At 51.8% G+C, this 68456-nt stretch overlaps 5 protein-coding genes and 1 non-coding gene across 9 annotated transcripts in view; 5 read left to right on the top strand and 1 right to left on the bottom strand.

Moving 5' to 3' along the window:
- LOC111138899 (chromatin target of PRMT1) overlaps positions 1-526 on the top strand; it is a 9360-nt gene extending 8834 nt beyond the window's left edge. For all 4 annotated transcript variants that reach the window (XM_022490874.1, XM_022490875.1, XM_022490877.1 and 1 more), the window contains one exon: positions 1-526. This exon is cut by the window's left edge and continues 654 nt beyond it. The gene's annotated coding sequence lies outside the window, so the exon portion shown is untranslated.
- A 10545-nt stretch (positions 527-11071) lies between these two features.
- Positions 11072-13163, top strand: LOC111138931 (SNAP associated protein). Its single transcript, XM_022490932.1, has 4 exons — positions 11072-11444; positions 11699-11745; positions 12001-12119; positions 12590-13163. Exons 1-4 carry the CDS (start codon positions 11293-11295, stop codon positions 12689-12691), a joined length of 420 nt encoding a protein of 139 aa, XP_022346640.1. The 5' UTR covers positions 11072-11292; the 3' UTR covers positions 12692-13163.
- Positions 13164-13303: 140 nt separating this feature from the next.
- On the bottom strand, positions 13304-20312 carry LOC111138930 (interleukin enhancer binding factor 2). Its single transcript, XM_022490931.1, has 14 exons — positions 20237-20312; positions 19831-19890; positions 19607-19649; positions 19213-19317; positions 18788-18865; positions 18125-18227; positions 17246-17311; positions 15860-15976; positions 15306-15384; positions 14938-15025; positions 14488-14549; positions 14297-14411; positions 14003-14093; positions 13304-13852 (listed from the first exon to the last, which is right to left on the bottom strand). The coding sequence occupies exons 1-14, from the start codon at positions 20239-20241 to the stop codon at positions 13692-13694; spliced, it is 1173 nt and encodes a 390-aa protein (XP_022346639.1). The 5' UTR covers positions 20242-20312; the 3' UTR covers positions 13304-13691.
- Positions 20313-20567: 255 nt separating this feature from the next.
- TRNAM-CAU lies at positions 20568-20639 on the top strand. The gene has a single exon. It is a non-coding gene; the product is annotated as a tRNA-Met (tRNA).
- A 6776-nt stretch (positions 20640-27415) lies between these two features.
- On the top strand, positions 27416-40496 carry LOC111138909 (natriuretic peptide receptor 1). Its single transcript, XM_022490893.1, has 22 exons — positions 27416-28124; positions 28664-28863; positions 29277-29390; positions 29812-29947; positions 30547-30638; positions 31239-31374; positions 31599-31683; positions 32451-32571; positions 33218-33292; positions 33387-33464; positions 33858-33962; positions 34219-34293; positions 34389-34545; positions 34829-34984; positions 35157-35325; positions 35991-36137; positions 36270-36393; positions 36535-36603; positions 36841-37015; positions 37181-37279; positions 39261-39352; positions 39539-40496. The coding sequence occupies exons 1-22, from the start codon at positions 27416-27418 to the stop codon at positions 39599-39601; spliced, it is 3177 nt and encodes a 1058-aa protein (XP_022346601.1). The 3' UTR covers positions 39602-40496.
- A 23190-nt stretch (positions 40497-63686) lies between these two features.
- LOC111138848 (integrator complex subunit 3) overlaps positions 63687-68456 on the top strand; it is a 40654-nt gene continuing 35884 nt past the window's right edge. The window contains exon 1 of the mRNA XM_022490756.1: positions 63687-64365. Coding sequence (XP_022346464.1) covers positions 64219-64365 — 147 coding nt within the window. The 5' untranslated portion in view covers positions 63687-64218. The remainder of the gene's footprint in view (positions 64366-68456) is intronic.

A 68456-nucleotide genomic window follows, 5' to 3' on the forward strand; every position in this document is an offset into this window, starting at 1 on the left:
CACTGTGTACTACATCAGTGTAGTAAATTAGGGACACTGACATAGCCACAGGGTCACGTAACAGGTTACACTCGGTAACACCTGATGTGATTAAAGTCACTTCTGTGTACGTTGACACCACATGACGAGTGCGCTGGGCTGACGAGTGCGCTGGGCTGCCGGATGTGTGCGCTTCCTACCCTGAAATGAGGCCTACAAGCTTTGCTCTTGGCTTTGTATCGTGTCCTAAGCTACTGTCAGGATGGCTTACACCTGCAATAGAGAGGAAATGGCCATTTGGTTTGGCAGATGCCTCGGAGAAGGGGATAGCATGATGACAGATACCTTCTAGGAGTCCAAAGATGCCGTGCTGGAATGCTATTGTCCTTGTGTTTATCCCAAACCTGGGCTTCTCCATTCAGTTGCTTTGTTTGGCCCTCTTTTTCCCTTTGAAGTTACAAGTTCAACCATATTCTGTCAACTGTTCAGTTTTCAGTGGAATCTTGTATTTCTGGTTCATCATAACAAGAAATTGTTCTCAAATCTAGTCAGGACTTTTTTTTTGGTTGGGCTCCTTGAAATGCTCTGGTCCCTATGACAATATCATGACCTACCTCTTGTGGAATTCAGAGTCCTTAAATTCATAGGTATATTAAAATCAAGGGGCGGTGCAGGTAGAGTTAGGACCTTGAGCCAGGAAGCAAAGAATTTGCCGAGTAAGTCTGGCAGAAAGGTGATTAACCCCATAAAAGAATGTTCTGGCCTGTTTGGGCCATAGGAAGCTCCAGCGTAATGATCTTTGGCACTATTCTGGACCCTAACACCAGTGGGTCTTTTCCCTTATTCTGTGGGAAAGAACCTAACCACCAACCAAACCAGTTGCCAGTGAGATACATGGTTCCCTAAACTGTTGGGAGGTGTGTGTGGCACGCTGAGATGGAAATTTTGGTCAAGACAGCCCGGACCTGAGTCCTATCTGTATGACTTGGGCTTCTTAGCCTCTGGATTGTGAGGCAAGTGGTTTAGTCCTATGGAAGAGAGAGATTGAGAAGACCAGGTAGTGGTAGAGACAGAACCATACTTTTAAAAAATTGACTTGATCTGGTTTCCAAGTGTGTTCCACGCATTTCTGTTTATTAAAAATGGACTGTGAGGCTTGAGGTCTTCAGGTCAGACGGGTGTTAGTATATAATTGAAAGGGGTGGAAAGTGTTTTTATTTGGGCAAGGCAAGTTGTGAGGATAGTCCCTTAGGTAGACCCAGACTCTGGTCCACTGTCAAGACTTGTGAGGGAGGTGCTGCTCAGCAGTGGACAGGGTACCATTTGCAAACAATATCCACTGGTTACATCAGGCACTTCCAGGACACCTTTGGGAAGGAAGGAGAACTGCGGGTTGAGTAGGGCCCTTACCCTCTTGACACAACTTTGGGTGACCCATCTCTTGGAGTTATTACACAGTCCTCGTAGGTAGGTGCATGCCCGCAAATAGGACAATTTATTTCAGAGCGAGCAGAAGGCAGGGGGAGGAGAATCCAAGCAGACCCCTCTGATCACAGAGTACCAGACCATTCCAGGACCTGAGCTGAAACAGAGTCAGACACTTAAACTGAGCCACCCAAGTGCCCTGATCTGGTGGCTTTGATCAGGGCACTGAGGTCCTCTAAGAAAAAGATTCATAGAAGGCTTTGAGGCATATGTGAGGAAAAGGGAACATGGTGAAGGGGAGGGGTCGCAGTGCCCCACACACCTTTCTGCCCATGTTCCCCCTTCTCTTATTGCAGATAGCCCCACATTTGACTGTGTCAGGGTGAAAGCAAAACGTTGAGGGAGTTGGGAAATGGAAGAGCAGGACACTGGAATGGGGGCACTGGGCCTCCCTGCACTGCCTTCCAATTCATTGATGGAATTCACTTGGGAGGTTCATTTCAGGGCAGTCCTGAATGTTTCCATCCCCTGAGCCCGAGAAGAGAAGGGTGAGGGGGGCTCTGCTGAGTGTGGTTTAGTTGCTCCCTCATAGGTCAGCCTCTTCTATCCCAGACTGCCCCTTCCCAGGGTGCTTCCAGCCCCAGCATCCTGCTGACTCCAGGCTCCTCTTGCCCACAGGTGACCGTTGGGAGGACTTGCCCCATGTCCTCTACACCCATCTCTTGCCGTGGAGTGAGCTAAGACCAAGTTGGGGCTGCCGTCTCCAGCATCTGCGTGAACCCTGAGGTGGGCGGGGCAGGGGGAGGGGAGCTCCAGTATATCCATCCTGCCTCCAGAAGAAGTTCATTCCCAGTATTGGGCACAAGGAGCTCCAAACCAACCTCAGGCCCTCCAGGCCCTCCTGCTGCTCACGGCCATTCTCAGCATCTCCTGAGCCCTATGCCCATCCTATGCCTGATTCTTCCACCTTCACTCCCAGCTGAGTGTCCAGAGTAGAGAGGGGCATGGAGGTTGACCCCTGTTCCCGGGTCAGCCTTTCACTCAACCACCATCTGCCGAGGGCCTGCCATGCAGACACTGACAAGGTGCGGTTTGTTAGGAGCCTTAGGGCCCCGGCTGGCTCAGTAGAGCATGTGACTCTTGATCTCAGGGTTGTGAGTTCAAGCCCCACTTTGGGTGTAGAAATTTTTTTTTTTAAGGTTTTTTATTTATTCATTTGACAGATCACAAGTAGGGAGAGAGGCAGGCAGATAGAGGTTCAGGAAGCCGGCTCCCCACTGAGCAGAGAGCCGGATGCGGGCTCAAGCCCAGGACCCCGAGATCATGACCTGAGCGGAAGGCAGAGGCTCAAACCACTGAGCCACCCAGGCAATCCTAGAAATTTTTTAAACAAAAATTTTTTAAAGAGGGGCGCCTGGGTGGCTCAGTGGGTTGAAGCCTCTGCCTTCGGCTCAGGTCATGATCTCGGGGTCCTGGGATCGAGCCCCGCATCGGGCTCTTTGCTCAGCGGGGAGCCTGCTTCCTCCTCTCTCTCTGCCTGCCTCCCTGCCTGTGATCTCTATCTGTCAAATAAGTAAATAAAATCTTTAAAAAAAAAATTTTTTTAAAGATTTTATTTGAGAGCATGAGGGAGAGAGAAAGCACACAAGCAGGGTGGGGGGTGTGCAGGAGGAGAGGGAGAAGCAGATTCCCCGCTGAACAGTAATCCCAATGCAGGACTAGAGCCCAATATGATGAGACTTGATCCCAGGACACTGGGATCATGACCTGGGTTAAAAAACAAAAAAAAATTTAAAAGGAGCTCATGGCACTGCGGAGAAGAGATTGGTGAGCTAGAACTTGAAAGTCAAGGGACAGTTTGGGGTGCCTGGGTGGTTCAGTGGGTTAAGCATCTTTTTTTTTTTTTTTTAAGATTTTCTTTATTTGATGGCACAAGTAGAGGAAGTCGTAGGCAGAGGCAGGGGGAGAAGCAGGCTTCCAACTGAGCAGGGAGCCTGATGAGGGGCTCAATCCCAGGATCCTGAGATCATGACCCGAGCCCAACACAGACACCTAATCAACTGAGCCTCCCAGGCATCCCAAGCTGCTGACTTTTGATCTCAGTTCAGGCCTTGATCGGGGTCATGAGTTCAAGCCCCACTTTGGGCTCCACACTGGAGCCTACTTAAAAAAAGAAAAGTCAAGGGGAAGTTTGACGCAGAAAGGGGAAGAATCTCCCAAGTACAGAGAACAACAGTACAAAGGTACAGAGGCCTAACTGTGCTGCATGCTGGGGAGTGCGTGTTCCATGGGCCTCCAAGTCAGGAGACACGACTGACAAGATCAGGTAGCCCAGAGCCTGTCGCCAGAGAGCCTGGGCTTCATGCTTCAGGCGGTGGGGAGTCACGCGGATTTTCAAGGGAGCCCGTGGGAGACGCGGATGGGCCGGCGGGAGTCGGATTGCCGGAGGGGGCCTGAACCTGGGCCAGCGCAGGGTGGCTGCAGAGAAGGCCACACCCTCAGCGGTTTCCACGCGGCCATCTGGGTGTCTGTCAGACATGAGAAGGCAGACGGGGTGGCCTCAGTGAGCTGCCAGAGGCAGCCCGGCATGTGTAGCTCCCTGTCCCTGGGACGCCCCCATGACGGCTGATCTGGAACCATCCAGTCCAGCCTCCACCATAGCCTCCTTCTCCCCAAGGTGCCAGACCTTTCCTCCCCTGTGACGAGCTTCCGGGGACCTCCCCCTGCAGCTCCAGCAGCCGGGCTATGCCCAGACCAGGCCCTGTAAGTGGGGCCTGAGAGGCTGGGACCTGGGACGAGAGCCTGGCCTGGCCTCTGGATCCCCTCTCCTTTTCCCGTGGGTGGCCCCATCCATCCCTCTGAAGACCCAGGACCTTTCCCGCCGATCCCCCAGGCAATGTGGGAAGAGCAAGGGCCCCCCACCCCCAGCCTCTGTTTCCCTGGGCTCTGGGGGCCTCTTAATGATTCACTCCCTCCCCACAAACACATACAAACTTGCCACAATGGGGGCGTATCGTCTGATTTCTGACCCAGGACCTTCTCCAGCACCATCTCCAGCCTCTTGTTTTTTTTTTAAGATTTCATTTTTATTTATGACAGAGATATCAGAGGAAACACGAGCATGGGGGAGCTGGAGAGGGAGAAGCCAGCTCCCCGCCAAGCAGGGAGCCCGATGTGTGGCTCGATCCCATGACACCAGGATCATAACCTGAGCGGAAGGAAGACAGCCGGTGACTGAGCCCCCCAGGTGTTCCCATCTCCAGCCTCTTAATAGGAATCTCCACACCTCCAGGATCCTGATGTTCTACCTCCCATTTTTACATGGTCATGACAGTAGGAGAGATGTTCAGGTGCCAGCTGGCTACCCTTTACTCCTGCCTGGGTGGGCTTTCCACCTGCTGCACCATGGGCTGACTAGGGAGGGCCCTGACTGAGCACATGGCCCAGGGGTAAAGGACAGCAGGAGAGGGGGACGCTTCCGGGTGGAGAGGGAGGCGAGGACAGCTCTGGGGCCGGTGATGGTGACAGCCGTGCTCAGTCGCGGTCCTCTTACTGTGCAGGGCAGGCAGGCCAGCAGACCTGGGGTACATAAGGTCCCGGGAAACCTGTTTTAGAAGATTCATTTGGTTCTCTATTTAGCTTCATTTATTAGATTTCTTTACCCTTTAGTGTAAGGTGACTATTGGCTTAAGATTTAAACATATCTATGGTGTGATCTTGGGGTTTATAATAAGAAATATGTATTTAGGGCGCCTGAATAGCTTAGCTGGTTAGGCACCTGCCTTCGGCTCGGGTTGTGATCCCATCGGGCTCCCTGCTCTGCGGGGAGCCTGCTTCTTCCTCTTCCTCTCCCTTTGCCCCCCCCCCCCTCTCTGAAATAAATAAAATCAAGAAAGGGAAAAGAGGGAAGGAAGGAAGGAATGGATGGGGGAGAGGAAGATGTATCTGGTCTTCTCCTGGCACAGAACTCCTAAAACCTGGAAAATTCTTGTGATGAGAGCGATAAAGGGCCTATTGTTCTGTTAAAAGCCCCAAGGTAGCCTAAAGTGGGAGGCTGATCACCAGGGAACCAGCCCTGTGTTGGGACCTCCAGTCCCCTCGTCCCATCCACACCCCAGCCTCCAGGAGAGAGGGGCTGGAGGTCCCATCCCCAGTGGCCAAGGAAGCCATCACGTCTGGGTAATGAAGGACGGGGTTCAGGGAGCCTCAGGGTTGGTGAGCGCATGGGGAATTGGGGGGACCGGGGCACCCAGAGGGCCGGATGCTCTCTGCTCCTTCCCACACGTACCTGCCCTCTGTGTCTCTCCCACCTGCTCCTCCTGAGCTCTGTCCTTTCCCAATAAACCAGCATCCTAGTAAGGAAAATGCTTCTCTGCCATCCAAGAGTCGCTGTAGCCAATGACCTGCACCCACGGAGGGGGTGGTGGGACCCTCCAGTCTGCACCCGGTCAGCCAGAGGCACAGGGGACAAGCTGGGCTTGCAGCTGGTGTCTGAAGGTGGGGAGGCGGTCCTGTGGGACTGAACGCGTCATCTGTGGGATCTGACGCTGTCTCCGGGGAGGTGGTGCAGGAATGGAGTTGAATTCTCAGAACCCAAAAGACACAGTGATGGGAGGTGGAGTTGGAAAGCTATCTGGAAGTCTTGGGTGAAACAGGATGGGACAAAAGGCAGCGGACAAAGCTGAAGCTGACACCTGCGGAACCTCCCCACCACGTGACTTGTGTGACCTTCCTCAGGCACTCCTGGCTGCCCTAAAGGAAAAACAGATAGTTACCTTGTAGAGATCACAATCCTACAAGACCTGAGCCTCCCTCAGAAAGGAAGAAGCTTTCTTACCAGTAGCCTAACTTCCAGAGACTCATAACTCAGTTTCCTGAAGCCCTAACATCACCCTCCCCTCCATAAAATCGAGGGACACTGAGGCAGAAGGAAATGTAGATCAAATTGAGTATCTTTTTTTTTTTTTTTAAGATTTTATTTATTTATTTGTCAGAGAGAGAGAGGGAGAGAGAGCAAGCACAGGCAGACAGAATGGCAGGCAGAGGCAGAGGAAGAAGCAGGCTCCCTGATGAGCAAGGAGCCCAATGTGGGACTCGATCCCAGGACGCTGGGATCATGACCTGAGCCGAAGGCAGCTGCTTAACCAACTGAGCCACCCAGGCATCCCAAATTGAGTATCTTTTAAACCCACAGTCCATTGATAAGGATGTGTGATAAGAGGAATGTAACGTTAGTCCGGGAAGCTCCCAACTATCTTGTTAGTGCCTTACAAGAGGGGAAATGACCTGAACTTGACGATAGCAAGGCCTCCGGTATCCTGTGAGTCTTCTTTAATGTACGGAAGTTCTTTCTCAAAACCTCCCTTTTCTTCTTACCCCCCAACCCCATAGTATATAATCAGCACCCCCTCACAGCCCGGGGGCAGAGGCTCTTTTTGCCACTGGGGTCCTGTCCCCGTGCTTTAATAAACCACCATTTTGCACCAAAAATGTCTCAAGAATTCTTTCTTGGTCATTGGCTCTGGACCTCACCCCACTGAACCTCACCTATATTCCAAAACCACATCAAAATGAGCTCTTCCAAAATGCCTAAAGCTTTATCCTTTGCACTTTAACCTGTTAAATTCTGCTTAAACCTGTTTAATGCCCAAACAGAGGCACTTGGGCCAAGTCACCAAACCAGGGCCTTATACTTAACGTAATTGCAGTTCCAACCTCCCCCAGAAATGGAGTCTTAACTGGTGAGTCAGGAATTGTCTAGTCAGCACCAGTAAGGCAATCTATCACAAGGGCCCTCTCCATCCCCCCCACACCCCCAGAGGAAGGTGAGGTCAGCTGCAGGCCAAGACCCTTCTGCCTCCCCCTGCCCCCTCAAGGGAAGGTGACCTTGCCCACAGCAGTCCTTTCTTTTACCGAGAACTTTTTGCCCCACCCTCCTCCCTACAAAACCCTTCCCCGCTGTATGGCTGTTCAGAGCTCCCCTCTCCTTGCTCGGTGGTGTTGGGTCCATGGTCAAAGGAGCGAGACTGATACAAAGCGAAGGCCAAGCAAAGCTTTATTTTGCGCCAAGCATCGAGAATCAAACTGACCGGCCAGGGCCGTCTCTTGCAAAGAGGCGACCCCTCCCAGCCTCACAGACTAACTTTTATAGAGCGAAGGCCATGTGGTCGAGCCCGGCCACACACAGGCGGCTGATTGAATTACAATTCCCCCCACAGTAGCTATTTGAACTAGCCTACCACTCTGGTCAGAATTGGTGCCCAAAAGGCGCCCAAAAGGCAGGGCCCACATTCTTGGGTGGTTAGGGAGGTGCTTTCCTGATTGGATGTCTCCACCTGGCTTAACTCATTTTTGTATTCTGGGCTCTGTTACCTCCCACTGACCTGACACGTCCTGGTATATGGCCTCTGTTATCAGGGGCTGGTCAGTCATATTTTACTGGTTTCCCAGACTTTTTTCTAAGTAAGTTCCTCTGGGGGAGGGGGCAGGGTCAATCTAAGTTTATTTTTTTTTTTTAAAAGATTTTATTTATTTATTTGACAGAGATCGCAAGTAGGCAGAGAAGCAGGCAGAGAGATAGGAGGAAGCAGGCTCCCTGCTAAGCAGAGAGCCCATCGGGGCTCGATCCCAGGGCCCTGGGATCGTGACCTGAGCCGAAGGCAGAGGCTTTAACCCACTGAGCCACCCAGACGCCCCTCAATCTAAGTTTATTGCATAAACAACAAAATGGCGCACTCTGGCTAAGTAGGCCCTTACAGGTGGTATGGTTCTTGGTTCATGACTTGCTTAATAAAGCCAATCAGATCTCCAGATTTACTCAGTTGAATTTTTGCTCTTTAACAAACTGTAAGTACATCCTCTAAAGGAATTTCATTTCTGGGAAAAGCCAGGTAGCAACCTGAGAAGGGAGAAGAGATGGGGGAAAACTAGAAAGATAAAAGGACAGGCCTCTGCGGCCTTCTCATGCTCTGTAGGGCTGCCAAGGCCAGGACCACCCTCAGCTTCTGGCTCCTTTGTGATAAATGGAGTCCTGGAGTCTAAACCAGATCGAGGTCTGACCAGGGAACCCATCCGTGGGACATGTGGGGACAGGAACTCTCTAGAAGCACCAGTTTCAGGGGAAAAGCTGGAATCCCAGGCCTCACTGCCCGCTCTAGCCCTTTCCACACCCAGCCCAGGGCTGCTGCCTTCAGTGGCTGCCCAGTGGCTCCACCACTAAAGTGTTGCAGGGCTCCCTAAACCAACTTCTGACCTTCCAGAAAGGTGGGGGGGGGGGATGAGTGAATCCCTGTCCCTTACCTGGACCAGACTCTCAGGCCCCCCTTCCCAGGTACAGCAGGGCCTCTGAGAACCTTGACCGCCCCCTGCCCCACCCAGGCTCCCCATTGGGTTGGGGGGGGCACACCGAGTCTGCAGGTCAAAGGGCACGGTGGGGCTGTGCCACCTGAGCCAGGACAACTCCCTGTGGCGCCTCCTTAGGACCAGCAAGAGGGGGGTGGGTTCACCTCAGCACCGCTCAGGGGACCCAGGATAGAGGGCAGAGTTGGGTTTTTTTTTTTTTAATGTATTTACTTGAGAGAGATTTGAGAGAGAGAGAAAGAGAGAGAGGCAGGGAGAGCATGAGCAGGGGGGAGGGGTAGAGGGAGAAAGAGGGAGAAGAGGACTTCCCGCTGAGCAGGGAACCAGACAGATCCTCGGGTCCCAGGACCCCAGGATCCTGATCTGAGCCCAAGACAGAGGAAGGCAGATGCTAACTGAGCCACCCCGGTGCCCCGGAGAATGGAGCCGTTCTTACGACCTCCTGCAGCCTCTATAGAACAGTCCAGAACAGAAGGGCCACTGCTGTGTTACAGAGCGCAAGCGGGAGGGCTTTTCTTCCCCAAACACCTGGTGCCAGGATACCTGGAATTTGATAAACATTTAAAGAATGAGTAATTTAGCCAGCACTGACCTTCACGCTGTTACCGGATTTCAAAGTTTCTGTAAAACCTGTTAAAAAACAAAATTCAGCTGAGTAAATCTGGAGATCTGATTGGCTTTATTAAGCAATTCATGAACCAAGAACCGTACCACCGAGCAAGGAGAGGGGAGCTCTGAGCAGCCATACAGCGGGGAAGGGTTTTGTAGGAAGGAGGGTGGGGCAAAAAGTTCTCGGTAAAAGAAAGGACTGCTGTGGGCAAGGTCACCTTCCCTTGAGGGGGCAGGGGGAGGCAGAAGGGTCTTGGCCTGCAGCTGACCTCACCTTCCTCTGGGGGTGTGGGGGGGATGGAGAGGGCCCTTGTGATAGATTGCCTTACTGGTGCTGACTAGACAATTCCTGACTCACCAGTTAAGACTCCGTTTCTGGGGGAGGTTGGAACTGCAATTACGTTAAGAATAAGGCCCAGGTCTTGGGGCGCCTGGGTGGCTCAGTGGGTTAAAGCCTCTGCCTTCAGCTTGGGTCAGGGGCGCCTGGGTGGCTCAGTGGGTTAAAGCCTCTGCCTTCAGCTTGGGTCATGATTTCAGGGTCCTGGGATTGAGCCCCACATTGGGCTTTCTTCTCAGCGGGGAGCCTGCTTCCTCCTCTCTATGCCTGCCTCTCTGCCTACTTGTGATCTCTGTCAAATAAATAAATAAAATCTTTAAAAAAAATTTTTTTTAATTTATTTATTTGACAGAGAGCATGAAAGGGAGAGTACAAGCAGGGGGAGAGGCAGAGGGAAAGAGAGAAGCAGGCTTCCCGGTGAGCAGGGACCCCCTTCCCCATGAGCTACTTGATCCCAGGACCCCGGGATCATGACCAGAGCTGAAGGCAGTCACTTGACCAACTGAGCCACCCAGGTGCCCTCCCACAGTAATTTAAACACCTCTCCCCTTTCATTCCTGAGGATGAAGCTCAAGGCTCAACAGTCTGGTGCCACTTATCTCTGGGGACCCCTTTGCCCTCCAGGAGCATTTCCACACACACCTTACCCCATGGCCACAGGACTGTGAGCCACTGGAACACCCCAGAGCTTAAGACACTGTGCCTTGGGTTGAGAATTCAACAAGACGGTAAACTCAGGAAAGCCGTGAAAATCACAACAAAACTAAGGAAACTTTTTGAAGGAAGGAAAAAATGAAAATATGGAAACACATGTAGGGTTTAAATTTTGCTTTACTGTGGCAAAATACACATAAAATTTACGACTTAAACCATTTTTAACTGTACAGTTCAGTGGCATTAAGCAAATTCACATTACTGTGTCATCATTACTCATCTCTAGAACAACTTCATCATCCTGCACTGAAACTCTACCCATTAAGCAGTAACTCCCCTGGCAACCCTGTTCTGAGGAAGAACCAAAAGCACATTTGATCTCCATGAATTTCACTGCTCTGGGTACTTCATGCAATAACCAGACAGTATTTGTCGCGCTCTGCTTAGTTCACTCAGCATAGTCTCCAAGGATCATCCACATGGCGGCATGTGTAACGATTGCATTCCCTTTTAAGACTTAATATTATTCCTGCTTCCTCTGTAGACACTACAGTGCCATCAAAAAGCACACTCGCAAAGTCGGAAATAGGAGACTATATACACGATGAATACAATCTGGGTAGCACGGGAGGCTAAGCGCAACCAGAGACAAGCACTCCCTTTTTCACCTTTGCAGAACACCCAAGACAGCCGCCCCCAAGATGGCTCCTTCCACCCCCGAGGTCTGGAGACGCCCCACAACACCGCTTCTCCGGGACCTCCAAGGAACTGCACGTCGGCCCGGCCCGCGCCGCCCGGGTCGCGGAGACTCGGTTTCCCAGAAGTCCCCAGGCTGCGTCCAGCCAGCAGCTCCCAGGCGCCCCCTGGTGGCGCACGTCAGCGCGACTCCAGTTCCCGGCGGCCCGCGCGGCACGATCCGGGCGGAAGGAATGCTCGTAATGGCGGCGGCTAGTTCCGCCGCTGTGTCCGGGGCAGGGACCCCAGTGGCGGGTCCCGCAGGCCGCGACCTCTTCGCCGAGGGGCTCCTCGAGTTCCTGCGACCGGCTGTGCAGCAGCTGGACTCTCACGTCCACGCCGTCAGGTCCGAGAGGGAGGGACGGGGCGGGGCGGGGCCGAGCCTCTCCTCATGGGGGGAGGGGAGGAGGAGGACGAGTAGTGCTGTACCGGACGGGGCGGGGCTTGTGCAGGAAGGGGGCGAGTCTCGCGTGGGACTGGAGGGAAAGGCCGGGCTGCCGGGCGCTGGCGGTGGCGTCAGCCCGCACTTGGGGCGTCGCTGAGGGAGTGGGTTTTTCGAGTCCCGGTAACTGACAGTGTGGGTCTCGTACCTCTTTGCAGAGAGAGCCAGGTAGAACTACGAGAACAGATTGACAACCTAGCTACTGGTGAGTAGCTAGGTCCACCCCGTGGACCAGCGACCCTGCAGCGCACTTCTAGGGCCTCACGTTTAGCCGAGCTCGGGGTGGGCTTCGGTCGTGTGCTTGCAGGGCTGCGAGGCTGCGGTGGATTCTGCTTTCCGGGGTTCTAGTGGCCGGCCCACGTGGGTGCAGGCGTGTTTAAATCCCATTTACCAGCCTGCTCTCCCTAGGAGCAGGAAGGGAACCATGTGGTGTTCGCTGCTCCTTCCTTCCATCCCTCAGAACTGTGCCGGATCAATGAGGATCAGAAGGTGGCCCTGGACCTCGACCCCTACGTGAAGAAGCTGCTTAATGCCCGGCGGCGAGTGGTCTTGGTCAACAACATTCTACAGAACGCGCAGGTAAAAGAATTCCCCGCCAGCAGTGGTTCTTTCCAAGTCGTCAAGGACATCCCACAGTCCCCACGGCAGTGAAACAAAGGGAGTTGTCAGCTAGTGTCGGGCAGAACAGAACTCGTTCTCAGTACCCAGTTCCTCTCCTGGACGTTCTTACATTCCGTAGGAGACTGACGCGGAGATGGAGCAAGCCCAAGGGACCGCCCGGCACCTAGTTGACAGGGAGTGCCGGAGCCTTTCACAGAGTAGCTAAGACTCCAAATCTTGTTCTTTAAAGATTTTATTTAAGAAACACAGCAAGAGAGGGAACACAAGCCGCGGGGAGTGGGAGAGGGAGAAGCAGGCTTCCCGACGAGCAGGGAGCCTGATGTGGGGCAGGAGCCCAGGATCCTGGGCTGATTCATGACGTGAGCTGAAGGCAGACACTTAACGTCTGAGCCACCCAGGCGCCCCATGATTCAAATCTTGTCTTATAGGAACGGCTGAGGCGGCTAAACCACAGCGTGGCCAAGGAAACAGCCCGCAGGAGGGCAATGCTGGATTCAGGGGTTTACCCTCCTGGTTCCCCAAGCAAGTAATAGGCCAGAAGATGGGAGCCACCCATGGCCTCAGAGTAGCACAAGTACTGTTCCCCAGCTGCTTTGTTTCTTCCAGGACTCCCTGTAGACCATGGGACATCAGCATAGCAGCCCAGTTTGTTTGAAGCACTTAAGTCTTACCCATTTATGTGGGGCCTCAAAGAAACCTGTGTACAGCAGGACCAATGATCCCAAAGGATTCATTATGACTCTTGCTTCCAAGAATGAGCTGAGCCCTGTACATACTCAAGACAGAACTCCTCTACCTTCAGGCCTAGTTCTGTTCTTCTGTTGCATGTCCTCTACTTGTGACTTTTTTGTTTAGAGAGGATTTGGAGAAGAGGGCAGGCAAAGTCAAGGTCCCAACTCCTGTCTGTACCCTTTTGTTGATTGCACGTGTCTCGATCGAATATAGTAGCAGTATTGCTAGAACCATTTAATTCAATAAATGCTTAAACAGTGTTGTAGTTTACTCTGGTGTATGGAAAGGTTCTAAAAGTCATTGTACTTTGATTCAAATATGGCTTCAAATTATGATCTAGTGTTTATAACGAAAAGACTCAAGTATCACTTTTACTTAAGAGTACAGAAAGCAAAAAAGGTTGTCAGGTGCCAATGAAAAACAAGACCAAGAGCCCTACTAGAAGTACTTTAATCATTTTTCTTAGAAAAGAAAAAAAAAATCAGACACTAACAGCTCACAACATTTCAACAACGAAGTACTGGTTGAGAGAGGTTTCCAGGAACTGGGTTCTCTGAAGTCTTAGGAAGAAAAGCTGGTAGGCTGCTTCACTATAGATGGATGGCATAGGTTATAAATGGGAGACTTCTGGCTACTGAGCCAATCAGAGCCCAGTGGAATGACACTCCTTTCTATAGAGTTTATGTTCCTTCCCGTCTCCCCTATCCCTCAGAAATGCCACCATATAAAGCCCAGTCGCAGTTAGCTTAGGCTGCAGTCTTCCCCTTGGAAAAGAAAAGGGATGAAGAGAGAGGAAGGTCACTCCTGAGTCTCCATGCTTTCCTCTTCCTCTCCTTGAGGTGGTTCTTCCGTATTCTCCTCCTCTTCCTCCCCTTCCTTCTTCTCTGGTGGCTTCTCATAAGCCTTTTCTGAAGGTGTCACTATCACTCCATCCCAGGTAGATATTTCAGAAGCAAGATCTAGAAAAGAAAAAGTGATTTCAAGCCAAGTAGTCGAGCACACAACTCATGATCTACACAGTAGAAACAGCAGGACATCGGAGCAGTGCAGGGCTTCTTTGCAGACCACAGAGCGGCACAAAGAACCCGGGACCCACGGTGAGCACTCACAGCTGGCATCACCCTCCTGGCCGAGAATCTTCCGAAAACCACCATGTGAGAGGATTCTGACCAGAGTCTGAGCTGTGTAGCACACCATGTCCTAAAGGAGAGCAAAGTGAGGGTAAACTAGCAAGATGAATCAAAGTACTTATCTGATGAACATTATCATAAAAATAAAGACAACCTTAATTTCAAGACCAAAGTCTGTGAGAACCCCTCAATCTTGACCCCCCAAAGACCACATTCCCTTTGCCTGCTGACAAGAGTAGGGCGTAACAGACCCTATCAGAGCTGTCCCAATACCTGCTGTTCCAGAGTCATGACTGTGTGTACTCGGAAGTTGCCACTCTCACAGGGGTCAGTGATGCCCACCGACCCTGGCAGGAACAGTCCTGCAGCCAGGATCTGTAAGCAACGCCTGAAACACACACGAACATTGAGAGAACACAGAGGCCACTTAAACCCAGCCCCAAACCCAAAGCAGCATGTTCTACCTGTATGCCACGTTTAGGGCCAAAGGCTGTCTGGTGGGATTGTTCATCACGGCATAGTGCCCCTGGAAAACAAACAGTCTGGTAGGTGTGCCATAAACTTGCCGTATCTAGCCAAACAAACTAAACCATCCAAGAGAAAATTGGTTATTAAGGCCTAGCTCCAATGTTCATGAGCAATTCTGAAATGGCTGTTCATTCAGTAATTTCCTTTCATTAATCACGTTACTGAAATGAGATCAGTAACAAAAAGGCATAAGGGTAGCCAATTACTCATTCAACTGAATACTCCAAAAACCCAAGGAAGTAATAAACCTTGTATATTTACAGGATTACTTTGCCCACCATGAAACTCATTTTCAGCTTCATCAAATTTCAGACCCTGATAGGTTTCAGAGTAACTACTTTTAAGTAGGGATGAGCAGGAACTTCCAAATGCCCTTCTTCACTTACGAGTAGGTCAAGGATCCAGGGTGTGAGGGGCTCAAAGCCAGGAAAACGAATCCTCAGGTCTTTCAACAGTCTGATGAGAACTTTAACTCTGAAGGTAAGAGGGACCCAGAGATTAAAAGTAATAAGCTCATGTACTTCCATCCCCAAGGTACAGAGCTATTTTATTTCTAAAACTACACATTTATTTCCAAAACTACACATTCAATCTAAATTTGTTTACTTGAAGTTTAAAAAAAAAAGAAAAAACCCTACCAAAAAACAACCCTGACAAATTATAGCCTAAAAAGTTCTAACAGAGGAAGTGTGGGGGATCTGGTTACTCACTATTAATTACTTATTAATTTTAACTCAAATAATGAGTGACTCACGTGGACTGAGAAGCATTTTCCTCAAACCAACGGGCATGTCTGATGGCTGCTAAGGCACTCTGCAACACCTTGATATCCACTAGAAGACAAGCACAACAGGCCACAGTGAAACACTACCATGATTAAGCAAGCAATTCAACCACACTGCCACAGTCCAAGAACTTGCAAGACAGGGTAACTTCTAATTTCTTAAACCACCCCATGTTCCTCGGATCAGCAAATCATTCATCCAAAAATCACGATTCTTCCTCCAAATCAAATGTAAAAGCATGCAAGATCCACCACTTTCTCCAAGAGCCAACCCCCCATAAATATTTCCTCACTCCTTCTTAAGTCCTCCACCAGTTGCTTTCTTAGCCATCCCATGTAACAATTTCACTAGCAAGCTGGTAAAACTCTCCAAATTACAGAGGGAGACAGCAAAGTCTAGGCATCAACTTAAGTGCAGAAGGCTTCACGTTGGAATAGCAACAAGCTAATAAGTAAACTTAACAGCAACCTTATGCCATGTTTTGTTTTCCCAACTATCTCAGCAACAGAAAAAAAGAACTAACAATGGAGTTCTGGGTCCAGTTTTCGGAGATTGGGCGGCACCGTTGTAATGAGAATCTTCACTGTAGCATCAGAAGAACTAATCTCGAAGCCAGTTTCATTGGTCAGCATGGTCAAAACTGAAAGAAAATCAAAAGCTGTAACTTTCCCATTTCCTTTAGATGACCAGAGATAAATCTACAGTGGGAGTAGGGGAATAGATAGGTTTTTAAAAATAGCAAAATCTAGGGGCACCTGGGTGACTCAGTCCACCGGGTATCTGACTCTTGGTTTTGGCTCAGGTCCTGATGTCAGGGTCCTGAGATCAAGCCCTATGTTGGCTCTGCACTGGGCGCAGGGTCTGCTTATCCCTCTCCCTCCAGTAGTGTGTCTCTCAAATAAATAAATAAAACCTTTAATAAAATATTAAAAGTCCAGAATGAAGATTCAGAATACAATTTTAAAAGTAATGGATATGGATCTCCTGGCTGGCTCAGTGGGTAGAGCATGGGACCCTTGATCTCTAGGGTGTGAGTTCAAGCCCCACACTGGATATAGCAATTACTTAAACTTTAAAAAAGTAAAAAGTAGAGGTGCCTGGGTGGCTCAGTGGGTTAAGCCTCTGTCTTTAGCTCAGGTCATGATCCCAGGGTCCTGGGATCATGCCCTGCATTGGGCTCTCTGCTCAACAGGGAGCCTGCTCCCCACCCCCCACCCCCGTTCTCTGCCTGCCTCTCTGCCTACTTGTGATCTCTCTGTGTCAAATAAATAAATAAATTCTTAGGGAAAAAAAAAAAAAAAGTAAAAAGTAGGCATGCCTGGGTGGCTCAGTTGGTTACATATCTGACTCTTGATTTTAGCTCAGGTCATAATGGCAGGGTTTTGGGACTGAGGCCTGCATCTGGCTCTGCGCTCAGCATGCAATCTACTTGTCCCTCTTCCTCTGCTCTGCCCATGTTAAGTCGATAAAATCTTAAAAAAAAAAAAAAAAAAAAAAATAGAAACGGTTGGGTGGCTCAGTTGGTTGAGCATCTGCCTTTGGCTCAGGTCATGGGATCCTGGGTCCACGTCATCGGGGTCCTGGGATCAAACCCCATATAGGGAAGTCTGCTTCTCCCCCTCCTTCTGGTACTTCCCCCTATTTGTGGTCTCTCTCTCTCCCTCTCTTGCTCTGTCAAATAAAATCTTTAAAAAAAATAAAAAATAGCCTTGACTATTAAAAAAGAGTAAAGGTAAAGGAGATGCGACAGGATTCTGAACACTGGAGATCACTGTCAAAAACTTCCCCAACATAAAACTCTACATTCACTCTTCCTTCTAGCCTGACCTGACTTTGTTAAAAAGTGTACTTGAAATTATACACCTGGCTCCTATGACCACTAAATACATGTTCAGCAACAAACTCAAACCTTCAGAAGGATCCTGTGCTCGTAGACTTTCCACAACTTTGTTCCCTAGGGCAGCAACAGCTTCCACTAGATGAGAGAAAAAGAGACCATAAACAATTATTTAAAGGCTCTACAGCTCTGTACTACTCCACCCTCTGATTTCTGCCCCACATGCAAGGTTGGAGCAACAGCAAGCAAGAATAAACACTTTTACAAGGGGAAACTAACACCTCAACAGAGAAACCGGAAAGCTCAGGGAACAGGATACCTCCTATCCCCATACCCCATTTTTGTTTTTATCTTTTGAATAGTAGGGTTTCTCATCAGTGGCACTAATCCCATTTGGGGCTGGATAATTCTTTGATAGTTGGAGAACAGAATATATCCTGTGCATTGATCTCTACTCCTTGGATGCCAGAGCCCAAACTGTCTCTAGACACAGCCAAGTATCTCATGGGGGACAAAAATCACCAAATGAGAAACACTGCCCTTTAGGAACTAGACATACATTTTTTCAGACACATCGTCCAGACTTTGTCCCTTATTACCTCAATGCACGTTAAAAAAAATAAATTTCCCATTTGTCTTCCAAATAATCTTCCTCACAAGAAATTTGGGCTTTAGGGGCTCCTGGGTGGCTCAGTTGGTTAAGTGGCTGCCTTCAGCTCAGGTCATGATCTCATGGGTCCTGGGATCAAGCTCTGGGTCAGACTCCTGCTCAGTGGGGAATCTGCTTCTCCCTGCCAATCCCCTCGCCCCCTGCCACCATGGCTCATGTTTTCTCTCTCTCATAAACAAAACCTTAACAAACAAACAAAAAAAAAAGCAATTTGGGCTTTAAAGATCCCCATGCCTCAAACTCAACTTTCTGCTCCTGTGGCCAGAAAGAAGTGCACTCACATGTTGGCAGAATCTTTAGGATTACCACCAGGTCAGCCACGTTGTGTCCTGTAGTCATTGTTCCCTTTTTATATGATCCCACCTGTCGGACTTCTTCAATTTGCTGTTGGAAAAAGCATTTCAGGGAGGAAAAAAATGTAGAAGTGAAAAAGACTGTCTAGGTGTGCCTGGGTGGCTACTGGTTAAGTATATCAGCCTGACTTCGGCTGAGGTGGTGGTCTTAGGGTCCTGGGGATCTGTCTGCATTGGACCCCCCACTCAGCAGGGATTCTGCTTGTCCCTCTGCCCTTCCCCCACACTCAGGCTGATGTGCACGCTCCCTCTTTCAAATAAATAAATAATTAAAACTTTAAAAAAAAAAAAAACTATTTCCTCTCAGAAGTCAATTACAATTATTAGCCAGACTTAGAAGTAGCAGAAATCAAATCATATCCCAAAACAACCACATGAAAAAACTAATACATTATGGCTAGCTGAGAGCGCTGACACAAGTCTTGTCCCCACAAACATCATCACTACAAAGGAATTCCACTGTACTTTCCTTTCCATTTTAGGCTTGGCTTGGAGAACAAGTAACTGAGGAATTAAGATAGGGGCGCCAAGGAAACGCTACCCACACTACCAAGACTGCCCGTTCCTATGACTAAATCATTAAAAACTCACCACTTCAAATGTCCCTGGAGCCACAATCAAATTGTCAATCACGTTGTTTATTTTCGTCACTAGAGAAAGGATAGAGGCCTGAAAAACAGCAGGAAACAAAAATACCCTACAGTGAAAAACTGTAAGCCACTTCTCAGAGTTTAAGTATTTTCCCCTAACCCTTCCCACACAAGCTGAGTCCGGACGACACAGCGCTCTGCAGACACTCTGACCTTCTGGCCTTGAATATGCCCGAAGAGAGGAACTTTCTGACCCAAAGACAGGTCCCCCAGTAGAGACATAACCGCACCCATCACCTGTGGACAGAGCCCACCGGCACCCTCCCTCGCAGAGACCAGGGCACATTCACCCCTGGGAGGAGTTTCAGACTCGCGGAACCGGGGCCCGCAGCAGGAGCCCGGCCCCTCTCGGGCGGCAGAGCGCACCTGCTCCGCAGAGTTGGGGGCGAGGTCCTGGTTCCTCTTCAGCAAGGCCTCACTGAAGGACGTCTCATCCGGCGCCGGCTTGACCCGCGGGAAGGCCATCTCGCACTAGCCGGAAAGAAACCACGAAACTGACCGCGAGTCCGGCGGGGGCGCTCCGGCTCCCCGCGGCCAGGGCGGGAGCCCCGGACAGCAGAGCGCCTTGCACCTGCTTCTGCTCCTCAGACGCTCAACCCGGGATGCCTGCGGGAGGGACCAGCGGACTCGGCGGGGACCCAGTTAGTCGCTCGGAACGAAGGTTCCGGTCCTGGGACCGCCGACCCTCTCGGACGCGGCGCCCCTCGCACCCCGCTAGCGCGGAGCCGCGGCGCCCGGGAAGCGCCCCCGCCGTACTCACCAGGTAGAAGTCGAACGGGATGTGCGGCACGAAGGGCCTGAACCTACGACAGGGGAAACGACGCCGGTTACTCCTCAGAAAAGCCAAACGGCCTCGCGTGCCGAGGTCGCTCGGCAGGGGCGCGGGCGGGGAGACGATTCCGTGTGGCCAGGATCTCCCAGCGCCGACCGTGTGGACGGCGGACCGACGCTGACCCGGCAGGGGCGCCGACCCCCGGCACTCACCCTCCTCCGGGGCCTCCTCGGGAACCAAAGCGCCCGCCGCGCCCACGGCCTCTGTCACCCCTGGAAAGGCAAGACATTGGCGCTGGCGTGGGCTCCGTCGCAGGGGCCCCGCGCCCGCGGCCGCCCTCCGCGTTCCCGGTTCCCCGCCTCGGAGACCAGAGCGGCCGCCCAGGGGGCGGCCACACGGGTAACCCCCGTGGCCCCCGGAGCCGCCATTCCGCGTCCGCCCGGCCCGCCGCGGCCCTCGCCCGCCGCCCTCGCCCCTGCCCGCTGCCCGCCGGCAGCCCCCGGACACGCGGCCCCTCCGGGGACTCCGCCTCCCATCGGCCCACCTCCCGTCCGCCCACCTCCCCGAAGCTTTCGGGCGAGTACGCTAGCCCTGCCCAGAACCCCCCGGTGCCCTTACCTCATGGCGCCCTACAACCCGAACAATGGAGGCCACACCAACCGCCCCTCTCCTCAGAAGAGCAGACGCCGCAAACGCGGCTTGCCGGCGCGTCCCAACAAACTTTGGCGCGATTGGCTCCCGCCCTACGCGCCGCTAATGCCCATTGGTTTACTTTGGCCGACCAGCCTGCGAGCCAATAAAAAACGCCTGCTGTGTCAGAAATTAGCCAATGAAAACGGATTTAGAGGTAGCGACAAATTTTTTTTTTTAACCGCACACTAGGTGGCGCGATTTATAGAAGGCACCTGGGAGCTTTCTTCTGGAACCCGGAGAAAACCGGCTCTCGGGTAGCAGAGTGGCGCAGCGGAAGCGTGCTGGGCCCATAACCCAGAGGTCGATGGATCGAAACCATCCTCTGCTACAGGTGCGCCTTTTTTCTTTCTTAAGGGCGACAGTCCTCTTTTTCCTCCCGGCAAAGCGGGCTTTAGGACAGTGTTTGGCATCAGCAAGTGAAGGGAATAGGAAGGGATTTCAGGCAACACTGTACGCCTGGGTGAAGTTCACCAAAGTCCCGAAACCTGAGGCAGGAGAGCGCATTCTACTGAGTGAATCAGAGAGAAAAGCACTGAAGAGGACAGGCTAGACGGGAAACGGAGGCAGCCTTCCACAGAGACCTCAGGAAAAACGAGCAGGGGCGGGGACAAGGACCCGCAAGCGCCCGCGCCAAGTCACCGCACCCCCGCCCCGCCGCGGACGCACCCCCGCCCAGGAGGGGCTCCCAGCGCGCGTGCGCAGGCGCTGTCCCCTGCGTTGGTGTGGCACCCAGGGACCCTGCTTTTGTCCCTCCTGAGTCCTTTTTCTCAGGCTTGTCGCCGTCTTTGGTGCTGATTATGTTTACCTGCATCTGTTAATTGGAGGGTTACCCACTTTTTCTACTCTTTTAGTGGCTACTCTAAAAATTACAACATGCAGCAGCAGCTCTTTTTGCCCACGGGTCCTGACCCCATTCTTCGATCAATTGATTAAAATAAAATAAAAATTACAACATGCGGGGCGCCTGGGTGGCTCAGTGGGTTAAAACCTCTGCCTTCGGCTCAGGTCATGATCCCAGGGTCCTGCTTCCCTCTCTCTCTCTGCCTGCCTGCCTCTCTGCCTACTTGTGATCTCTGTCTGTCAAATAAGTAAATAATATCTTTTAAAAAAAAATTACAACATGCATCCTTGATTTAGGAAGGCCTAATTGTGTGCAATACGTTTGCCCTCCTGGTGAAAAATGCAGGGATAATTTAATTGTTTACCACCGTCACTCCCCCCCCCCCCGCAGAATTATATGCTATTGTTGTTGTGTAATTCTTTTAAGGACTTTACTGATGCATAATTTATTACACCAAAATACACAGTTCTTAAACTTTCATCTCAATTTTGAGTAATGTATTCCGTCCATGTAACCATCACCCAAATTAAGGTGAAGAACATTTTTATCACCTCAGAAAGCTCGCTCTTGACTCTCTACCCGGGCCCTAGAGGCAATCATGATCCTGATTTCTATGAGCACAGATCAGGTGTGTCTGTTCTTGAACTTCACATAAATAATCTCACAGTCTATGTACTCTTTTTTGTCTAGTTTCTCTTGCTTGACACGTTTCAAGATTCTTTCACATTTTTGCATTTATCAGCAATTTTTTGGTTTTTATTTATGAGCAGTGTCCCATTGCATAAATACACCCGCCCTCCAGCTGGGAGACACACAGGAACAGATTTGTGTTGTTTCCACCTTGGAGCCATTGTGAATAGAGCTGCTAGAACATTTTTGTACAAGATTTGTGGGGCTAGATGCATCTGTTTCTCTTGGTAGATGTAGACGTGTGCATTATTTCAATTCTGTATATATTTTCTTTCTTTTTGGAAGCAAGCTCTATGCCCGACACGGAGCTCAAACTCAGGAGCCTGAGATCAAGAATCAGTCCTCTACCAACTGAGCCAGTCAGGTGCCCCTTTCACCTTTGTTTTTTGAAGGACATTTTCCCTGGATAAGGAACTCTAGATTGGAAATTATTTTCCTTTGGCACATTTATTATATTATTTTACTATCTTTGGCTTCCATTTTTGCTGTAAAAAGTATTTTTTTGCCAACCTAATGGTTGCTCCTTTGAAGGTAATCAATCCCCTTTTTTTTTTCCTATTTTAAAGATTTTGCCTGTGATTTAATTTCCTGCTCTTTCACCTTGATGGGTCGAAATATGGACAATCTTAATCTTACTTGAGGTTTATTGGTCTTCTTGAATCTGTGAGGCTTTTGCGGGGGGGGGCTTTTGTTTCGCCCTCCTTCCTGGGCTCCAGATAAAGGTATGCCAGATTTTTTCACGGTGTCCTTTCTGTCTCCAACACTCTTATGTTCTTCATTCTTGTTTAATCTGTGCTTCATTCTGGGTAAATTTCTTTGTTCTTTCTTCCAATGTATTACTTGCTCTTCAGTTGAGTCTGACTTATTCTTAAACCTATTAATTCTTTTTTTTTTTTAAGATTTTATTTATTTATTTGACAGAGATCACAAGTAGGCAGAGAGGCAGGCAGGGAGAAAGGAAGGGAAGCAGGCTCCCCGCTGAGCAGAGAGCCCGATGTAGGGCTCGATTCCAGGACCCTGGGATCATGACCTGAGCCGAAGGCAGAGGCTTTAACCCACTGAGCCACCCAGGCACCCCTATTAATTGATTCTTAATTTTTTTTTTTTTTTAATATTTTGCAGTGTGAATTTTCTATTTACTTGTGCTGTACCTGACTCCAAGCTTTCCCTCAGGAAGGCAGCTTTCAGGATCCTAACCCCAAAGCAGCAGATGGTTTGCCAGTTTTCTCACCTTTGGGAACATCTGGACTATAATTTCGGTCTCACTTGCCCCACACAGCCCGTTTTTGCCCCCAGTTCTCATCTGCAAATGACCCCAGGGTAAAAGTGGTCCTACTGCTGGTCTCACCTCCATGCTTTCCTGTCTTTCATGTTCTCAACACCAATAATTCCTCACTGTCTTATTAGTGCTTTGAGTTTTTAAAGTATTTCATCCAACATTTTTAGTCATCTTCAGCTCAGGGACTGGGCAAATTGTTCAGGCCACCATTGTTGAAAGAGGGGCTCAATGGCTAGATGAGGTTTGAGTGCAGTCATTTCTCCTGAGCTCCACTAATCCAGTGGCCCATCGAACCCCTCCACTAGGGGGCTCCACAGGCACCTCACACCCAATAAACCAGAACTGTTATCACCCACCCCAAAAAACCTGCTTCTTTAGCTCTTGAGCAAATGGGTCAATGTCACCGTAACTTCAGTTATTTGTACATTGTCTTCTCTTCTTAAAGTCCAGTTGATTGTCAATATAGGCACTTAAAGTCATTAAGAAGGAGGTGCCTTAGTAGGTTCCTTTGGCTCAGGTCATGATCCGGGGGTCCTGGGATCAAGCCCCGCATTGGGCTCAGTGTGGAGGTCTTAACACATGCACACACACACACACACACACACACACACACACAAAAGCACACGCATGCACACGTGTGCGCGTGCAGGAGAGAGAGAAAGAGGACAGAAGGAAACATTTGGAGGTGATGGATATCTTCATTACCTTGATATTATGGTAATGGTTTCACAAGTGTACACATATATCCAAACTCATCAGTTGTATACATTAAATATGTACAGTTTATGCTGTATCAGTTATACCTCAATAAAACTAGTTTGTTTTTTTTAAAGTCTCCTCCCAGGCGGCGCCTAAGTGTCTGCCTTCAGCTTGGGTCCTGGGATTGTTAGGTCCTTCCAAAAATGGGTACCCCAATAATGGGTCCGTGATTAAAGGAGCGAGACTGATACAAAGCGAAGGTTAAGCAAAGCTTTCTGTCGCGCCAGGCATCAAGAATCAGACCTACCATCAAACAGACCGGTTGGGGCCGCCCCTTAAGGAGGACGACCCCTCCCTGCTTTCCAGACTAACTTATAGAGCAAAGGCCATGTGGTTGGGCCTGGCCACACAGAGGTGGCTAATTGAATTACAATTTACCCCACAGTAGCCATGGAAACTAGCCCATCACCTTGGTAGCTAGGGAGACAGTAGGCGCCCCCACTGATCGGATGTCTCCACCTGGCCTGGCCCACCCTTGTATTTGAGCTTTGTTACCTGAGGCTGGTTTCCGGGACTTGTTTTTAAGTCCCCTGGGGAAGGGGAGCAGGGACTGTTTAAGGGTTAAACAACAAAGTTATTGTTTAACCTCAATGGAAGCCTCTGGCTAAAATAAAAATATAAAATAGGTCCTTACAGGATCAAGCCCCACATCCGGCTACCTGCTCTGCAGGGAGCCTGCTTCTCCGGGCTCCTACTCCGGCTGTTTGTGTTCCCTTTCTCGCTGTGTCTCTCTTTGTTAAATAAATAAATAAATAAATAAAATCTTTTTTTAAAAAGTCCGCTCCCCTCCAAAAAAGTTTTCCGATCTCCTATCTACCTCTATTAGCCTCTGGACCACCCCCATACAGGACAAAGACACCCTGCCTATCACCCCAAAGCTTGCAAGATCTGCCCTCTGTTGCCCTCTCTTGCCTCTCCTCAGTCATTCCTTTTTTTTCTTTTTTTTGTCAGAGAGAGAGAAAGAGAGCTAGTGCGCCAGCAAGGGCACCAGCAGGGGGAGCCACAAGCAGAGGGAGAAGGAGAAGCAGGCCACCATGGGGCTTGATTCCAGGACCTTGGGGTCATGACCTGAGCCGGAGGCACCCAGGCGCCCCTCTCCTCAGTTATTCCTACAAGCACACACCTTATATCGTGGATCAGGGTTGAAAATGTAAACTCCAACAGCAGCCAGGCAGGTAAAGCAAATGAGTGAACATGATGGGTAGGAACTGTGATGAGCCAGACTCCTCTCAAGGAAGGGGTGCAGGACTTGCCTATTGCCAGCTCTCTGATATTTCAAGACAAGTCAGAAATCCAAATACTCATGTGCCACGAGCTGATTTTATTTATTTATTTATTTATTTATTTATTTACCAAGCAAGCTCTATGCCCAATTTGGGGCTTGAACTCAGAACACAGAGATCAAGAGTCCCACCCAGGGTGCCTGAGTGGCTCAGCTGGTTGAGCATGGGCTCTTTTTTTTTTTTTTTTAAGATTTTATTTATTTTTTTGACAGAGAGAGACACAGTGAGAGAGGGAGCACAAGCAGGGGGAGTAGGAGAGGGAGAAGCAAGCTTCCCGCTGAGTGGGGAGCCCACTGCGAGGCTTGATTCCAGCACCTGGGATCATGACCTGAGCTGAAGGCAGAGGCTTAACGACTGAGCCACCCAAGCATGGGCTCTTGATTTCAGCTCAGGTCATGATCTGGTGGTCCTGGGGTTGAGCCCTGTGAGGGGCTCGATGCTCAGTGGGGAATCTGCTTGAGGTTCTCTGTCTCCCTCCGCCCCGTTCTCTTTCTCAGTCTCTCTAATAAATAAATAAATCTTGAAAAAGAAAAAAGAAAAAGAAGAAGAGTCCCACCCTCTGCTGACTGAGCCAGGCTGGCGCCCCTCATCTACTGATGGCTGAGTGTAGGCAATGAAGTCAAATATAGAGAAAGAGAACGCAGGCCAAACCAAGCATTCCTGCCATCTGTAGTTGCTCCCAGGGCTACTATTTGTTCTAGACCCTAAGAAAAAATGGTCCTAAAATTCTCCAGAAATTCCTGATATAGGAAATATAATTCGGTATTCTGCTCTTTCTGCACAGAATACCTCGCTCATCATTCTGCTTTTGCTGAATTCTTTCTCTGGAGATTTTCCTGTCCCCCAAAGCAAGCGGAAGTCCCATCTGAGCCTCTGAGCAATTTATCCTTCCTTCCTTGTGGTCCTCAGTCAGATTACATGGCGGCTCTTCGTCCCGAGCAGGACTCCTCCAAGGCACATCGATGCGTGCATTTACCCTCAGGCCCTGACCGTTTCGCGGGCGCAGCAGGTCGGTTTGCGGCAGAAGGGTTCTCTCAGGGGTTGGGTTCAGTCCCAGCGCAGGGTGGGAGACCGCGGCGGCGCAGCTGCGTCAGTGACCCCCGCTGGCCACGAGAGGGCAGACTGATGCCACAGCGCGGGGATGCGGCGGGCGGTCAAGGACCACCCTCCCCACTCACCCAGACCCTCTCCCCAGTGGACGCCTTCACCGGTCCTTGCCAACACCATCTCCCACCGTCACCGCAAATCCCATTTGAACAATCCCCCTCAACCCGAAGCAAACTCACGCTTACCTTCCGGGAGCGGCCCCGAGGTCACCACCCTTCCTCCTCCCCACTCCAGCCACCGCACGTTCTCTCCCCCCTCCTATAACCGTTTGGGAACTAAAGGGTTAACTCCGCCCTTCCACTGGGCCCATTTTCTCCAAGAATCCGCTCAATCTGGAAGGTGGGGGCGGGGGCGGTCCTGGATGGACTGGGTCACGGGGACCCTGGGCTCACCTACTTTAACGCCCTTCCAGAAACCCGCCGCCCTCCCGTCCACCCCCAGACACACACACTTCCGTCCACTCGCACCTCTTCTTGCCAAGACCCCGCGTCCGCACAGCTCTCTTCCCCAAACGGAACCAGGTAGGGGGAGGGACGAGGTGGGGCGCAAAAGGGCCCCCGCGGGCCCCACGCGCGTCTCTGGTCCCGCTCGCGATCCCAGCGCGGAAGCCTCTTGTGCGGGCGCCGCTCTCGGAAGAGGAAGGCGCGGAGGGTCTCGGGGGAGAGCCCGCGGGCTGGGGGCGCGGGCCTGTCCGCGACTTCGGGGAGGGGACGAAGGGGTTAAAGCGCCAGTCGCCGAGTCTGGGAGGGGAAGCGGCGGGAGGAAGGGCTCGGAGCTCGGCTCAGGACCTCCCCCGTTCCCCCCGGACGGCCGGACGCCCCTGCTGGCACCCTCCCGGGCCAGGCGCTCACGCGCGCACACAAACACTCCTCTCCCCGCCCCTCCCTCGCGCCCTCTCGCATCCTTCTCCCCCGAACGCCGGCTCCTCCTGACACACACGCGCCCGCGCGCGGTCGCCCGCGCTCGGCTGCCGGCGCCCACCTGCCCCGCCGCGCCCGCCACGCGCCCCTCGCGCCGCCGACACCGAGCCACGCGGCGGGAGGGGGCGGCGTGCCCAGCCCGATGCCCGCGACGGGCCGCTGAGCCGCAGGGCCCCGAAGAGGCCAGAGGGGCAGCGCCCGCCCGCCGAGCCGCGGGCTGAAGCCATGCTGCGCCCCGGCCGCCCCGCCGGAGCCCTCCTGCTCCTGCTCCCGCTGCCGCTGCTGCCGTTGCTCCCGGGCGGCCACGCGGGCAACCTGACGGTGGCCGTGGTGCTGCCGCTGGCCAACACCTCGTACCCGTGGTCGTGGGCGCGCGTGGGACCGGCCGTGGAGCTGGCCCTGGCCGGGGTGCGAGCGCGGCCTGACCTGCTGCCCGGCTGGACGGTGCGCACCGTGCTGGGCAGCAGCGAGGACGCGAGGGGCGTCTGCTCCGATACCGCCGCGCCCCTGGCCGCGGTGGACCTCAAGTGGGAGCACAGCCCCGCGGTGTTCCTGGGCCCCGGGTGCGTGTACGCGGCCGCCCCGGTGGGGCGCTTCACGGCGCACTGGCGGGTGCCGCTGCTGACCGCCGGCGCCCCCGCGCTGGGCTTCGGGGCCAAGGACGAGTACGCGCTGACCACGCGCGCCGGGCCCAGCCACGCCAAGCTGGGCGACTTGGTGGCGGCGCTGCACCGACGGCTGGGCTGGGAGCGCCGGGCGCTGGTGCTCTACGCCTACCGGCCGGGCGACGACCAGCCCTGCTTCTTCGTGGTGGAAGGGCTGTACATGCGCGTGCGCGACCGCCTCAACATCACCGTGGACCACCTGGAGTTCGCCGAGGGCGACCTTGACCACTATACCCTGCTGCTGCGGACCGTGAGGCGCAAAGGCCGAGGTGAGGGGGCGGCGCGGGCGGGTCTTCCCCCACTCCCGCGCAGCCTCGGCCGGAGGCTCCGTTCCTCTCTCTTCCTCCGCCGGCTCTCGCCACGGTCCTGAGCTCCCACACGCCCCCGCCCGCCTGCCACCGCTCCCTCCCGCCGAAATGCTTGCGGCTACCTGACTCTTAGTGGGTCCCCGGCTTCATGCCCAGCCCTCCTCTCCTCCTCCATTTTCGGTCGCCTCCCGGCAGCCTTTCCCCTCCATGTTCTCCTCCACACTCCCTCTCCCCTTCCAGTCCCCCTTCCAGCGGGCCCGCCTCCTCCTCTCCCTCCCGGGTTCACCCCACCTTCCCCACCTTTGGCTCCGCTTTGCTGGCTCTCCCTGTCTCGGCTCCTTCCCTCATGCCCGCCCACCGACTCCTCCCAGCCCTCTCCACCTTCCTTCAGCCTCGGCCTAGACCAGCGTGGAGTCGTGAACTTCCTTCCCCGAGTTCCTCCTTCCCACTCCGCGGGGATCCAGCTTCTCTCTCTTTCTGACCACCCCCTTCCTCCCCAGTTATCTACATATGCAGCTCCCCAGATGCCTTCAGAACTCTGATGCTTTTGGCCATGGAAGCTGGTCTAAGTGGGGAAGACTACGTGTTCTTCCACCTGGACCTCTTTGGACAAAGCCTGCAAGGTGCACACGGCCTTGCTCCCCATAGGCCCTGGGAGAGGGGGGATGGGCAGGATATCAGTGCCCACCGGGCCTTTCAGGTGAGTGTCTAGGCTGTAAGCCCAGGCAGTGGGACTTGGAGCTGGTGGCACCCAGTTTCTGGGCATTGGGTTCCCCAGGGTCTGAAGGGATTCCAGAAAAGAGGCTCTTGATTGCTCAGGGAGGCAGGTGAGGAAGGGCAGGAGGGGGTGAGGGGTGGCTGGAGGGCTGGGAGACTTCAGAGCCAGGAGGCTAAAAAGATGAGCGAATGGGCCTGGGTTGGGAGAGCGTTCCAATAGCACAGACTAGCAGAACTCAAGAAGTCATTCACCGGGGTCCCCTGCTCACACATGACATGGAGCCCACCCACTTTGACCTTGAGCGAAGCAGAGATGCACTGGGGGAGGTGGGCCCCAGGGTACTGGGAGGACTGGATCAGCTCCCAGCTCCCCCGCTCCACTGACCCCTTCCTCAGGCTGCCAAGATCATCACGTACAAAGAGCCCGGTAACCCCGAGTACTTGGAATTCCTGCAGCGGCTAAAACACTTGGCCCGTGAGCAGTTCAACTTCACAGTGGAGGATGGCCTGGTAGGAAGGATCCTGGGACCTTCCAGCATGGACATCCAGCCCCCACCCTGGCCCTCTGCCAGCAGCCTGCCTGTCCTCTTAGCCATCTCTGCATGCCCAGGCCTCCCATGCTTCCCCTTCCCCCAGTCCCCACTTCTCAGGATGACCAAGAGGGGCAATGACAAATTATTCAGCCTCTGAAACTCAGATCCTCGCAGTAAAATAAGGATGACATGTTCTGCCCTACCTGCCTAGCAGGATTCGGAAGCAGAGGGATTGGTAGAGGCATCTTTTAAGTAGAAAAATCTCTGTCCTGTGGAGGTGTTTTCTCCTGCCCCCCTCCGAGCTCCCAGGACCCTCCATCTCCTCCTCCTCCTCCACGATGCCCCACTCAGCACCCCTCGTACATCCCACCCCAGCCAAGCTCTGCTCACCACCACAGGTGAACACCATCCCAGCAGCCTTCCACGACGGGCTCCTGCTCTATGTCCAGGCAGTGACAGAGACTCTGGCACACGGGGGAACTGTCATGGATGGGGAGGCTGTCACCCAGCGGATGTGGAACCGGAGCTTCCAAGGTCAGGGGCTGGAGGTGACAGAGATAGGCTACCTTTGGGCGCCCCATGCAGGAGGCCATGAGATGCCGAGGGGTGGGGGTGTTACTCATCCATGCCTGTCCTTATATAAGGAAGCTCCACAGCTTCCCTTAGGCCTCCTTCCCCACTTCCCTAGCTCCCTCAAGAAGGCCACCTAAGTGGGGCGCCTGGGTAGTTCAGTCTGGGTTATCAGGCCCTGAGGATCCAGCCAGGGCTCTCTGCTCAGTGGGGAGTCTGCTTCTCCCTCTTCCGTGGCCCCTCCCCCTCGGCTCATGCTGTCTCTTGCTTTCTCTCTCCAGGAAATACATAAAATCTTTAAAAAAAAGTCCTTCTATGTATGCAACTTCAGTCATTCCTACTGCTGATACATACGTCCCTTTCGTCATTACACACGTTGTGAACATGTTGTTGCTATTGCGTGTGTGATACATATGTCCCTTTTGTCATTACACACGTTGTGAACACGTTGTTGCTATTGCGCGTGTTTGGAGAGCAAGGCAAAGACGGCCGAGGGAGAGAGACCCAGGGGAGAGTGCTGAGCTGGCACTCTGTCCAAACAGCCCTCTTTCCCCATGCCCCAGGTGTGGCAGGATACCTGCACATGGACAGCAATGGAGATCGGGAGACCGACTTCTCCCTCTGGGATATGCATCCTGAGACGGGCACTTTCAGGGTAAGGTTATGCCCCCAGAAGACGGTGCCAGCTGGCACTGACCTCTTGTCCTCCGGCCTTCCCCCACAGCTGTGCCAGGGCATTTCTGCTCATTCGTCACTTTTGGAGAGCCCTGGATGAGAGACCCAGCTCCGGTCCAGGGGAGCAGCCAGAATGACAGGGACTCATAGGCATTGCCCTTGGGGAACCCCATGTGTGAGGAGGGTGCACGGCCCTACCCTCAGGAAGTCCATGTCTCCTCAGACAGGCAGGACCCTCTCCCCCAGAGACAGGCTGATCTGGGGGCCATATAGCTCTCTACGTTCAGTAGGGACAGGAAGGAATTGGGGCTACAAGCCCTGAGGAGCAGAGCATCCAGGGAAGACTTCCTGGAGAAGGGATACATGCGTTAGGCCTGGGAGTGTGGACTGAGAACATTGCCTTTTCCTGTTTCGTATGTGCTTCAGCCCAAGGTTATAAACTCCCTGAATGTCAAGTTGGGGTTCTGCATGGAGTTTTCTTTAGAAAGCCCACTTGGGGTGGGTGGGGAGGCAGCCTTCCCCCCGGGGACAGGAGGCGGCACCCCAGACCTCGCCCGCCTCCACTGCTGCCCTCCCGCAGGTTGTTCTGAACTACAATGGGACTTCCCAGGAGCTGATGGCTGTGCCGGGGCGCAAACTGAACTGGGCCCTGGGGCACCCTCCTCCTGACACCCCCGAATGTGGCTTTGACAACGAGGACCCAGCTTGCAACCAAGGTGACTGCCTCTTGCCTTCAGGCCTGCGACCTGGAGACGGACAGTCTCTCCCCCGCTTCAGGAGTCAGGTGCCCCTCTCCCACACTGAGGGTTTTCTGAAGACAGTCCTCCTGCCTTTTTCCTCCCTGCTTCCATCTTCCTGGTTCACTGATTAACTATTCGAAGTTTCTTCCTCCTGCTCTCTAACCCAAATCTCTCTTGCTGGAACCTGGACTCTTGTGCAGATCACTTTTCCACCCTGGAAGTGCTGGCTTTGGTGGGCAGCCTCTCCCTGTTCAGTGTTCTGACTGTCTCCTTCTTCATATACAGGTGAGTCTTGGGATGAGGGTGGGGAGTGAGACTAGTGGAGGAAGCAGCAGGGACCTGGAGGGAAGGGGGCAGAGAAGCAGGACAGTGAGGGAAGGTCACAGGAGATGAGGAAGGAAGGAGGCTAGAAAGCCGGAGGACACAGGAAGGAGAGAAGGAGGGCCTGGAAGGGACTGGGAGATCAGGGAAGAGCAGAGCGGTTGGGCATCACAGGCCTGTGGGTTCTGGCCTGGGGGCTGGTGGCTCCTTCCGTCAGATGTGCAGACCTGATGGGGAATGGTGGCCCTGAGGCAGTGGGCCCAGTCTGTTGAGCAGGGGTGCTGAACCCAGAGCATGGGAGAGAAGTGAGGGAGCCCCACTCCCGCCTTCCAGTGGGAAGCCGAAATGAAATGCAGACATTAACGCAGGGAGGGGAAGATCAGTGCTGGCTGAGCCGAGACTATGTGCCAGACGCTGCCACACGCTGTTTTCTTTTCATTCTTACAACAATGCTTTGAAATAAATGTCGAGGTCACCAGTCCCCAAATCAGGACACTTGGACATAAGGACATGAGGCTCAGAGACATGAAGTGACTGCCCAAGGTCCCCGTGGGGCAGGCAGGACTTGCCCCACACCCCCTGACTCTCAGCTGATAGAGGAGGGGACTCCCCTGTCCCCCACCGCCGTCAGCACCTGCGGTGGTCCCAGGGCTCAGAGGAGGGGCCGCTCAGCTGCCCCGCCCAGGGCCAGGGGATCGGACGTGGGTTCAGAGAGAGGTCTACTGCCTCAGGAAGATGCAGCTGGAGAAGGAACTGGCCTCAGAGCTGTGGCGGGTGCGCTGGGAAGACGTCCAGCCCAGCAGTCTGGACCGGCATCTCCGGAGCGCGGGCAGTCGGCTGACCCTGAGTGGGGTAAGAGCAGGGTTAGGGGAAGGTGTAGGAGGGCGGGGTGTGGGGCTCGGGGACAGTGCCTGGGGGCTGGGGCCCAGGGCAAGGTTCTAGTCTCAGCTCAGCCTTCACTTGCTGTGTGTCCTAAGGTGAGTCTCACTGACCCTCTGAGAGGACCTCAAATCATAATTATGCCCACAGAGCCTCCTTCAGAGGAGGCTTTCAAGATTCAGAAATAGTGTACGGGAAAATACATATTAAAAAGAAATAAAAAGGGGCGCCTCGGTGGCTGAGTCTTTAAGCATCTGTCTTCAGTTCAGGTCATGATCCCAGGATCCTGGGCTCGAGCCCCACATCAGGCTCCCAGATTGGTGGAAAGCCTGCTTCTCCTTCATCTTTCTGTCCCTACTTGCGCGCGCTCTCTCTCTCTCTCTCTCTCTTTGTGTCAAATAAAGAAAGAAAACCTTTAAAAAATATAAATAAATAACTAGATAAATAAAAATCTTAAAAAAAAAAAAAGGAAGAAACCAGAGAAGGATTTTATGATGTGGAGAGAGAAGCAGGCTGACACCAAGCTAAGGCGGGGCAGAGCTCTGGCCACCAGGTCAGAGAACGGCACCTGCAGTGAGGCTCGCAGCGGGACCACCCCTCCTGCTCTCCATCCTTCCAGAGAGGTTCCAATTACGGCTCCTTGCTGACCACAGAGGGCCAGTTCCAAGTGTTTGCCAGGACAGCGTATTATAAGGTGGGCCAGGGGAAAGACTGCCATCCTTGGGGCAGGGCACAGGGCGGTCCCCACCACAGGGCCAACTCGGTGACATCCTCCTTTCCTTGCCCAGGGCAACCTCGTGGCCGTGAAACGTGTGAATCGTAAGCGCATTGAGCTGACGCGAAAAGTCCTGTTTGAACTGAAGCATGTAATGTGGGGGAGTGAGGCGGCAGCCACGGGAGGGTCATGGGAGGGCGACAGGGTATCCCAGGAAAGGAATGGACCCTTGCATATTGTGCGCAGGGGAGAGGGTCCTAAATGAGGGAAGAGACTAGTGGAGGAACCCTGGAGGGGGTCCTTGAGGGGCTGTACTGGATGCCCCTGGGGGGTGGAGGGGTTAGGAGGCAGAGTGAGCAGGGAGCACATTCTGGGGGAGGCGGGAGTGTTCTTCAGAGCACAGGTGGGAATCACCAAGGTCCTAGACTTTGTCTGCAGAGTGAACAGGGCCTTAAGAAGACTGAGGGGGTCCCTGAATGGGCGGGGGGCACCTGGTGAGGAGCGAGGTCTCTGCCGGGTTTCTGATACTGGCTATCACGTCCAGATGCGGGATGTACAGAATGAACACCTGACCAGGTTTGTGGGTGCCTGCACTGACCCCCCCAACATCTGCATCCTCACAGAGTACTGTCCCCGTGGGAGTTTGCAGGTGAGGGGGACAAGGACTGTCAGCAGATCTGGGTTTAGCCCTGCTTCTGTCCCCCACTGGCCATGACCCCAGGCAAGCTTCTCCCGCTTTCTGACCTTTATTTGTCTAATCTGTAAAATGCTGGGGGCAGGGGTGGGGGGTGTGCAGATGCACTGGAGTAAATCCAAGGCTTTGTCCTGCTGTGCGGGTTTGTGTCAGTCGGCCTCCGAACCCACCCTGGAGTCCCCAGGGTTCATGCCTGACTCTCACTGCCCAGCAGGACATTCTGGAAAACGAGAGCATCACCTTAGACTGGATGTTCCGGTATTCTCTCACCAGTGACATCGTCAAGGTGGGATTTGTGGGGGAGGGGCCGAGCATGCTTCTCCCCAGCCTCAGTTGTAGGTCCCGCTGATACCAAGGCCTCTGCCTCCCCCAATTCCCCAGGGTATGCTGTTCCTACACAGTGGGGCCATTTGCTCCCACGGCAACCTCAAGTCATCCAACTGCGTGGTAGACGGGCGCTTCGTGCTCAAGATCACTGATTTTGGGCTGGAAAGCTTCAGGGACCCAGAACCAGAGCAAGGCCACACCCTCTATGCCAGTGAGCCCTAACCCTAACCCTAAGACCCTCCCCCACTTCCCAAGCCCAGCCCAGCAGGAGGCCTGATGTCTGGCTTCTCTAGGGCTCAGCAGGCCTTTCCTGATTCCGGGTTCAGTTCATCCTCCAGTGCAAAGGGGAGCCTGACACAGTGGTCCCGAGGCTTCCCTGTACCACTCGGTGTGATGTCTCCAGGTCACTCCGGCTGCATCTTCTAGGACCTTGCTTCCCCCACCCCTTAGTTTTAAGGCCCTTCACCCCATGACTCCTGACCTCTGACCTGCAGAAAAGTTGTGGACAGCCCCTGAGCTCCTGCGAATGGCCTCACCCCCTGCCCGGGGCTCCCAGGCAGGGGACGTGTACAGCTTCGGGATCATCCTTCAGGAGATTGCCCTAAGGAGCGGTGTCTTCCACGTGGAAGGTTTGGACCTCAGCCCCAAAGGTGAGAGACCCCTGCTGCCCCCTAGCCCTGCCCCAATTGCACCAGCCTTTGTGCCAGGGACTCCGAATCATGCCCTCCCCGCCCGGGCCCGCTCCCGCCCTACCCTCCGCACCGGCTCTCTCTGGCCCTTGGCGGGACCCTCCCCTCAGCCCCTCTTTTCCCCACTGCGCAGAGATCGTGGAGCGCGTGACCCGGGGGGAGCAACCCCCCTTCCGGCCCTCCCTGGCCTTGCAGAGCGGACTGGAGGAGCTGGGCCTGCTGATGCAGCGGTGCTGGGCGGAGGAGCCGCAGGAGCGGCCGTCCTTCCAGCAGGTTCGCCTGATGCTGCGCACGTTCAACAGGTGGTTGGCGCCTTCCCCTGCCTCCCCCGCCCCAGCCCACCCCCCCACAGCCCCCCACCCCCACAGCCTCCCCCGCCCCAGCCCGCCCCCACAACCTCCCGGCCCCCACAGGCCCCTCTCTAGGAGCGCTGCCTGGCCTGGCTGTCCCATTGTCCCCAACCTCTTGTGCCCCTCCCCACACCAACATTGCCCCCCACCAGCCCCTCCTCTGCAGCAGAGCAGAACTAACAGGCTTCCGGCCTCCCAGCCCTCCACAGGGGCCCCCACCCCAGCCCTTGGCCCTCCCTGCCGCAGTATGCCCCAGCAACCCCTCCCCACGCCCTTCTGCGGGCCTGTGTGTCCACCCTCCACCTCTCCACCTCCTCTGCCTCCTTCTAACCTGCTTGTCTTCAACAAAGATGAACAAAGGAGCCAAGGTTTCTCCAGGCCGGACTCTGGGGTCTCAGAGATGAATGGAACTTTCCTCCTGCCCTTTCCCCCGGCACACCCATCCTGCCAGGCTCCCCAACCCCAACCCTCTCCGGGGACCCCACCGCACTTGGGGGGTGGGCTGACATGAATCCTGAGAAGGGTGAGTGCCAGGGTGGGCACGGCAGGGCTTGGGGGGGGTGCTCGACGGGTTGCTTCTCTCTCACTGCGTCCCCGTACCCCCACCCCGGCCTCAGAGAGAACAGCAGCAACATCCTGGACAACCTGCTGTCGCGCATGGAGCAGTACGCCAACAACCTGGAGGGGCTGGTGGAGGAGCGGACCCAGGCCTACCTGGAGGAGAAGCGCAGAGCCGAGGCCCTGCTCTACCAGATTCTGCCGCAGTGAGGGCCCAGGCCAGGCCTCGCCCGTGCCCCGCCCCCCGCACCACCTCGTGCTCTGATCCCCCCCACCCTCATGCTCTGATCCCCCCACCTCATGCTCTGATCCATCCCACCCCGTCCCTGACCCCGCAGCTCCGTGGCTGAGCAGCTGAAGCGTGGGGAGACGGTCCAGGCAGAAGCCTTCGACAGTGTTACTATCTACTTCAGTGACATCGTGGGCTTCACGGCCCTGTCGGCAGAGAGCACGCCCATGCAGGTGAGGCCCCTGGAAACCAGGCCCGTGTGCTTGGCCTCGCAGCTCCGCCCCGTCAGACCTGCCTGCTGGTTCCACTGCTCCCACTCGGTCCCAGCGGGGGGACCTTCCTCCCTACCCCCCTTGGCTTCTCTTCCCTTCCAGGTGGTCACCCTACTCAATGACCTGTACACTTGCTTCGATGCCGTCATAGATAACTTTGATGTGTACAAGGTGAGATGGTAATGGACGGGGTCAGAGCACGGGGAAGGGCAGAACGCCAGAGAGCGTCCAGAGAGGGGCCCATGAAACCCGGGCAGAGACTGTTACCTGGAGCCCCAGGACCAGGCAGAGCAAGGACGCAGGGGACGGGGGCGCGGAAACACAGACAGGGCCCACAGTGTGCGGGCGGCACCAGGTCCGGCCCAGCCCCCGGCGCTCAGGGTGTGCATCCCGGGCGGCCCCCCGCAGGTGGAGACCATTGGCGACGCGTACATGGTGGTGTCGGGGCTCCCCGTGCGCAACGGGCTGCTGCACGCCCGGGAGGTGGCCCGCATGGCGCTGGCGCTGCTGGACGCCGTGCGCTCCTTCCGCATCCGCCATAGGCCGCAGGAGGAGCTGCGCTTGCGGATCGGCATCCACACAGGTGAGGGGGACCCCCCGGGGGGGCGGGACTGTCCCCAAGCCGGCCCCCCTCACCGCCCCCATCACACACGCACACACCTGGTCCCAAAGGGCCTCGGTCCCGCTTCTGCCCTGCCCAGCAACCACCATGCGTTCTGACCCGGCTGCCACCCTGCACTCCCCGCAGGGCCCGTGTGCGCCGGTGTGGTCGGGCTGAAGATGCCCCGGTACTGCCTCTTTGGAGACACAGTCAACACCGCCTCCAGAATGGAGTCTAACGGGGAAGGTGAGGCAGCTGCCCCGGGCGGCCGGAGAGGGCGGGTGGGGGGGTGGGGAGGAAAGCCCCTCGGGCTGGCACCCCACCCAGGGCGCTGGCACCTGGCCTGGGCTTCCGTGTGGGCCCATCACCTCCAGTCCTGTCAGAGAGCCAGCCCCCTCCTGCCAAGTGCTTCGAAGTCTTTCCGGCCTGTGTTCAGCAGTTCCCCAAGGGGAGCCTGCCCTTCGGTGCCTCTGAGCCCTCTGGAATGTGCTGGAGGGCTTCGGGCAGCCGCTGGGGTGGGAATCTCAGCTCCACAACCCACACAGCTGTGAGTCAGTCTGCTTCCAGCCTCTGATTTCCTTCTCTGTAAGATGAGAATAAGAGACGTACCTTACAAGAGTTATGTGTGAAACCCAAATGACACGACCAGGTTATAACTGTCACTCGACTTTTCTGAGCTTCAGCTGTTTATCTGCAAAGTGACACCTGTCTCAGGGCTGTGGAAGAGCCAGCACAGGCCCTCCTCTCATTAGGCACCTAGTGCGTGCTAACCCTCCCTCTTCCCCAGTCCTGCTTCCGGCTGTCTTCTACCTCCTGCTATACTCGAATCAACTCCGTAGACCTGTACTGAGTGACTGCCAAGTGCTGGGCCTCGGGGTGCTAAGACGACCCAGACCCACTGGAGGCGCCTCATGCAGACCCCATCCAAGCCTCAAGGCAGGAGAAGGGCTACTTGGGAGCCCCAAGGGCTCTGGCTCAGCAGACACTCCCTGGGCACCGCCTGGGCAGCCAGGAGGAGAAAGCCCCTCCCTGAGGTCAGTCTTCAAGGAGCCTGTTCTCGGAAATGGTTCAAGGACTCAACAAGACCACTATGCTACAGACCAGGAGCGGCAGGGCAAGTTCAAGAGAAGTGTGGGGGATACCAGCTCAGGAGTAGGAGCCTAGATCTGACCTCGCAGGTGGGGCGTATCTCCTCCCTTAGGCCTCCGTTTTCTCAGCCCTAAAATGAGTATTGAGTCCAACAAGAGTCACAGCAACCACTTAACAGAGTGCTTCCTGTGCGCCAGATTCTGTTTAAAGACTTCGTGAGCATTAAATTTAATGCTCCTAACAAGGACTTAACAAGATCTGACTCTAGATTTCAGCTCAGGTCCTGATCTTAGGGTTGTGGGATGGAGACCTGAGTCAGGCTCCCTGCTCTGCGGGACGTCTGCAGGAGAGTGTCTCTGCCCCTTCCTGTGCTCATGCACTCACACTCTCTCTCTCTCTGCTCAGCAGGGAGCCTGCTTCTCTGCCTACTTGTGATCTCTGTCTGTCAAATAAATAAATAAAAACTTTTTAAAAAATTAAAAAAATAATTAAAACTAAAAATTAAAAATTCAGTGCCTCAGTTGCACTGACCACTTTTTTGGTAAGATTTAGTGATTTATTTGAGAGAGAGAGAGAGAGTGAGCACAAGGGGTGGGGGAAAGAACCAGAAGGAGGAGAGGCAGAGGAAGAGGGAGAAGCAAACTCCCTACTGAGCAGGGAGCCTGATGTGGGGACACAACCCCAGGACCCTGACATCAAGACCTGAGACAAAGGCAGCTGCTTAACTGACTGAGCCACTCCAGCGACCCAGGTTTTTTATATATATATATTAAGCTCCATGCCCAGTGTGGAGCCCCGTGCGGGTCTTGAACGCACAACACAGATATCATGGCTTGAGCTGAAATCAAGACTCAGACACTTAGCTGACTAAGCCACCCAGGCACCCCTGGTTTTAAATGATTTAAATATAAATGGCCACAGGTGACTAGTGGCTACGGGTGTCGGACAATAGAGTCTCGAATTCTAAGGGAGAGGCCAGTATGGTCACACTCCAAATGGAGGGGTGGAACTCTGAATTCAGAGGCTTTCTAGACCAAAAGAAAGGAAGAAGAGCACCCTTCTAGCCCTGCAGTTCCCAATTTCCCTGCTCCTATTTCTCCATACCCCACCTTCCCTTCTTCTCCCTTATTCTTCCCAGCCCTGAAGATCCACTTGTCTTCTGAGACCAAGGCTGTCCTAGAAGAGTTTGGTGGTTTTGAGCTGGAGCTCCGAGGAGATGTAGAAATGAAGGTAGAGAAGAAAGCCCCTTGCCCTCGCCATCCCCTGGAGTCCTGGGGAGGTGGGGGGGGGTTATCCTCCCCCAGGCCCTTTCTTAAGCAGCCAACCCACTCCCATCCCTAAGCTTCTCCTCTCATTTGGGTAAGTGGGTAAGGTGTGCTACTCCCCATCCCAACTGCCTCTTCTTTTTCCCTCCAGGGCAAAGGCAAAGTTCGGACCTACTGGCTCCTCGGGGAGCGGGGGAGTAGCACTCGAGGCTGACCTGCCTCCCCTCCTGGCCTTCCACACCCCCCTTCCCTGTGCCAAAGGTAACAGAGAGGTGCCAGACCTCAGCCTCACCCACAGCAGCCCTGCCATTGCCAAAGGATCGGAGAAGTAGTTGAACAACTCGGATGTGCTAACCCAGTGGAGACACCAGATACAACCTATGCAGGAGGACTGGTGTTGGGGAGAACTTGGGAGTTCATGGAACTGGACCAAAGCACACAGTCATGCCCAGTGGCACACACAGAGACAAGTGTACCCACTGTCCATCCTGACTCAGGCCAGGCTAGGGTGTGGACTCCTGGATCCTGTCCCCCGCACTCTGTCAAACTTGGTACACTGTGACTTCTTTGGGGAGGGGGAAGAGCCACCTTAGAGGCAACAGGAAAAGGCCATGAGGGGAATCCACGTCTAGGCCTACTCCACTTGGGCCACAAACACACCTGTGTCCCCCTCCGCCCCCAACACTGGATCCAGTACACAGGGGAGAGGGGCAGCTTGGAGGGGCTGTGGGCCTGTATGTCTTGTCTCCCTTGCGAGCAGAGGCCATTCACATCTGTATTCTAGTGAATGTCTCTGGAAGGAGAGTGGCTTCCCAGAAAACATAGCTGTGGTTCCCCCCTTTACTCCAAATAAGACCACTTCTCAAGCTGGGAATACAGTATCTGCAAAGGGCCTCAGTCCCCCTTCAGCTACCTGACAGCCTGTGACTTCCCCCGAGCAGTACTCACACTCCTGGTCCAAGGACCTGTTTACATCCTTCAGAATTATTGAGAACCTCAAAGAGTTTTCATTTATGTGGGTTAAATCTATTGATGTATACCATATTAGAAATTAAAACAAGTCCTTATTAACGCATTTAAATAACTATAATAAACCAATCACATGTTCACATTTTTTGTCAAGGACATTCTTAGTAAAAACTGGCTTTTTAATTTTTATTTTCTTCCCCGGCCAGTGTGTGGTAATGAAGAATACAATGAGTCATTCGGCGTTGCTGCCTTGGTTTCTGCTAAGACACAGCAGTTTCCCCCATTGCCTTCCTGCTGTCAGTGTGCCTGTCAAGTCACAAAGTATTCGCAGGATTGTGCGGGGTCTTGACCTCGTCCGACGACTGGAAGGGTCTTGAGGACTCCCAGGGTCTGCGGACCACAGCAGCTTGAGCACTGCTACACCGCCCAGCGTTGGGGAGGCCTGGGAGCCAGGAAGCATGGATGGGCCCTCTCACCCCGGCTGCGGTTTGGACTGTCCACCTGCCCCTCCGCTCCCACGCCGGTGTAAGCCCGTGTGAGGGAGAGTTTGCCAGATGACTCCCATCTCGCCCTGCCGCAGCCCCACCCAAGCCCTTCCTGAGCAGGCTGGCAGGAATGCGAACGAGTGCGGGGGGGAGGTGGCCGCAGCCTCACCTCCCCCACGGGGAAAGAAAGTGCCAGACATTTCTCCAGTGCCATCCATCAAGTGCAGACAGGCCCCTCCTCCGACCTCCCTGCGCCTCTTCCTGGAGCGCGCGCCCCGAGGGACCAGGACGGGGCGGGGGGTCTGCGCGGAGGGGCAAGCCGTGCCCCCTCCCGCGCTGGGCAGTGCTCCCAGCCCACGCCGGGCGGCCCCCAGCCCACGCCGGGCGGCCCCTCAGACTCGACCTGCTGGGAGCCAGAGCGCGGCTGCCCGCGTCCGCCTCCGCCCCGGGCCGGCGGGTGGCCCCGGGGCCCGCGCACGCCCGGCCCCGCCTCCACCCCCGGTCCCCCGCGGCCGGCTGCGGAGAGGGCGGCGCAGGAGCGCGGCGCTGCGGGCCGAGCTGGGGGGCGGGAACGGCCGAGAGGCCGGGCTCCGGGAGGGCGACGGGGAGCGCTGGCCGCCCGCGGACGGCGTCCAGAGAGACAATTGCAGGAAGTGGCCGGTCAGATCCTTCCGGGGCAGCCTGGCTCCAGCGCGGGCGCTCGAGGGGCGGGGGCCGCGGCGGGGGGCGCGAGGACAGGCGCGGGCCGCCCGGGGCTGCTGCGGCTCGAGAACCCCCACCCCCGGGGCGACTTGCTTCTGGGGGAGGCCCCGGGGCCGGGAACACCTGGGAAAGCCATCGCCGAGGGGAGGGGTCTGCGGGGGAGGGCCGCCCACGGGAGGCCGGTTTCCGGGGTTGTCCTGCGCAGCGGGGCTGCAGGGGTGCGGGGCGGCAGCAGGCTTTCCCCGGAGTACGATCCGCGAACAAACAACCGTCATCGCTGGCGTCCAGCGGGGCCTGGCGCTGGACAGAGGCTCGCACGCGGGGAGCTCAGCCGCCACGTGACGCCGCCGGCCAGGGGGGTGGGGCGCGGCCGAGGCCCCGCGGGAGGGGGGGCGGCAGGGGGGCGCGGCGAGGTCCGGCGGTGGGGCAGTGGGGGCCGGCCCAAGCGGCCGGGGACTGGAAGAGAAAGTAGGGCTGGCAGAAGGCGCTGAGCTTTCCCCCACCCGCTCCTCTCCGTCAAAGACCTTGGGTAACTGACCTGACATAGCCATACTTTTAGTAATAATCATGTATTTTTCAATGATTTATCCTTTTCAGGACAGATCTATGGAATCTAATTAGCAGCAGAGGCCATTTTGCAGCCTGAAAGTCATTTTTTTAATGAAATTGTGGGAGTTATAGGACTATAAAAATAAATTAATCAACCATTAAAACAAAACAAACCACCTAATGCTGTCCAGGGAAATTTAATCTCGTTGAGTTGGAACAAAAGTAAGATTCAGCCGAGGCGTTTACCATCAAGATGAAGGGTTGAGATACTAATGAATATAGTGTCGCAGGAGGCGGAGGCCAGGGTGCTTGAGAGGTGGGTGAGGCCACAGGAAGAGAGGAGGTGCCGGGCAGGAACCCACTTGACAGGTAGTGTTAACCCCCGTCACTGAATTGGTTCGATAGGAAGAAGCTCCACCCACCGGGCTCCCCTCACACTGGAGGCACCGATGATGAACGGGTGGGCTGCTGGCCCTTTAAGAACCGTTCCCGGCCAGCAGGTTCCGCAGCCCTGTGCACCTGTCAGTTGCTGTGATCCGCGTCCGGACGTGATGCAGCTGTCCTACTACTCTCTGCCTTTGGCCCTCAGATGTGGACTACATATGGCACACCTTGGTTGTTGGTAGGTCCCATGATCGGGTCAGCTTTTTTATGTCCAGCTGGCTGGAACCATGCCAAAATGCCACACAGATCTCAGCAGTCAGAACCGGAGCAATTTCAAACCTCTACCAAGTGAGAGGCAGCGTCATGTTGGTTAAGAGACTAACTCTGGGGGCGCCTGGGTGGCTCAGCGGGTTAAGCCTCTGCCCTCCGCTCAGGTCATGATCCCAGCGTCCTGGGATCCAGCCCCGCTTCCAGCTCTCTGCTCAGCAGGGAGCCTGCTTCCTCCTCTCTCCTCTCTCTGCCTGCTTGTGGTATTTGTCTGTCAAATAAATAAATAAAATCTTAAAAACAGAAAAGAGAGAGAGAGACTAACTCTGGAGACAGCCAACCTGGATTCAGACCGCAGCTCTGTCCTTCATAATCCGTGGACCCTCGGGCGAAATCTTCAACCTGGAATGAGCGTAGTAAGACCTACCTTGTGGGGCTGGGTTGAGGATTACATGAGTTAATTCCTCCCATTACATGCTTAGAAGGCTGACTGGCAGGTGACAGGAACTCGTTAAGTGTTGCTAGTGTTATGAAGAGTCTACATTATGCAAACCAGGATTAGATATAAGGCATTCTTGATGTGCAGATAACATTTGGAAGTGAAATGCAGCACAAAATTAGACCCCTTAATGAGAGGTGTAATGAGATCTAAAAATGGGAGAGAAGAAAAAGTAGAGGTTGTACAGTCCAACTGCCGTCCCCGGGACAGCATCCTTCTGAAAATACCTGGCTTGTCTTTCACGTTCTATTGGGAAACTTTCAGGGACTTGGAACTGAGACCGTTCTATTTTTGAACAACTGTAATTAGAATAATTTTACTGGGGGCGGCTGGGTGGCTCAGTGGGTTAAAGCCTCTGCCTTCGGCTCAGGGCATAGTCTCAGGGTTCTGGGATTGAGCCCCGCATCAGGCTCCGCTCCGCTCACCGGGAAGCCTGCTTCCCCTCTCTCTCTGCCTGCCTCTCTGCCTACTTGTGATCTCTCTTTGTCAAATAAATAATCTTTAAAAAAAAAAAAAAAGAAGAATCTTACTGGTATAAGAAGATGAAGGGGTGCCTGGGTGGCTCAGTGGGTTAAGCCTGTGCCTTCGGCTCAGGTCGAAGTCTCAGGGTCCTGGGATTGAGCTACCCATTGGGCTCTCTGCTTGGCGGGGAGCCTGCCCAGCCCTACCCCCCACCCCGCCTGCCTCTCTGCCTCCTGGTGATCTCTCTCTCTGTGTCAAATAAATAAATAAATAAAAACTTAAAAAAAAAAAAAGATGAAGATACTCCAATCATCAGAATTTCTTTTGACTTTGTTTTGTTTTGTTTTGTTTTTTTAATGAACAAGAGAGTTAGGGTTAGCCCTTTCAACTGCCGTTTAAGGAAGGTACATCTTGCTAGGTTGGGGAGTACTTTGTTTTGATAAACTTGGAGTCACTTTTTTTTTTTTTTTTAAGATTCTATTTATTTGAGAGAACACAAGCAGAGGGAGAGGGAGAAAGAGACTCTCCGCTAAGCAGGGAGCCCCACACAAGACTCCATTCCACGATCCTGAGATCATGACCTGAGCCAAAGGCAGATGCTTAATGACTGAGCCACCCAGACACCCTGCAGCTGAGTTTTTATAGAAGTTAGGAAGCTCGGGATGAACTAATCCACTTCTGTGGTAGTTGAGAAAATAAGCAAGACAAGAGGTAGTTCCGTAGCTGAACCGGGACTTTGAAAGCCCGATATATAATAGAGACTTAAAAAAAAAAAAAAGAGGGTTGGCTCAGTCGGTTAAGCATCTACTTTTGGCTCGGGTCATGATCCCAGGGTCCCAGGATTGGGTCCCACATCGGGCTCTCTGCTCCGAGGGTAACCTGCTTCTCCCTCCACCTGCTGCTCTGACTGCTTGTGCTCTCTCTCTCTCTCTGATAAATAAATAAAAATAAAATCTTAAAAAAAAAAAAAAAAAGCTTGCCTGGGTGCTCAGTGGGTTAATCGTCTGCCTTTGGCTGGGGTCCTGATGCCAGTGTCCTGGGATCAAGCCCCACATGGGGCTCTTGTGGGAGACTGCCTCCCCTTCTTTCTCTGCCTACTTGTGATACCTCCGTTAAATAAATAAATAAAATATTAAAAAGAAAAAGTAAAAAGACTAATAACTACATTGTTTACTAGAAATGGCATACACTTATACAAAGAAGTACAGACAAGAAATTAAAATCTTGCCATTGTAGTTGTTTGATGAATATCATTACAATGTGAATGTTATTTAACAGGTGTCGATGTCAACTCTCTTTACATTAAAAAAAGGCAATCTGCCTCTCACCTCTTCCACTGGTCCTAGCACCACCCTTCCTACCTCTCTTCCAAACCCATAGTTTTTCTCACATTGCTGCTGTTAATCCAAATCTCTCTCACCCTACTTTGTGTTAAATGTTAAAGTGAAAAATACCCATTTAACCAAAACTTTCATACAGAAAGTAGGAAATAAGAGGGGTATGTCACACACAGCACAATATTTGTATTTAAAAATACCACTGGGATGCCTGGGTGGCTCAGTCTGCTGAGCATCAACCTTCGGCTCAGGTCATGATCCCACAATCCTGGGATAGAGTCCTACATGGGGCTCCCTGCTTCTCCCTCTCCCTCTGCCTGCTGTTCCTCTCTGTGTCAAATAAATAAATAAAATCTTAAAAACAAAACAAAATACCTGTGGACAGAGTCCCTGTCTCCTCCAAGTCCCTCCCCATTGAGCCTCCAGCTAGGCTGGACCCAGGTTTTGTGGGTCTTAAAGCTTATGGTTTGGTGGGTTAGCCTTAAGAAAAACAACACGGGGCACCTTACTGGCTCAGTTGGTAGAGCTTGCAACTCGATCTCAGGGCTGTGCGTTTGAGCCCCACATTTGGGGCAGAGATTACTTTAAAAAAATACAAGGAAAAATAATACAAAATTAGGTATGAAATAAATATTTAATGAGAATGTGAAAATAAATTACAACAAATTAAAAATGTCAAAAAGCTGACAAATATCCAGATTACAGCCTAGAAAAGTATCTTTATGAATTAACTGAGGCATGTCTATATTACTTCCTACTTTTCTCATTGCATATCCTTTGATTGCCTTTTCATATGACAATGATTTTGTACTATCATTTTCTATGGAGGCAACAGAAAAATAACTGTCTTTCCTACAGCGGAGTTAAGTGAAACTTACTTTTTATTACCAATAAGTGGGTTGCATAAAGCCTACAACTTCAAACACAAACTTGCCATTTGTAACATTGCTACAGGGTTATGCCCTACACCAAGAGTTCTGATGATAAATTGTATTTTGCACAACTTTCTTTTTTTTTTTTTTAAGATTTTATTTATTTATTTGATAGAGATCACAAGTAGGTAGAGAGGCAGGCAGGGGTGGGGGTGGGGGGGAGGGAGTTGGGGGGAGGGGGGAGGGGGGAGGGGGTGGGAAGCAGGCTTCCCAGAGAGCAGAGAGGCTGAAGCAGGGCTGGATCCCAGCACCCTGGGATCATGACCTGAGCCAAAGGCAGAGGCTTTAACCCACTGAGCCACCCAGGCGCCCCTGCACAATTTTCAAAGAAGAAAAAAGATATGTTTATAATTATACATGTTACGTAACTGAGTATATTCCTGACAGGAGAGAACATACTTTTTTTGTTTTTGGGGTTTCTCTCCTTTTTTTTATTTTATTTCATTTTATTTAGGAATGCCTGGGTGGGTCACTTGGTTGAGCCTCTTAGGTTCAGGTCATGGTCCCAGGGTCCTGGGATCAAGTCCCACGTTGGGCTCCCTGCTCAGCAGGAAGCCTGCTTCTCCCTCTCCCTCTGCCGCTCCCGCTCTTGTGCTCTCTCTCTCGCTCTCTCGCTCTAGCAAATAAATAAATAAAATCTTTTAAAAAATAAAAACAAAAATACATTTAATGATTTTATTTATCCATTTGAGAGTGAGAGAGAAAACAAGCAGGGGGAGGGGCAGAGGGAGCAGACTTCCCACCCAGCAGGGAGCCTGAGGGGGAGCCCAGCTCCTTGCCAGTAGAGAGCCAAACATAGGGCTTAGTCTGGGATCATGACCTGAGCTGAAGGCAGACGCTTAACAGACTGAGCCCCCGGGGACCCCTAAACCAGTTTAATTTTAAAGTCAGCATTTCTACACTGGGAAAATAAAAAGATATGCAATGAAAAGTTTCTCTCCCATCTGCCCCATTATCATCTATATTCACATACACATGAGTGAGCACTTTAATTAACTTCTTGGTCCTTCCTGGGCTTTTTAATGTGAATATAAGCACATATCACTGTGTATTATATTTTCTCCTTTCCTACACAAAAGGTAATACCTTGCTTAGCTCACTTAATAATGTATCTTGGAACTCTTTCCGTATCAGTTGGAAAGAGCATCCTTATTATTTTTGTAGCTGCATAGTATTAATTTTATGAGTATGTAATAATCTATTAACAAAGTCGGACACCTAACGTGTTTTCAGTCTTCTGCTGTCATATACAATGCTCTAACGTTTAAGCTCATACCTACTGTGTAACCTCGGATCTATGTCATATTCCATGTGTTGTGTCTGCAAGACAGACTAGTAGAAGTGGGATTGCTGAGTCCAAGGGCATTCGTGTTTGTAGCTTCTGTATATACTCCAGTTACCCAGTATGAGGGTTACCAACCTGCACACCCACCAGCGATGCATGTCACTAACACCCTAAAACTTTGAAAAGTGTGTTCAAACTTTACAATTTTGGGGATGCCTGGGTGGCTCCGTCCATTAAACATCTGCCTTCCATTCGGGTCATGATCCCAGAGTGCTAGTGATGTGGGAAACAGGGGCAGAAGAAAAATCATTAAATTTCCTTACCTACTGACAAGCCCTTGAAACAGGCAGAGTGACTCTCCTCTAGGGACTCAACTACCCTCACCTTGAGGCTTTGCTAAGGGCAAAGGACAATCCAAGCCTGACTGACCTCCTACCCCCAACCAGGATCCTGTAAGTCTACTTTAACAATTCCTTCAGGAAACTTTATCTCTAAACCTCCAAGATAGTGTTGACAATCATTCCCAAGCATATGACCCACTGATATACATCTAAAGGGTCTCAGGAGAAGGTTTTTATTACTGGTAATAAATAACCTTTTTCCCAAACAATACCTAGCCCCTCAAGGTCCTAGGAACCTTACTTCCAAAATTCCTTAGAGACTTACGCCATCCCTAAGCCCCTCCCAACTTGCAAGTATATAATAGACCACTCCTCACATCCCTGGGGCAGCAGCTCTTCCTGCTCACAGGTCCTGTCCCTGTGCTTTAATAAACCACTTTTTTGCACCAGAGACATCTTAAGAATTCTTTCTTAGCAGTCGGCTCTGGACCTTGCCCCACGGAACCTCACCAGGATTCTAGAACTTCATCACTAGGATCAAGCCCTGAGTTGGGGTCCCTGCTCAGTGGCAAGCACGCTTCTCCCTCTCCCTCTGGTGCTACCCCTGCTTGTGCTCTCTCTCCCTCTCAAGTAAATAAAAAAATTCTTGAGAAACCAAGAGCACAAGCAGGAGGGAGAATGGGGAGAGGGATGAGGGGTAGTGAGAGGCTCTGCTATTTTGAGCACTTCCAAGAGTAAACAGTGAAAAGGCAGAAATGAGGAATAGTGAGACAGAGGTGCTGCCCTCTGCTGGGCGGTGGGGTGCAGAAGGCTGGGCTATTTGTTTATAGTAATCTCTGCCTCCAGCATGGGACTGACACTCAGAAGCCTGAGATGGAGTGGTATGCTCTTCCTACTGAGCCAGCTAGGCACACCGAGGGACTGCATTAATCTGTGGACTGGTCGCTTTGTGTTCTACTGACATCATAATATTAAGTCTTCCTGTCCATGAACATGGGATGTCTTTCATTTGTTTAGATTATCTTTTAATTTCTTTCAGCAATATTTTCTAGTTTTCAGCGTACAGGTCTTTCACCTCATTTAAACTTACACCTAGGGGCGGCTGGGTGGCTCAGTGGGTTAAAGCCTCTGCCTTGAGCTCGGGTCATGATCCCAGGGTCCTGGGATCCAGCCCCACATCAGGCTCTCTGCTGGGCAGGGAGCCTGCTTCCCTTCCTCTCTGCCTGCCTCTCTGCCTACTTGTGATCTCTATCAAATAAATAAAATCTTAAAAAAAAAAAAAAAAAGAACATTAAAAAAAAAACAAAACTTACACCTAGTGGGGTACCTGGGTGGCTCAGTTGGGCAACTGCCTTCTGCTTGGGCTATAGTCCCAGGGTCCTGGGATCAAGTCCAGCATGGGGCCCCATGCTCGGTAGGGGAGCCTGCTTCTTCCTCTCCGACTCCTATTGCTTGTGCTCTCCTGCTGTGACAAATAAATAGAATCTTTCAAAAATAACTAGGTATTTTACTGTTTTATTTTCTTTTATTTTTCATTTTTTTTAAAGATTTTATTTATTTGACAGAGAGAGATCACAAGTAGGCAGAGAGGCAGCAAAGAGAGAGGGGTGGGAAGCAGGCTCCCTTCTGAGCAGAGAGCCCGATATGGGGCTCGATCCCAGGACCCTGAGATCATGACCTGAGCCGAAGGCAGAGACTTAACCCACTGAGCCACCCAGGCACCCGGTATTTTACTGTTTTATATATTATAAATGGAATTGCCTCTTTCTCACTAATTCCACAGCTACTTGTATTGTATTCATTTTTTGTTTTTTTACTCTCCATCAGGTACAGCATCATGCATAATTACAAAATGGTGAAGAAAAGAGGTTCCCTGCCCTTGGGTTGCTCATGGTCTTGTCATCCAAGTTAAGATCCATTATAGACCCAATTTTCAGCCATTACTTTGTCTCTCTGATGTGGTTTTAGAATACAGGTGAGGTTCAGTGGGCTGGACTCTGGAGCTGACGACAAAGAAAGAATTCTTGAGACATCTTTGGTGCAAAATACTGCTTTATTAAAGCAGAGGGATTCCCATGGGCAGAAATGAGCTGGTCCACAGGGCTTGCTCGGGGCGGCTGATTATATAGTATGGGTTTGGGGGAGTAAGGAAAAGGGAGATTTCAAAAGAACTTTCATGTGTTAAAGAAAACCTACAGATACTGGAGGCCTTGCCCTTATCAGGTTAAAGTTGTTTCTCCCCTCTAGAAAGGCATTAACAGGGAGACAGTTGGGAGATTCTTGGAAGGAGGTCACAGGCGTCCCACCCAGGAGTGGGGGTGGGGAGAGGTTGCAGGGTCTCTGCTTCTGCTTTGTTTTCAGCCAGGCTTCCACTCCCTCAACATTCCCCCCTGAACAATTTTTGACCCTTAAATCTTTAGGGTTGTTGAAGGTGGAAGGTCTCATCTTCTGTAACATCTTCCTCCTGAATAGGAGCGTAGAGATGGCCCTACCTGTGGGTCAACATTGTTCAGCTGGAGAATGTATAGGGGAGTTATGAAAGGGGGAGGAAGCTGAATCCAAAGCAGACAACATACAAATATGAACCTCCTTGAGGAGAAAGGATCTTCTGTTAGCTGGAAGTTATAGCACTAGGCTGGGAGATACTGGAAATGACAACAAAATAACGCGAAAGAGAAGTGTGAGTAAAAGACCTTTGATAGTTGACCTCTGATAATTTTCTTCCAGTCCAGGAGTTTAAAGCAATCAATAAAGGAAAGAGATCATTTAAACACCAATCTGAGTATTCTTGTCAGTTAGAAACCCGGAAGTGTCCTGCGGTCATCTAGACTGTACGCACAGCGTTCTGTTTTATGCTAGCACAAGGTCCACCCTATGTGACATCTCCTCCCATTCTACTGTGTAAAGCTGCTTTTACACATTTGTATTAACAGTTTTAACAGCGCATCCGTGCATCCAAGCAAAACCCAGAATACAGTGGCCTTTCCGGTCCAGGGGAAGCAATGAACACAGGTTAGAGGTGCTTAGCTACTGGGTCTCAGCCAGAAAGCCAGTCATATGAATACTGGGCCTTTCTGAAGTGTGGTCAGGATTTCAAGGGTTACTCGGGTTTGGGGGCCATTCTTTGCACATGTGATAATTTCAGGCCCATATTTGATTAGGGAATTATGGCTTAATAATAATCCCCTTTGGGGGCGCCTGGGTCGCTCAGTGGGTTAAAGCCTCTGCCTTCGGCTCGGATCACGATCCCAGGGTCCTGGGATCGAGCCCCACATCAGGCTCTCTGCTCAGCGGAGAGGCTGCTTCCTCCTCTCTCTCTCTGCCTGCCTATCTGCCTACTTGTGATCTCTGTCTGTCAAATAAATAAATAAAATCTTTAAATAAATAAATAAATAAAAATCTTTTAAAAATAATAATAATCCCCTTTTCTTTAAATTGCTTCACTGGCATGTTAAGACTAGAAAGGTCTATTTGGAGTCAGTATAAATATTTATTTTTAAGGCTTTGGCAATTCCAAAGCAAGAGGAGTGAGGACTATAACATACCAGTTTTCTTACTCCCTTTTCCGAGAAACTATTGCCGTTGGTAAACAAGCTGTCATTGTGCACCTTAAATCTAATCACCCCAATAACCTCTGAACACCTGTGCTCTATAGAAGGACAACAGCAAGGTCCAGGCATAAGGGTAGCTGTGCTCGAAGTCTGATAGGTTTCAAGTATTACTTCAGGCATATCTGTAAGCGTAGCCTGGTATTTAGTAAGTCAGCTAAGTCAGCTTTCCACCATCCCTTGGAGGCTTCTGATCTTGGACCTGATGTGAAGTCATTACAGAGACTGTCCCATAGTGAGCTCTCAGGTTCCTTTTACCAGGAGGGCTCTTGTATGCTTGGCTAAGGCCTTTGTTTGCTAATGTACCTCAATAGAGGTGGCTTCTAGGATAAATAGATCTAAGAGATGAAACAATTAAAAAGCCCTCTTTGGGGATGCCTGGGTGGCTCAGTTGGTTGGACGACTGCCTTCGGCTCAGGTCATGATCCTGGAGTCCCGGGATCGAGTCCCGCATCGGGCTCCCAGCTCCACGGGGAGTCTGCTTCTCTCTCTGACCTTCTCCTTGCTCATGCTCTCTCTCACTGTCTCTCTCTCAAATAAATAAATAAAATCTTAAAAAATAAATAAATAAAAAATAAATAAATAAAAAGCCCTCTTTGGGGGCGCCTGGGTGGCTCAGTGGGTTAAAGAAGCCCTCTTTGTTTGAGGTGAAGTGCTAATACCCTAATTACAAGGAATCACTGGCAAGTGGGAGAAGATTGTATTAAGAGATAAGAGCATCCCCAAGGGCATCATCCAATCCAATAATAAAGAAAGTGGGGGGGTCATCCATTATCTGCACAAGTCCACACTTAACCCTATGGAGTGGGGCATGCTCTGGCTTTTAGGGAATGGTTTCATTACCCAGCCACACAGAATTGGTCAAGGTGATGGTTTGAAGTTTACCTCAAGTTTAAGGACAATCAGAATCTAACATCCACAAAGATGGGTTATTTGTTTATTTAAAGATTCTATTTACCTATTTGACAGAGAAAGAGACACAGTGAGAGAGGGAACACAAGCAGGGGAAGATGCAGGCAGAGGGAGAAGCAGGCTTCCCACTGAGCAGGGAGCCTCATGTGGGGCTCGATCCCAGGACCCTGGGATCATGACCCGAGCCGAAGGCAGACACCCAATGACTGAGCCACATAGGTACCCCAAAAGGTGGGTTATTTAAACATAATTTTTCTCTCTAAAATAACCCTTATTTCCAGAGATAGCCAAATCAGGACTAATTTGTTTGCAAAACAAGTCCAATTTTAATAAACTTGGTCCAGTTTGCATAAGCTCCCCAAGAATAGTGATTGGTCATACTGATCTCCTAGACTCTGCTTTGTTGGAACTTTTTATTTTTTTTTTATTTTTATTTTTTAAAAGATTTTATTTATTTATTTGTCAGAGAGAGAGAGGGAGAGAGAGCAAGCACAGGCAGACAGAGTGGCAGGCAGAGGCAGAGGGAGAAGCAGGCTCCCTGCAGAGCAAGAGCCCGATGTGGGACTCGATCCCAGGACGCTGGGATCATGACCTGAGCCGAAAGCAGCTGCTCAACCAACTGAGCCACCCAGGCGTCCCTGTTGGAACTTTTTATAAAGAATCTCTAGGTTGGGGGCACCTGGGTGGCTCAGTGCGTTAAGCCTCTGCCTTCGGCTCGGGTCATGGTCTCAGGGTCCTGGGACAGAGCCCCACATCGGGCTCTCTGCTCAGCGGGGAGCGTGCTTCCCCCTCCCTGCCTGCTGCTCTGCCTACTTGTGGTCTCTCTCTCTATTCAATAAATAAACTCTTTAAAAAAAAAAAAAAGAATCTCTAGGTTGAACTTTTAGTAGCCTCTCTAGTCCAGGAGCCCAGCCAAGTACTTGTCATCAGACCTCCTTGTAGATTTGGGTGGATTCCTCCTCACAAGGTCCCCAAAGTCTCCTGAGGTTCCTGCACCTGCCAGCAATGGCATTCCTTACTCACCTGGTGAGCCCGCTGGGAACCTGTAAGCAGGGTTATCAGGCCAACAGTTCCAAGGGGCTTTATGGATCCAGGTTTCATAAAGCCAACTTTAGTTCCTTAAAGCTATTTGTTCACATCTATGTCTATGCATGCCCCTTAAATATGACATTCCAGTCAAAGCCTTGGTAAAATGCCACTGTTTCCACTGGTGTCCTGTTACAAGAACAGATCTTCACTGAACTTATGCAAATTACTAGGATTGCCGTGCAAGAAGGAATACTTACTGAGACCTTTTGAATGAGAGGGTTCAGGTAGAGAGAAAAGTAAATGCTTTGTTTTTTTTTCTTTCTATCACTGATGTCTTTTTTTTTTAAAGATTTTATTTATTTATTTATTGGACAGAGATCACAAGTAGGCAGAGAGGCAGGGAGAGAGAGGGAGAAGCAGGCTCCCCACTGAGCAGGCAGGGAGGGCTTGGTCCCATGACCATGATATCATGACCTGAGCCGAAGGCAGAGGCTTTAACCCACTGAGCCTCCCAAGCACCCCATCACTAATGTCTTTCTTTTTTTAAAGATTTTATTCATTTATTTGACAGAGAGAGAGAGAGAGATCACAAGTAGGCAGAGAGGCAGGCAGAGAGAGAGGGGGAAGCAGGCTCCCCACCCAGCAGAGAGCCCGATGTGGGGCTCGATCCAAGGACCCTGAGATCATGACCTGAGCAGAAGGCAGCGGCTTAACCCACTGAGCCACCCAGGCACCCCTATCGCTAATGTCTTAAGAGAAAGTTGGCTTAATCTGGAAGAGTAAACATCAGAAAATCAGCAATGTTTCAAGCAAGAGTCACAACACTATAATCTTTTAGTTCCTTTACTCCTACATTACTAATTCTTGTTAATGCAGCTTTAGTTAGTTCTGGAAATTCTTACCTATTTCAGTTTTAGAATTTTAAAGGTATAAAATACCTGTATTTGTCCTCAGAGTCCTTTCTATGAATCTTCTTGAAGATGAAACTCATTTTACAAGAGATAAGAACAATTATAAATGACAAAAACTCAGAATGGACATGGTTTATGATCTTATGAGAGGTTGCAAAGTGTCTGCCAAGAAAATCAGGTTATTTCTGTGACACGTAACACTTCAATAGCCAGAATATGGAGTGACGATGACCTTATATTAAAACATTAAAACTTTAGGAATTGCATATAACCTCTAGGATAGTTGTAGCATTTACCCAAATGTAACCTAAGGCTCATCATTTGTTTAACAGAACTTCTGAGTAACTTAGCATACCAAATAAAAGGCCTAATGAGTTAAAGAGGTTTCATTTACAATTTAACTTTTGGGAAAGTTGGTTAAAACCTTAAAGTTCTAGCACATGCCTGAATAGTATTACAGATTATTGCAAGATTTTTATTTAACCAAGGTGACAATAAGATTCGAAAGGCAAATACATAGCGTTCTACAGTTGTTAGCAAAACCTAGCTCTTTTGGGGCGCCTGGGTGGCTCAGTGGGTTAAGCCGCTGCCTTTGGCTCAGGTCATGATCTCAGGGTCCTGGGATCGAGTCCCGCTTCGGGCTCTTAGCTCAGCAGAGAGCCTGCTTCCCTTCCTCTCTCTCTGCCTGCCTCTCTGCCTACTTGTGATCTCTGTCAAATAAATAAATAAAACCTTTAAAAAACAAACAAACAAAAAACCTAGCTCTTTTAATATTGAGAAGTTTTAGCCAAGTAATGGAAGACCTGATCAAAGACAAAACATAGAAACTGGTTTTCTGGGGCGCCTGGGTGGCTCATTTGGTTGGGCAACTGTCTTCGGCTCAGGTCATGATCCTGGAGTCTCAGAATCGAGTCCCGCATGGGGCTCCCTGCTCGGGAGAGAGACTGCTTCTCCCCTTTCATGCGCTCTCTCATTCTCTCTCTCGCAAATAAATAAAAATCTTTAAAACGAAAACAAGGGGCGCCTGGGTGGCTCAGTGGGTTAAAGCCTCTGCCTTCGGCTCGGGTCATGATCCCAGAGTCCTGGGATCGAGCCCCATATCGGGCTCTCTGTTCAGCGGGGAGCCTGCTTCCTCCTCTCTCTCTCTCTCTCTCTCTCTCTCTGTCTGCCTCTCTGCCTAATTGTGATCTCTGTCAAATAAATAAATAAAATCTTTTTTTTAAAAGATTTTATTTATTTATTTGACAGAGAGAGATCACAAGCAGGCAGAGAGGCAGGTAGAGAGAGAGGAGGAAGCAGGCCCCCTGCAGAGCAGAGAGCCCGATGCGGGGCTCGATCCCAGGACCCTGAGATCATGACCTGAGCCGAAGGCAGCGGCTTAACCCACTGAGCCACCCAGGCGCCCTAAATAAAATCTTTAAAAAAAAAAAAAAAACTGGTTTTCTGGGTGGACAAAAGAGGAAAAAATCTTTGTTTACCGTTTTCTTATCCAGAGCAGATGAACAATTCAAGAAACCCTTGTCTTTTGAACAGAGAATTTCAGCGTTATACCAGTGTACCTTTAAAATCCATTCATTTCAATCTTAGTCCATCCTGACTACACCTAAAATTCCTTTCCAAAGATTTCCATCAGTCTTTTTTATTTATAAAAGATTTTATTTATTTATTTGACAGAGAGGGAGAGATCACAAGCAGGCAGAGAAGCAGGCAGAGAGAGAGGGTAAGCAGGCTCCCTCCCGAGCAGGGAGTCCGATGCGGGGCTTAATTCCAGGACCCTGAGATCATGACCCGAGCGGAAGGCCGGGGCTTAACCCACTGAGCCACCCAGGCATCCCCCAAAGATTTGCATCAGTCTTAACTACATTTAAGGACTTGCATTCTAGGGGCTCCTGGGTGGCTCAGTGGGTTAAGCCTCTGCCTTCAGCTCAGGTCATGATCCCAGGGTCCGGGGATCATCCCCACATCGGGCTCTCTGCTCAGCAGGGAGCCTGCTCCCCTCCCCCCGTCTGCTTCTCTGCCTATTTGTGATCTCTCTTGCGTCAAATAAATAAAATCTTTAAAAAAAAAAATAAAAGAATTTTGCATTCTTTAGAAACCTTCGTCTCCCATGAAGAATAAGGAGTGACCGATTGTGAACTATTACACCAGAATTCTTAAGATGGCAAATTTGTGGATCAGTTAAGCGAAAAGTGTGTTTACCACAAACTCAAATATCCTTAGGTTTTTTTGCAGTAAATAGCCCAAAGCACAAACCTACATCCAGTAATCAGTAACTTAGCACTTTATCCTATTTGGAAAGGATCTAGATGTCCCATGAATTCAATTCCATTTATCATCCAAGCCAAACTTTAAAGTTTCAGGTTACCAAAGACTGAAAACTATTTTAACAAAGCTATGAAAATTTTGATTAGACAACTAACCATCACTTTAGTCATCTTTTTACTAACAACTTGCAACAGAGATAACATGAATTTGTTTGACCTTCAGTAAATCTAGAAAGAATAAAAGTTTCACCTTTAGTGTTGTTAACTTTAAAGACACATCTATCAGGGCGCCTGGGGGGCTCAGTCGTCTGACTTAGGCTCAGGTCATGATCCCCGGGTCCTGGGATCCAGCCCCGCCCATCATGCTCTCTGCTTGGCCTCTCTGTTTGGCGGGAAGCTGGCTTCTCCCTCTCCCACTCCCCTGCTTGTGTTCCCCCTCTCTCTGTCTGTCCCATCTTTAGTTTTTACCTGAGATGCTGGTGGGGAAATCAGGAGTGGGTGTTGTTAGGTCCAGGGGTGCTCTTCTCTGCTTCTCAATGGTGAGGGTAGAGGAGCCAACAGTGCAGAAGGCTCCCAGGACGGTCTAGAAGCCAGTTTCGCAGGCTGCACTCAAGGTGGTGCGGAGCTAGGAACAAACAGAAGGGAAGTGCTGCCCAAATACATAGGAAGGGCTGCTGGCTCTCGAGCTCATCAACACCAACAGAGGAGCAGATGCAACAAGGGTCACAGGCAGTCCAGTCGAGGACAGAGAAGACGGGGCATTTCCCCCAACAAAGGGAGTTTCTGCGGCTGCTTGGGAATATTCCTTAAAGTCTCTGCCCCGAGGGAGATGAACCACAGTTGGCTCCAGTTACTGCCATTAGCCCGGGAAATGAGTGAGGGAGAAGCCCCCACAAGTATTAGGTGAACAGTGAGACCAAGAGTCCCCTTTACTAGGGAGTGCCCGTGTGTCCTCCAGCGACCTGGGTTTATTAGGAGGCGGCCTACTTAGACTAGCCAGACGTACTCAGGCAGACGCATTCTGCCAAGATGCCCTGAGGTTGGAGTCCTGGTGTGGAGCAATGAAGGCCTGAGGTACGAGCGGTGAAGCTACCTGGGTCCGTCTGCTCTACTTCCTGCAGAGGAGATCGAACTGATAGATCTCACTGAGGCCAAGCAGTGTTACAGGAGCTCAGTCCTTTCCTAAGTTTTGCAATCCAAATTGTTTCCAGTGGGTTAAAAGGCACCCCAAAGTAGAGTCCTTGGGAACCGAAGAAGCCTACTGAGACCATGGTTCCAGAAGAGTAAAGAAGGTCCATTAGCAAATTCCCCTGACTCCTGGCTGGCGTCCCACGCAGAATACATCAAAGGTTCCCGGGTGTCAAAAGTGACCGAAGGCGTCCTTCACCAAGACGTCGTTATTGAGCACAATCCTGCCTTCCTGCTGTAAATGGCCGGTAGGAGAGTTTCCGGTGTCCCTCTCCTTCCCCATCGCACCCCGGGCTGCCCATGGGTGTGCTGAATGGACTGAAACACCCATGCCATGCTATCTTATGTCCTGAAGGTTGTGTACTGCCCTGACATTTTAACCCATGGAAAATGCTAGAAGAAAGTTTTATAAGGGGAAATTACCAAATTTTCTAATTTAAGTAATTTGTAGAGGACACTGATGGAAAAAAGAAAGGTAGCAAGCCATCATGATTTTTTTTTAAAGATTTTATTTATTTATTTGTCAGAGAGAGAGAGGGAGAGAGAACGAACACAGGCAGACAGAGTGGCAGGCAGAGGCAGAGGGAGAAGCAGGCTCCCTGCCGAGCAAGGAGCCCGATGCGGGACTCGATTCCAGGACACTGGGATCATGACCTGAGCCGAAGGCAGCGGCTTAACCAACTGAGCCACCCAGGCGTCCCAAGCCATCATGATTTTTAAAAAATATTTACTTATTTGTTTGACAGAGAGATACAGAGCACAAGTAGGCAGAGCAGCAGGCAGAGGGAGAGGGAGAGGGAGAAAGCAGACTCCCGGCTGAGCAGGGAGCCCTATGTGGGACTTGATCCCAGAAACCTGGGATCATGACCTGAGCCGAAGGCAGCCGCTTAACTGGCTGAGCTGCCCAGGTGCCCCAGCCATCCTGATTCTAAGCGACATTCCAACTCATGTGGTCTTTACAACTTCCCTAGGAAACATCCCCAGTTGCCTTTTAATTCAATCGAGTACTGGTTTCGGTGGGCTCCCAGTGGAGGTCCCGCGGCCAGAAGTGGGTAGACCGGGGATGTGGAGGGGATCACATTAGATCTACCAGGAGGAAACCTCACAGGGGAGTCTTAAGACTGGCAGACGTCCTGGTGACTTAGGTGGCTGTCCCATGCCCAAGACAGAAAACTTTGTATGAGGACAGGAATAAAGAGAGGGCATCAGGTTTCTGGGTCTTATTACCATCTTGGCCAGGGTACTAACCTCCAGCCTAAAGGCAGTCTTTCTCCTCCCCATAGAGCAGCCACCGGCTAGTGGACTGCAGCCTGAGCAATTGACAGGAAAGTGTCCCAGTAACACCACACTCCTTGAAGAGCCCCAGAAATGAAGAGAAAGGAAAGGAAGAGAAACTACTCACCAACTTTGTCCCGAAGCTCACAATCCGGAGGTAAAATCTCAAAGCCCTACGTTCAGGAGCCATACGATGTGGTTTTGGCATAAAGGTGAGGTTTAGTCAGGTGAAGTCCAGAGCCGACAACCAAGAAAGATTTCTTGCTTGGGACATCTTTGGTGCAAAATAATGGTTTATTAAAACACAGGGGCCCGTGGGCAGACAGAGCTGCTGCACAGGGGTTGGGGGGACTTATTATGTGTACTGCGGGGTTGGAGGCATAGGGAAAAGGGAAGTTTCAAAAGAACTTTCAGGTGCTAAAGAACACCTATGAGATACGGGAGGCCTTGCCCTTGTCAGGTAAAGGTTGTTTCTCCCCTCTAGCAAGGCATTACCCTGAAGACGGTTAAGAGATTCCTGGAAGAATGCCACAAGCGCCCCACTCAGGTGTGGGAATGGGGGGACATTGCAGGCTCTCTACTTCTGCTTTGTCTTCAGCCAGCCTTCTGCTCCTTCATCATCTCCTTGGGGTCTTTCCCACTGTCTTGATGTGGCCCTTTTTTTGTTTGTTGTGAAGGAGCTGTTTAATTAGTTTTCAGGTCTTTTTCAGAAGGAATTGTACCACCTGTAGCTGTAGAGTCTGTGTGTCCATGGGAGGAGAGTTTAGGACCTTCCAAATCTTCCATTTGGGACCACCCTAGATCACTGGTTGATTACAAAAAGATACAACTTGGGAACAGGCAGATGGAAGAGTTACGGAGGGCTAGGTATGGGGAGGGGTCATGCAGCTTCTCTGTCCTCTTCAGACCAGCCACACTCTCCCCAACCTTCACATGTTGGCCAACCCAGAAGCTTCAGAGATGCCCTTTTTTTTTTTTTTAAGGTTTTATTTATTTATTTGACAGAGAGAAATCACAGGCAGGCAGAGAGAGGAGGAAGCAGGCTCCCTGCCAAGCAGAGAGCCCGATGCAGGACTCGATCCCAGGACCCTGAAATCGTGACCTGAGCTGAAGGCAGAGGCTTAACCCACTGAGCCACCCAGGTGCTCCAGAGATGCCTTCTTAATTTCCTTTCCAGATTGCTGTTGCTGGTGTAGAGGCACAGGTGGGTTTTGTGTGTTGATCTTTTACCCTACAACTTTGCCAAATTCACTAATTAGTTCAAGGAACTTTTTTGTGGATTGTTTGGGGTTTTCTTAATAGGATCATGTCATCTATGAATAGTTAATATTACTTCTTCTCTAATTTTGATGTCTTTTATTCCATTTTCTAATTGCTCTAGAATTTCCAATATCTCATTGTAGTTTTAATTACCCTAATAACTGATAATGTTGACATCATTTTCATGTGTTTATTAACCATGTGGATGTCCTCTTTTGTGAAATGTCAACTTAAGTCTTTTGTCCATTTTTTCAAATGAGTTTTCTTTTGTATATCTGTATCTATCTAACTCTAGATACATATTTATCTTCTGATACAATACTTTGTCAGATATATGCATTACAAATATTTCCTCCTAGTCCATGGCTTAACTCTTAATGGTTTTTTAATGGATAATTCTTAATTTTAGTGAAGTCAGTTCCATCATTCCACTATGATTTCTGTATCTATTTAAGAAATCTAGGGGTGCCTGTGTGGCTCAGTAGGTTTAGCCTCTGCCTTCAGTTCAGGTCATGATCTTAGGGTCCTCAGATCCAGCCCCACATCGGGCTCTCTGCTCAGCAGGGAGCCTGGTTCCCCTTCTCTCTGCCTGACTCTCTACTTGTGATCTCTGTCAAATAAATAAATAAAATCTTAATGGAAAAAAAAAAGAAAAGAAATCTTTGCCTATCCATATCACATATTTTTAAAAAAAATATTTTATTTATTTATTTGACAGAGAGAGACAGCAAGAGAGGGAACACAAGCAGGGAGAGAGGGAGATGGAGAAGCAGGCTTCCCGCTGAGCAAGGAGCCGGAGGCAGGTCTTGATCCCAGGAACCTGGCCTTCAACTCAGGTCATGATCCCAGGGTCCTGGAATTGAGCCCCGCGTCAGGCTCTCTCCTTGATGGGGAGCTTCTCCTTCTGCCTGCTGCTTTCCCTACTTGTGCCCTCTCTCTGCCAAATAAATAAATAAAATTAACAAAAAAAGGTACTACATTTACATAGTGCTTAATTAAAAAACTATTAAAGTGGTGAGCAGAAGGGAAGCTGAGGACAAAGCACAAGCTGATCCCCGCCCCCCACCACTGTGGGATACTTGTGACATTCCTCAGGCCCTCCTGGATGCCCTAAAACTAGGGGAAGGGAAACAAAAATGGTTACTGATAAAGATCACAGTCCTACAGAACTTGAGTTCCCGCAGTTTACAAATGTCTTAGTGATGTACAAGGAAAAAGCATTCGTATGGATCGCCTAACTTCCAGAGATCCATAGACTCAATTTCCGGGAGCCCTAAAATCACCCTTCATTGTGATGTGGAGAACAAAGGTAAAAGGAAATGCAGGTAAAATGAGATTTCCCTATAACCTGCAGCCATCAACAAGGACTTGCAATCAGAAGAGTATAATATTCCTCCAGGAAACTCCCAACTGTCTTTTTATTTTCTTTTTAAGATTTTATTTATTAGACAGCAGAAGCAGGGGGAACAGCAGGCAGAGGGAGAGGGAGGCTCTCCACTGAGCAGAGAGCCAGATGTGGGGCTCAGTTCTAGGACCCCAGGATCAGGACCTGAGCCAAAGGCAGACACTTTTAACCCACTGAGCCACCCAGGTGCCCCAAACTCCCAATTGTCTTAATACTTTACCAGAGGGAAAAACAACCTCAGCTTCACTTTGGCAAGGGCTCTAGCATCCTGAAAGTCTTCTTTAATATACCAAAGTCCTTTTGGACGTCTCCCTTTTTCCTTGCTTCCCCCAACTCCCAAGCATATTATTAGCCATTCCTCACAACTCCAGTGCAGCAGCTCTTTCTGCCCATGGGCCCTGTCCCCGTGCTTTATTAAAATCACCTTTTTTGCCCCAAAGACATCTCCGGACCTCACCAACATCCCAAAACTCATCAAAAACATACACAATGGGACGCCTGGGTGGCTCAGTTGGTTGGACGACTGCCTTCGGCTCAGGTCATGATCCCGGGGTCCCGGGATCAAGTCCCACATCGGGCTTCCAGCTCCATGGGGAGTCTGCTTCTCCCTCTGACCTTCTCCTCGCTCATGCTCTCTCTCACTGTCTCTCTCTCAAATAAATAAATAAAATCTTTAAAAAAAAAAAAAACATACACAATAAAAAGTTTCTCTCCCATCCTGTCTCCCAGGCAGCCAGTCTCCTACCCAAAGAAAACAAATAACTACTGGGGTTTTGTGTGTGCTTCCGGAGATAGTCTCTGTATTTACAAACATGGGTGTGCATTTCCCCAGTTCCCACTTTTAAAAACCCACACACAATGAGAAGTGTGAACATAGTGTTTTAAACCTAACTTTTCTTCTTTTGTCTGATGTATCTTTGTGCTTCCAGTGACCCACAGTAGTCTTACTGTAATGACATGTGTGTATTCTTCAGAGGCTAACACAGTGCTGTGCACCTAGAAGGAACCCAAAGTACATTCAAATAGAACTAGACTTTCCGAGCTCTAAGGGTAGAGACCAACCAATCCGCTTTATTTTACAGGTAGGATAATTTACTGAAAGTCAAAATCACTTGCCTAAGGTCTTCCAGTTACCATATACAATAAAGTAATGAAGGAGAGCCAACTTCAAGGATCATCCACGTCATTTCAGTGCACGTGTACAGGTGGCTAAACGGCTCAGCCTAACAAGTGTAGACTATTTTAAATAGAGTCCCCTGTGGTGTTAACTCGTATCTGGCCAATTTCAGTTTAAAAAATAACCTCACACCCGTTAGTCCATATAGTAGTCCTCTGGTCGGTGGCCTCTGTCTGCATTTTGTGGAGGGCAGAACGGCACGGGTGCGGGTTTTCTTCTGGCTTCGGATCCGTGTGTTAGACAGTCCTAAGTGCTCCCGAGTAAACGGGAGATGCTGTCGGGCCGGGAGGCCGTGCGCTCGGGGCTACGCAGCGCGCACCGTGCACGGGCCGGGCGGGCTCCGTGGCTGCGGGTGAGAGCCGGCTCAGACGCCGGGGCAGCCCTAGGTGCTCAGCATAGGGGTGGGATGGTTGTGTCACTCAGCACCCCGGCTAGTGCGGGCGCCACTCTCGGGATCCCGGCTGCCCGAGGGCGGTCCCCGCGCCGGGTGCGTGGTGCTCGCGCGCGGACACGCCTGTGCGACGCGCGCTCAGCCCTGGGAGCTGGCTCCGTGCCGCCTGACCGTCTCTGCCTGGGACTGCTTAAGGGCGAGGGTTAGGCGACACTCCGCCGCCCCGTACCGCCTGCTCGCGGCCAGGACCCGGCTGATACTCGGGCTCCCACCCACGCTCCAGAAGGAGGAGGGCGGGAGGAGGGCGGAGGCCGGCGCTGCGCACACGCGCCGGGACACGCCCGTCAGCGCGCGCAGGCGCAGCCTCCCCTTCCTGATTGCCTCGCGGTCCCACCCCTCTCCCGGAAGTCTTCCCGTCCCGCCCCCCGAGAGCAACGGGGGATGCAAGTGGGCACTCCGGTTGTCCATCAGGCCGGTCTCACTGCCATTGGCAGCCGGGGAAAAGGCCGGACGGCCGACTTCTGCCGACTCGGCGCCCCCACGGAAGCCGCGATTGGCGGAGGCCGGGCCCCGCGGCCGCTTGCTTCCGGTCTCCGCGAGCCCTCCCCGCCGCCGCCGCCGCCGCCGCCGCCGCAGCCGCAGCCCTCAGCCTCCCCGCCCCCCGCCCTTTCACCATGGCCGCCTCTGTGTGGTGTGGGGAGAAGCTGGCCCTCGGTGTCCTCCTGTAGCGCGCACTGCCTCCCCCTCACCCCTCGGGCCGGATCCAAAGGAGCCTCGCTCCCCAGCGCTCCGGCCCCGCCAGGAAGCTCCCCTACCCCTACTGCAGGGGCAGGACTCCTCTTCCCCAGCTGCTGAGGCAGACACTTAGGGTTGGAAGCCAGAAAGGGCGCCCCGTCCACTCGAGGGGCGGAAGGCTCGCGTGCCCCGCCCGGAGGTGCGGACCTGCCCCCGGCACCCCCGGAGCTGGCGGCCTTCGCTCAGCACTGCCACCCCAGACACAGGACCCCGCGGGCCGCCCACGCCCGCGCCCTCCACAGGAGCGGCCTTTCGGAGACGAGGGCTGGGCGGACAGCGCGGGACCCTGCCCGACCCCGCTCGTGCCTCTGGCCCCGGGCCCCGGGCCCCGGCCCCCGGAGGGGTCGTTTCTAGGACTTCCGCCCGTCCACCCCCCGGCCTCTTCCCGTGTCTTGGCCGCGGCCATGGAGTTGCAGAAGGGGAAGGGGGCGGCAGCGGCCGCTGCGGCGGGAGCGGCGGGAGGAGGAGGAGGAGGAGCGGGAGCAGGAGCCCCAGGAGGGGGGAGGCTGCTCCTCTCAACCAGTTTGGATGCCAAGGATGAGTTAGAGGAGGTAGGTGTGGGGGGTGCGGAAGGGGGCCGAGCGCCCGGGCCGAGCAGGGCCGCCGGCGCGGAGCGGGGCCGGGGCGGGGGGCCGGGGACCGGGCCTCCAGGCTGTTCCGAGGCAGCACGAGCGCCGCTCCACACTTCCTGCTCCGGGAGGAAGGAGCGCGGCCGACTTCCTGGACCGGTTGTCATGGCAACAGCAGTCGCTCGGAGGAGGCCGGTGAGGGTGTCGGGGAGGAAGGGAAGCGCGGTCCAGATCGGCCGACTTGACTTTTGACGCTCCTTTCCTCGCAGGGACCGCGCGCGCGCTTCGTACCTGTCCTGCCTCAGCCGGGGCGCTCCTATTCCGAGCTGTGCGTGGACGTAGTCCGTTGACGGCGATGTGCACTGCGCATTTGGGACGTGTGAAGCCCCGAGACAGTGGTGTTTAGTTAGGGTACCCTCGCCTACAGCCTCTGTCCTTCAGAAGCAGAGAGCACCCACGGGGGGGTGCTGAGGGAGAGGGTAGAGTGAAGTCACGCTGGGTAGTGGACCCTCTTCTCCCCCACTAGTTCCCTCTTGTCCCTGACCACGCAGATGCTGCCGCACAGCTCGGAATAGGAGGCCCAGTGCTGAGACGCGACTGCGGGACTGTTGGTGATGTCTGATGCCTTCAACTCCCTGCTCACCCAGGGACAGGAAGAGCATAAGAACAGCACCTGGCCTTCCCTGACCATTTCCCTGCCTTTTTTTTTTTTTTTTTTTTTTTTTAAGATTTTATTTCTTTGACAGAGAACGAGCAGAGGAGGCAGGGGCAGTGTCAGGCTACGCAGTCAGCAGGGAGTCCTATGTGGGGCTCCATCCCAGGACCCTGGGATCATGACCTGAGCCAAAGGCAGATGCTTAAAACTGAGCGACTCAGGTGGCCCCATTTCCCTGCTTCTTTGTCACTGCCCTTTATCAGTCGCAGAGGGTGGGCAGGCAGATAGGTGGAATTCATACTTTAGATTTTAAAAAAACGTTGGTTCAGATACAAAGTGATGGAACATATATGCAGAAATGAGCTTTGCAGATCAAGGTGGCGGGGTATAACTTTGTGGATCATCCTTTGGCAAATGTCTGCTCACAGGCTGGTTTTCCATCCTGCTTCTCCCCGGTAATTCTGTGTGCATTTAGAGAAATCAAAGTTTTTCTGCTGTTGTTTTTAATCAGCTAATATAGATACAATTAGGAGAAGAAACAATGCTACTAAAAATAATGTATTCCTAAAACAATAAAAATGGCTGTAGGATTGTCTGGCACTTTGAATTGCCCACTTTTTAAGAACTGGCCACTGCCATTGTCTAAGTTTTTGTTGAGCCCAGTGTTCTAGTCCTGCAGCTCTAAAACTGTAGGAAGAAAATAGCTGACTGCCTTTGATCCCTCCACCAGTTTGGGTGGAGGGAAAAAGCCCCCAAGCATTGGACAAAAATCTGTTTATTACCCACCCTGATTGCCAGAGGGTTCATCCTGCCTCTGCTGATTTGTACCACAGCCTAGTACAGCGTCCTGTTCTGAACAGTGACGTGTTTGCTAGCAGACTCAGTGATATGGTGGGAGGGAACCATGAAAGAGAGGAAGCATTTATTTTTTTGTTTTTTTGGACTGAGAATGAACTTTAAACTGTTTCCAGAGAGAAGGGGCAGGGAAGGTCTCTCTCTCCGTTTTTTCCTCCTATCCTTCCTGGTGTAGATGTTTCCCAGCATTTCTTGGCTTCCCCTTTTCCTTTTTTGGCCTTTACCCTTTGCATTTGAATTTTCCATGTTTTTAACGCATGTGTGTGGTTCCCACTGGACCAGAGTGTCCCTAAGGGAAAAACTTACTGGCTTCTTCCTCTGGGTCTCCCCACAGAGCTCTGTATGCAGAAGTCATCAAAACCTGCTGCTGAATGACTGGCCTGTGTTTGTTCTGGTCTGGTACTTTCCATCACAGGCGTACCTATTGCCCAGGAACACAGAGGTAGCTTCTTGACTGTCTGTGCTTCCTGTGTGCAGTCTCCTAGGAATATAGATGAGGGAGACCCAAGTCTGCTTTGGCAGAGCTTCTCATCTGAAGACTGAGTTAGCATACCCACAAGGAGGGTGAAAAAAAAGCACCTCAAAAACCTGGTAGTAAAGAGTCTGGGGTCGTTGTAGCTGGGTGTGGTGAGGAAAGGTCCCTCAAGAGTCCTGAGGGACGGACACGATTCTGAAGAGCGTCCCAGCCGGGAACTGTGAATCTTCTTCTCAAGGGAACATTTGTTGTGTCCTTTCTTCTCTTTGGCTCTGTTTCTCTCTTTGAAGGGGAAATTCTTGCCCATCCCTTTCCAAGTTGGGGAATGAGATAAAAATAGGGCCAGAGATTGGAGGCGTTTAGAACATGCAGCTAGTCTCCTTTCCGCAGCTCCAGCTCATTCCTCGCTGGGAAGGACCTGGTCTACTCTGAAGTCGGGCTGAAAGTGGAACTGTGGCTTAAACAAGTCAGAACTTCCTCTTAAATGATGGACAGGTCTTAGGGTTGCATTGGGTAGAGGTGCGCCCCTTTCAGGTTTGCTCCAAGGGGTAATTCATCTCTTGTCTCTGAAGAACCTCCAGGGAACAGGCTTTGAGCCATCTCTAATTTTTTCCCCTGAAATCCTCATTGCACTTAGAAGTGACTGTTGGCTATAGAGTACTTGGAAACCAGCTTATTCAGTAACTCCTCACTGATGTGGGCTCTTGGGGATTTTGTAGGTTGAAACATACCTTCTTTTCCTGAAGACAGTGGACTTTGCTCCTTCAGGGCCACTGACTTCCCATAAGAGACCACTGTTTAATACATAATTTACCAGACCGTCTTTTCACCCATTTGAGGGAGCGGAAACTGGGAGGTTAGAGGGATCTCTCTGCCTTCAGCCCCAAGCTTCAGGTATATACTGGCAACCTGGAAGGCCTTCCCCTACTCTGCCCCGCTGAGTCCACTGCTGCTGTCGTGGAGAACATGGGCAGGTACTCTTGGTACTAGAAAAGTTATTTCAGAAGCTCCTAGAGATGGTAAACATTTACTCAGCTCTCTGAGGTGCTGTCATGGAGGGCTTACTCTGAACAGAGCCCCTCTGCCAGTAATTGTTGGCAACTTCATGTAGGATTCCAAGTTTACTAAGGGCCTCAGGGGACTTGGGTGGGGAAGAGGGCTACTGCTACCTGATTGTAGGGATTTGACTTCCTATAGGCCTCTTTGGTGGGTGGTGGTCCTTCTTTCACTCTGAACGATTTGTAATTCCTTCTCCCATCCTTGTTTGGAAAAGTGATTTCTGTAGTTTGTGAAGAGCAGCATCTTCCACATTTCTGTTGCCTAGAAATCGCCCTCACATTTCTTTCCTCATCACTTTTATCCATGCATCCAAATTCTGGACTCTCCTTACTTCCTGCATCCTTAGCTGGGCCTCCCTGTTCCAAGAGGCCACTTTTGTTCTTGACTGGGCAGTGACCCATAGAACTGACTCAAGCCTCTGAGTGGAGCTTAGACTAAGGAGGGGCCTCGAGAAACCTGGTTCTGCCCAAGGTCTCTTGTGTGTCAGATCACAGCCACACATAAGTTGGCCATTACATAGGCTCATCCTCACTGTGTAAGGATCCTGGTACAGGGTCCGGCACTTGGGCCTCCCCTCACCTCCCTTACCCTTCCTTCCTCTTCTCTCCTAGAAGGCAAAAGTTTACAGAGGGCGATTAGGAAGCTTTTCAGCCTGGTCAGGGACTGACCCGTGTCCTGTAGTAGGAGGGCTCAGCTTTCCGGAGTCTTCAAGGACATGCCATTAGAAGTGGTAGCAGGAGATGCTGGGGAGTGGTCTGGTCTTCACAGGTTGGGTTGTGTGGTTGCTGAACTTTTTCACAAATGGAACATTACAATTTTTTTTTTTTAAGATTTTATTTATTTATTTGACAGAGATCACAAGTAGGCAGAGAGGCAGGCAGAGAGAAGGGAGGAAGCAGGGTCCCCGCTGAGCAGAGAGCCCGACGTGGGGCTCGATCCCAGGACCCTGAGATCATGACCTGAGCCGAAGGCAGAGGCTTAACCCACTGAGCCACCCAGGTGTCCCCCAACAGATTACAATTTAACTGA

Source organism: Enhydra lutris, unplaced genomic scaffold (genome assembly GCF_002288905.1).
Source record: "Enhydra lutris kenyoni isolate GAN:26980312 unplaced genomic scaffold, ASM228890v2 scaffoldscaffold94, whole genome shotgun sequence".
NCBI lineage: Eukaryota > Metazoa > Chordata > Mammalia > Carnivora > Mustelidae > Enhydra > Enhydra lutris.

Bases quoted from the DNA above. Each gene is read 5' to 3' on its own strand.
- LOC111138909 (XM_022490893.1), top strand. From the start codon at position 27,416: ATGCTGCGCCCCGGCCGCCCCGCCGGAGCCCTCCTGCTCCTGCTCCCG. The intron at 30,639-31,238 runs GTAAGGTTATGC...GCCCTCCCGCAG, and splicing joins CTGAGACGGGCACTTTCAGG to GTTGTTCTGAACTACAATGG. The intron at 34,294-34,388 runs GTGGGATTTGTG...CCAATTCCCCAG, and splicing joins TCACCAGTGACATCGTCAAG to GGTATGCTGTTCCTACACAG.
- LOC111138931 (XM_022490932.1), top strand. From the start codon at position 11,293: ATGCTCGTAATGGCGGCGGCTAGTTCCGCCGCTGTGTCCGGGGCAGGG. The intron at 11,445-11,698 runs GTCCGAGAGGGA...ACCTCTTTGCAG, and splicing joins TCTCACGTCCACGCCGTCAG to AGAGAGCCAGGTAGAACTAC. The intron at 11,746-12,000 runs GTGAGTAGCTAG...TCCATCCCTCAG, and splicing joins GATTGACAACCTAGCTACTG to AACTGTGCCGGATCAATGAG.
- LOC111138930 (XM_022490931.1), bottom strand. The intron at 19,318-19,606 runs GTGAGTACGGCG...CTTTCCGGCTAG, and splicing joins TCCCGTTCGACTTCTACCTG to TGCGAGATGGCCTTCCCGCG. The intron at 18,228-18,787 runs GTGAGTTTTTAA...TTTTTCCAACAG, and splicing joins CTCCAGGGACATTTGAAGTG to CAAATTGAAGAAGTCCGACA.